Raw genomic sequence first — 72,089 nt, 5'->3', positions numbered from 1 at the left:
CTTTTAAAAAAACACAAATATTTGCTTAAAATATTGGCCACAAAAGCAAATATTTACCTTAAAACTAAAAAAATTATACTTTTATGTATCATAGAAAAAATGAGTGTATCTCTCTCTCCCTTTTTTGTCTTAATTGACAAGGATAACTTTTCACAGAGGGAGCGTGCTTGAAGAGACCTTCCCAGTGACAGCTACCTTTCAGCCAGGTTTCCCTGGTGTGTGTCACTCGTGCTTTAGCTTGGCTAAAGTATTCTCTTCACTGAGAAGGTGTTGCTTTGGCAAAGGGTTTAGTCTACCTGACAAGTAATGAATTAGAACTCATTCTTCTTTAAAAGCACGGAATCCTGAGGAAGCAAACAGGTTGCAGTTATGGTACATTCAAACATATTGAAAAGGGAACGTTAAAAGATTAAAAGCCTAGTGTTATCTGACCCCTAATTGTCCACTTTTTGAGACCAATTTGAAAAAAAAAATCAGATCTCTACCTCACTTGCCAAGTAAATTCTAGAAGAATTACGTATTTAACTATAAAAAAGTGAAACAAAATGCACTAGAAAATTATTGATAAATATGTCTATAATATATATTATAAAATATAAATATGGGGCTTCCCTGGTGGCGCAGTGGTTGAGAGTCCGCCTGCCGATGCAGGGGACACGGGTTCGTGCCCCTGTCCGGGAATGTCCCACATGCCGCAGAGCGGCTGGTCCTGTGAGCCATGGCCGCTGAGCCTGCGCGTCCGGAGCCTGTGCTCCGCAACGGGAGAGGCCACAGCAGTGAGAGGCCCGCGTACCGCAAAAAAAAAAAAAAAAAATATATATATATATATATATATATATATATATATATATATATATAAATATATTTATACTCTTGGGAATGAAGAATACTTTTCTAAGTATGACGTCAAAGGCAGAAATCAAAAGGAAAAAACAGAGTATCAACTACATATAAATGTAAAACTTCTGTAAATCAAAATCTTTAAGTTAAAAGGAAAATGCCTAAGATGGAAAAAAACATTTGCAACATATATGGCAAGAGAATTGATATCCCAGTTAATAATGTCTCAAATATCAATAACATAAAGATAAATAACCTGCCAGGAAAAAAAATGGCAAAGAACTTGAGCCAGATTTACACAAAAGAATGTAATTAGCCAATAGACATTGAAAATTAAATCTTTAAAATCAATAAATGAAAATTTAAAAATATGATGACAGGGCCTCCCTGGTGGCGCAGTGGTTGAGAGTCCGCCTGCCGATGCAGGGGATACGGGTTCGTGCCCCGGTCTGGGAGGATCCCATATGCCGCGGAGCGGCTGGGCCCGTGAGCCATGGCCGCTGGGCCTGCGCATCCGGAGCCTGTGCTCCGCAACCGGGGAGGCCACAACAGTGAGAGGCCCGCATACCGCAAAAAAATAAAAAAAAATAAAAAATAAAAAAATAAAAATATGATGACCTTTGAAGCTAATCACATTGGTGAATAATTATTTCCAATACCCAGTTGTGGTAAGGATTTCAGCAAAAGTAACATTCTCATTTGTTACTACAGAGATATTTTTACATGAGAATTTTTAAAATACATTTTAAAACCTTAAATGCTGCATAGGTTTGACCCAGAAACTCCAGTTATAGAAAACTATCTGAGGGAAAACAACAACCTGGACAAAGACTTACCTACATTTATTGCATCATTATTACTAACAACAAAAAGTGGAAATAGTCTACATCTCCAAAAATAGGGGATGGGTGAATAATTTATGGTATACACATAGAATACTCTCAGTGATTTTCTCCAGTGGGCTTATACTGGCTTACGAGTATAGACTGTTAAGACTTCAGGAATTTTAGAAGCCAGTTGTTGAAGTGTTGGTAGCTTGAAATCAACCATGGTGTGAGTGCTTACCAAGGAAATCTGAAAACGCTGCAAATCTAGGCTGGTTTGATCCTTCAGAGAGCTGGTTGATAAACATCTACCAGCATTTAACTGCCTTACATCTATTATTAATAATATTTGTATAAAATTAAAAGACAGGAGAAAATATTTACTATTTTTTTCTTACGTGAGGATGATATCTTCTAAAGCAATATGCATAACAATTATTTAAAAAACAGAGAAAAAGAGACTGAAATTTGAGCCATGTTTTATTTTCTGAGTGGTTAGATTAAAAATATCTATTTTATTTACTTTTACATAGCTAGATTTTCTACTTGGAGCGTATGATACCTCTGTAAAAAAAATTGTTTGAATAATCAGTTCTTGATGTTTCTATCTCTCAGTTACTCCTAAATATCACTATGAGGATCCCTATAATAATCAAGAGCAGGAATCAGCAAACTTTGGCCCATAGGCCAAATCCAGCCTGACACCTGGTTTGTAAATAAAGTTTTATTGGAACACGAGCTCATTTGTTCGCATATTGTTTATGACTGCTTTTGTACCACAACAGCAGGATTCAGTAGTTGTGACCTAGACTGTGTCGCTCACAAAACCTAAAATATGTGCTATCTGGCCCTTAACAGAAGAAGTTTACCAGCCCCTGCTCTAGTCATACTTTGAACTGTGTCTGCACAGGCTTATTACTGCCCCCTTTATTGAGGAATCTCTTCTCACCCATGTTCTCACAAACCCACCTGAGTGGATTTGCCCAATTTCCGTCCCTTCCTCCAGGTCAGGATTCATTGGATCCTGACTCAGGATCTGACTCTTCTTAAAGTGGCTTGTGACCTACTTACGTGGCAGTCAGGTTCTTCTGGGAATTTTGTGCTAGGAAACCAGCAAACTGTTGGCACTGGCCATGGATGCTGCAGCTAGAACCCCAAAGCAATCTTAAGTTTCAGTTCTGTGCAAACTGAATTTACAGAGGCAGTAAACTGAGCAGAGGGGGACACCCTAGGGGTTCCCCAGATAGAAGCCATGAGCTGAGGGAGACCACATGGTGGAGAGGAGAGAGAAGACTTGGTTCCTGCCTTTGTAGTTCTTTGGTTTTGTCCCTACAAAGGGACATGTTTGACTCTTGTGCAAATGTCTGTCAGAGTCCTTATTTTTTAATATTTTAAAAACACTCCTCTTCTTGAGTTAGAGTTGAATGCAATCAGATGAGCCTTGAACAGAAAATATATTCTTAGAAGTATTTAAGGACTTATGGAAAAATTTCATTGGTCTGAATGATAAAATAATTTGTCAAGCATGATTAAAAACAGAGGGTGATTTACCTACAAGATAATGATTTGTATGTTATAACAAAAAAATTCACAGTAAAAATAATTTTATAATGTCCCATATTCTGTACCATTGTGTTACAATTTAATATGTGAATGCTCACACTGCACAGTGATAGGAAAGGGTGTTTAAGGCCATTGAACATGCACTTCATTAAGATATCATTGGTACAGAAACACTTGTGCCAAAGACCTTGAAGCTTACCTTCTGTGGAAGTCAGTAACCCCTTAAATGTCTCACTTCTTACCTCTTAGGTCACCCGGAGTATCTAGTCTGACGGTTGAACGTTGCTTGGCCCAGACTTCTGAAATCTTTCAAACTTATTCCCTGTGTGGTGCCGAACGCGTTCCCTTAATTTACTCTACTCTCTGTATTTCTGCTACAACTAATTTGGAAAGGGAGAAGCGGGATTTAGAGATGTGAAGATGCAGCTGTTCTAACTGTAAAAGCACAGATAAAAGCAGAGCCACTCGACAGTATGGAGAATGTAAAATGTTCACCCGAGAGTATGAGGGATTTCCCCATTGGAATTGTTATGTTCTGGGTGCCTGCAGTGGACACAGTAAGACCGTAAACGTACTAGGTTTTTTAAGGCGTGCTCCCAGGGTGTGTGTGTGGGGGGGGGGGTTTGTGTTTGCGTCTTAATGGAGGGGAGGAGAAGATGAGCACAAATCCGATGCGTTTATACTGCTTTTTAATGTTCTTTTTCCAGAGGTATTCTTACGATACAGTTACAGGGCGTCTATCATGCACTAGGCCGTGGTGATAGTGGTGACGGAGCCGTCCTTCCTGCCCTTGTGGAACTTAAAGTCTGGCAGATGAGACAAACACATAAATAACAGATAACTAGCATCACAGTGGCCAGGTGAACAACTCTCCAACACTAAGGGGACCATTTTTTGTCCTATTGGGAGTGGGAGGTAGAGAGTGTTAGAAAAAATTCCACAGAAGTGGGAGTTCAAAAGGTTCACCTGGCACAAAATGGGGCGCAATTTTTATGGAACAAAAGCACAGACCAGCTCTGTGGTAGTGAGTGGCCGGCACATTTGGAGAACAGTGTGTCTGCATTCTGCTGTGCTTTGTTAGGAGATGGAACACAGTGGGTAAGGAGTTCAGATCCAACAGTAACAATGGATCACACGAGAAGTAAGTAACAAGAGAGCAAAAAGCAAACCAACAGTCAACGAACTCTAAACCTGATCATTTCCATTACTTCTTAACACTATGAACAAAGTAAGACATGTTGAATTCTCTTAAAATCCAAGTATGCCCTGATTGTATATCTGAACACGGCAAGTGGCATAAGTCACGTAGCACCCTCATGATACCATTTATTCCATGTAATTTGTGATGCATAAAGGAGAGGAGGTGACCAACATCATTCATTTCCTCCACAGATCTTTATAGTGCACCTTCTTTGTGCCTAGAACTGCACTAGGCACTGGGCAAACAGATGCAAACAAGAGAGGCAAGGTCCAGCTCCCGGGTCCCAGTGTGTCTGAGCTGGTCTGTAGACAGGAACTTCTCTCTGTATCTTGTCCTGTCGGAACAGAGAATGAAGGTCATGTGTTAAGCTGAGCACAGGGGAGGGGTGAGCCTGCATTCAGCCCTGTGTCTTGTCTCTCTATTACCTTCCTGCTCAGCCAATAAAAGGAGGAAAAACAAAGAGTCCAGTGCAAGAGGTTAGCAGCATTGACTCCAGAAGCTTTGACAATAGCAGGGAGGGTCCTTGTCCCAGTGTCAGAACCCTTGATGTCAAGCAGCACTGGTGCCATCATGGTGAGCAGCAGCATGGGCATGTGTGTGTGTGTGTGTGTGTCCACGCCACAGCGATGCCTTCTATGGGGACCGGCAGCACAGCACCTTGCTGCTGGTGCCGTCAGCAACAGGAGAAGAAGAAGGTGGGTGTCACAGAGAACCCAAGAGGCCAAGAAACACATGGGAGCTCCTCTCCCTGGGGGGGGCCTCAGAACTATTTTTGGAGAAACTCAAGGGTACTAGGGTTCGGGGGGTGGAGAAAAAAGCCAAGGAACAATGATTTGTGACCTTATTTTTATGACTCCAACAACCTTGTGAAGGAAGAAGACTTGGGACTTTTAGTCTCGAGTCACAGACATGGAAACTAAAATGCAGACTTGGTCATGGAGCCCATAAGACTATTGGATTGGGGCTCAAACCCAGACCAGCTTCACAGTCCTAAGTTCTTTTGTCCTATTTTTCAACAAATGATCGTCATTTAGAAATTCATATCATATGACATAAATACATAATACTTGGAAACCTATTTTGAAACACAGAGAATCAGTCTACACCCGTGATAGTGCCTTCCCTGAAGTGGTTAGTTTAGTGACCTTGAACACAGTGGGTTTAAAAGCTTTTGAAAAATCTATTTGTTGCTATGACCTGGTTAGATTGGCCCAGGCAGGTGCCGAAATTTTCTTCTCTCTTCAGGGATAGCCCCAGGAGTGGTTCAGGAAGCTAATCCCTACCTGGGTCAGTGAGCTTCAGCCCCAGGCTTCTGTTCCCTGTATCTTGTGAGCCTGACCTTGTAAAGACTGAGAAGGAATGTGAAGTCATGTGCCTTTTCTAAGTGGGGTGGATCACTTTTCAAAAACATAGATAGCGGCAATACATATTAATCAAGAGTATGTGATACTAGATTGGCTTTTCTAAGAACCACCTGGGCATTACCAGAAAATAACAGATCTTACTGGCTTTCAGTCTCTGTTCCACTCTACTCACATTGGTAGGAACTAAGCAACATTGGGCTTAAAAAAGAAATCTGAAAATTGCTAATGGCAGGCAGGCAGGAGCCACCTGTCTAATTGTATTCAAACTCATCTGAACTGGTTTCCAAAGACCTTCATCCTTCTCCTCCCCTCTTTGAAAAAGAGCAAACCAGCACTTTTTTTTTTTAAACTCAATTCTATTTGGGAAGGGTTTTGAAACCAAAAAGAGACAGAGAGCAGGGGGAAATCTGATCTACCAGCTCTTGCAATACCCCAGCCATACTGTATACAGAATAAGGAAGCTTCATTTCAGACTGAGGTTGTGAAGGTCTCAAGACAGCAGAGTGAGCCCCTGCTTTAATGCTGAGCGGGACATTTTTGTATCCTTTGTGAGGTGGTCCATATGGAACAGCATAGCACCTGGTCAGAGCTGGGCTAATTCCTTCTGGAATGAGAGGAGAGGGTGTGAACCAGCCAGGAACAAGCAGAAGCATTTGATTCCACAGGTTTATGCCAGGATGAAGGCTGCTGCCTATTGCGTGATGCTGCTCTGTGCCAGGTCCTCCTAAAGCAAACCAGCAGTACAAGATGACACTGGTTTCTCCCGGCTTTATACACACAATCTCCAGTAATTATTTGCATAACTCTCTGTGCCACTAATGCTCAGGTGTGTGGTGGCAGTGGGGGAGGGCAGAAAGATGAACTCTAGGACACCCACTAATGGGGGGACCGTCACTGCAGAAATGTTCACAGCCCTTTGCTGCTAGCCCTGGTTGCTGTGCTCTCCCTACTTGCTGTTCAGAAAATGTAGCCCTCAAGAAAATGACTCAGATTCGAGTTATTTCTCATTGTGATTATCTGAGAGCTAATTATTGCCTTTTGCACCGTCGTGTGGCTTTTTCCTGCCTTCCCCTTTCCCTCCTGCTGCTGACCATTTCCCTGTCATTAGCACTTCCACCAGACGACAGCAGGGACCGCAGAGGAGAGCATGCTCACATCAGCCCCGCTATCCTGGGGCAGAGTAGTTTAGCAGCCCCGTGTGCAGGTTCCGGGACAGAAGGGATTAAAGTTCCGAGGTCTGCTCTCTCTCCCTGGCATCATTTGTAGAAATAACTGAAAATCGTGTGGGCAGATTCTTCACACTTCATGTTAGCAGCTGCCCATAATGTTGCTGTCAGTTGGTTGAATTATGTGAGTTCTCTTTGGGCGTGTCCTGAGTTGGTGTTTAAACTGCTGCCAGGTGAAAGGCCATCACTCCGGAAATCATGTGCATTTACAGACCACCAGGGGGCCGGTTTGAGAATGCAGGTCTGAACTAGAATCCAGGTCCACCGCTTACTAGCCACTAGAACTCAGGTCCCTTGATGTGGAGGATGTCTGTGGTTTCTGCTAGCTCACTATTCATTTCCTCTCCGGTCACTGAACCCATGGTTGGGTTGGGTGGAAAACAGAAATAATCTCCAAGTCTTTCTTTCTAATGAGGTTTAAAGCTTCAGCTCTCAAAAGGGGATTTGCGGGTATGATGGAGTAAGAGAAATAGAGACATAGAAGGAGAGAGACAGAGATCTATAGACCCCGAGATTAGAGCAGTAGCAAGACCCCAGAGAGAAGTGGCTGTATGATGTGTCTCAGTGAGGAAACGTGTGCACCAAGCATGGCACTGAAGTCGTACAGCCTTGGACCCAAAGCAGCAAGTGGAGGCAGGAAATGTGCCACCTCCCTAGAATGAGAATTGAGGCAAAAAGAAGCCACATCCCAGCACTCACCACCCATGCCTTGTCTCTGCATAGACTTCAGTGCAAACTCAGAAGAAATTAGGCTTATTTTCCCACCAGTGGGAAAAAGTAGACTGAGACACAGAAATGAAGCTAAGGTATAGAAAATAGACAAGGTTATCTTTCCTGCATATCTAATTTTATGAAATTATCCCTGATACACTTATACTAATTATTTAGTAAGTATGCATTCTTCTCAAACCATAAAATAGGATCAGTAATTCTCAAGTAACCTGTCTGTTGTCTTTATACATTTGTGAGTAAAACACTCCATTTGTATTTGTATAAACAACAGATAAAACCATGACAGTTAAGATCCTGATATCTATTCTTAAAAACTTTCAGTTGAGGGCTTCCCTGGTGGCGCAGTGGTTGAGAGTCTGCCTGCCGATGCAGGGGACACGGGTTTGTGCCCCGGTCCACGAGGATCCCACATGCCGCGGAGCGGCTGGGCCCGTGAGCCATGGCCGCTGAGCCTGTGCGTCCGGAGCCTGTGCTCCACAACAGGAGAGGCCACAACAGTGAGAGGCCCGCGTACCGCAAAAATAAAAACAAATAAAAACAAAAAAAAACTTTCAGTTGAGGTATAAATGAGAAAGTACCTTTCTAGAAGATGATTTGGTAAAATGTAACACAATCCCTGAAAGTGGACATATCCTTTGGCCCCCAAATCCTACTTTGAGGAATTTACCCTAAGGCAATAATCATGAATATATTTGAAGATTTAATTGCAAGGATGTTTATAATGGTGAGAGGTTAATTTTTTCCATTTTAAAAAGTAATTTTTATTGAGATATAATTTACTTATGGTGAAATGCACAAATCTTAAGTGTACAGTTCAATAAGTTTTAACAGATCCACATGCCTTCAAGATATAGAGTGTTTTATCACCCCAGAACATCCCTTGGTGCCCCTTCCCACTCAAACATCCCCAGCAACAACTGTTCTGATTTCTGTCACCATAGTTTAATTTTGCTTGTCAGAGATACCGTTGTGACAATATTAAACGTATAATATTTAATACTTGTCTTCTATGAACTATGATCACCAGCAGCCACTCTAGGCTTACAACTCCAGGGAAGGAGAAAGCGTGAATGCCACCTCAGGAAAGGGGTGGTAGGATACTATCCCAGGCAGAAAGGAAGAGGAATTGGGAAGAAAGGCTGTCCTTCTGCCCTAGTGGATTGTGGGAAATGATGAGGTAAAGGAGTCAGGCAAGATGACAGGTATTTCTTGATCATCCCAGAGTAGAGAGAAAGGTTAGATAGGAAGGAATAGAACGCTGCAGCAGACACTCTTGCCATTCTCCAGTAAATATAAAGCCTTCCTCCTTATCAATGAGACATCAACAGAAATGACGGTCAGGGGCTTTGGGAACGGGCTGCTGTTTTCCTTGTAGAAAGAATAGACATTGTGTGTCACCTCTTCACTCAGCTTTTTGCCTTGAGACCACTGAGCAACAAACTTGAGGATAAAAAACCAAGATGCTACAGGATGGCAGTAGGAAGTACAGAAAGAGACCATCCTTGGTGGCGGCTCCAACAATGTTAGAAACTGCTTATCCCTGGATTTCATATTATATGAGAAATACAAATACTGATTCATTGAGCTACTGATAGCTGTGTTTCAGTTACCTGCAGCTGAAGGTATTCCCAATGGGTATACATCTGTTTCCTATTTGGAACTCCAAGAGGAGATTGCCTTGCAGAGCTCTCTAATCCCATTTGCATCAACCTAGAATAGCCACAGAAGAGTAATGATGGTGCCATGGCAGGGTTAACCATAAGAGAAGCCTGAATTAGGGCACCTTGATTTTCCATCAGTGTCTATGTGCCATGGAAGAGACTCAGAAATCCTTACTGGCTTCATAGTGTGGCGGATCATTCAAGCCAGTGATTGGATTTACAATACACAAATAACTCAAGGCAACACACAGGGCCAGTTAGAGCTCAGGTGGGGTCAATTCAAGCGGCAAGAACTAGCAGATACTAACAAAATCAAGAAGTAAGCTATGAGCTACTTGGACATTGGCTTCAATACAGTATGTTCACAGGGCTTCCCAAAGATGAAAACAGCCACAAGGCAAAAATCTGGGTCCAAGGCCTCACTATTTCCGGCTACCATGTAGACATAAGTTATCTGACCCCCCTACATCCCAGGCTCTAATTTAGAGGGAGCAGGAGGGAGAAATCTGAAAGACTGAGCATTTGTCCAAAAGGTACTGAATTACCCAGAGTAAATGTTTAACTTGTAACATTAGACTGAGTGTACCGGATAACGCTTTCCGCACAACTATTTCTCCACCCACATGTCTACTCAATATTATTTATTTTTCATTACTTAAAATATCAAAAAGGGAGAAACAGTAGAAAAGTAAAAAAACTAGGCCAATGTTAGATAAATTATAAAAGATCCATTGAATAAAATATTATTTGGCAATTTAAATGGATTAGTCTTTCAGTTAAACAAGGTGGATTGAAGAGCATATTAATCTACTTCCACTCCCCAAACCCCTCTGGAATAATAAAAGACAGTGAAAGGGAGAAGAAGAGCAGAAAAAAAATCAGAAGTTAGAAAAGGGCCTAACAAGTGGTAACTGACTTTAGCAGACCTAAAGCAAGAGGTGTTCTTAAGTAGCAGTGGAGGAAGTCCAGAAATTGGCTGATCTATAATAAAGAATATCAGAGAAGCTCAGGAATTGGAACATCCAAGTAAAGTGTGTGTGTGTGTGTGTGTGTGTGTGTGTGTGTGTGTGTGGAGCTGGAAAAGGACAGTTGGTTGAAACACTAAGTAAGAATAGTGTTATAGACCCTTTGGCTTCTTTTCCACACTCCTTGAGGTCCCCTTACCAGTCCCCACCCCAGCAGAAGACTGAAAGTTCACTCTCTGGAGAGGGAGAGGCTAAGCTGAAGGTCTAGTACACTAGTGGACACTGGACAGAGTTGAGGGCTTCAAAGAGAGTGGCTCTATGAAAGGGTTGATATTGAAGGGTAAGAGTCCTGGCCCCTTGTCACACTTAGCTCTCAAAATGATGAAACTAAACTCATAACCCCCAGGAAGGAGACTGGAAGCTTTCGTTCTTAAAGTTGATTCTTTTTCATCCCCGATAAAAAGACCTCCAGACACTGATAAGTGGAGGTCTTTCCCTGCAAAATCAGCTTGGAATGAAGCCAATCAACCAAGACTTCCCATGCACACAGAGCTTCCAACAAACTTTTCAGCACTTCATCCTAAATTGAAGCACATCAACCAGGCATTTTGGAGAACGCCTATGTATTGGTCAATGTTCTTAATTAGAAACATGGAATTCATTATTGGCTCATTTAAGCAGAAAATGAATGAATTAAAATATATTATTGCAGAATTAGAGGACGATGTATAGGTGGGATTAGAAGCCAATGGTGGGTGACAGGCTTTAGAAATCAGTGGCTACCAAGTCAGCTTCAGGGGCAAGTTTGAGCTCCCACTGCTTGGTTGGTGGCAACAGGCAAAAGAAAATGGAGATAAATTTACACAAATGTGTGAAATTTCTGGCTGTGAATCCCCCAGAATTTGTAGGGAGAGGGACTCTGAGAAAAATCAAGACATCATTCTAATTTTCCAGGCAGGGCCTTGGAGGGGGTGTCTTATTTTTATTTTCTATTATTTTTTTATGTCACCGACGTGAACTCTGGTACCTTGGGTTCCTCATGTGTAAAAAAGGAAGTAAAACCAAATTTTAGTTGTAGCTATCTCTGCAATATTGGGAATTTGGTAATAGCTTATTTTTTTCTATGTGGTTTCTCTGTGTTTTCACATTTCATTATTTTTAAATCAGAAGCCTTTTTAAAGAATTGTTGGAGTTTCATTAGGTCCCATTTGTTTATTTTTGTTTTTATTTCCATTTCTCTAGGAGGTGGGTCAAAAAGGATCTTTCTGTGATTTATGTCATAGAGTGTTCTGCCTATGTTTTCCTCTAAGAGTTTTATAGTGTCTGGCCTTACATTAAGGTCTTTAATATGCTCAACATCATTAATCATTAGAGAAATGCAAATCAAAACTACAATGAGGTATCACCTCATACCAGTCAGAATGGCCATCATCAAAAAATCTACAAACAATAAATGCTGGAGAGGGTGTGGAGAAAAGGGAGCCCCCTTGCACTGTTGGTGGGAATGTAAGTTGATATAGCCACTATGGAGAACAGTATGGAGGTTCCTTAAAAAACTAAAAATAGAACTACCACACGACCCAGCAATCCCACTACTGGGCATATACCCTGAGAAAACCATAATTCAAAAAGAGTCAAGTACCACAATGTTCATTGCAACTCTATCTACAATAGCCAGGACATGGAAGCAACCTAAGTGTCCATCAACAGATGAATGGATAAAGAAGATGTGGCACATATATACAATGGAATATTACCCAGCCATAAAAAGAAACGAAACTGAATTATTTTTAGTGAGGTGGATGGACCTGGAGACTGTCATACAGAGTGAAGTAAGTCAGAAAGAGAAAAACAAAAACCATATGCTAACACATATATATGGAATCTAAAAAAAAAAAAATGTGGTCATGAAGAAATTAGGGGCAGGACGGGAATAAAGACGCGGACCTACTAGAGAATGGACTTGAGGACATGAGAAGGGGGAAGGGTTAGCTGGGACAAAGTGAGAGAGTGGCATGGACATATATACACTACCAAACGTAAAATAGATAGCTAGTGGGAAGCAGCCGCACAGTACAGGGAGATCAGCTCAGTGCTGTGTGACCACCTAGAGGGGTGGGATAGGGAGGGTGGGAAGGAGGGAGACGCAAGAGGGAAGAGATTTGGGAACATATGTATATGTATAGCTGATTCACTTTGTTATAAAGCAGAAACTAACACACCATTGTAAAGCAATTATACTCCAATAAAGATGTTAAAAAAAAAAAAGACTTGTTGGAGAAGAAAAGAAATCTTTTTGGTGGCCAGAGTGGGCAGATGAGCTAAGAAAGCCCTGTAGGATCACTTTGCCTTTGTAAACTTCTTCCCAACTGTTTCTGTGGTAAGCTTCACTTGGAGAATAGTCACTTGTGTACAGCAGCTCTGAGTTACTGCTTCAGACTTTCAATGTTCTTATTAGCTTATAACTAGCAATAAGAAGGCTATTCCAGGTAAACTCTTGTAGGGCAGCTGGGGAAGAGGGAGAGTCACACATGGTGAGAAGCCCTTTGAATAACCATTGCAACCCAGAGTGCAGGAAGGCTTCACATGTGAGCAGAGGGGTGGGGTGAGTGGGCGCAGCAGTAGCTCTCGATAGAGGCCTCTACATGGTTGGCACTTTATAACTCCTGAGGTCAGTCCACATTTGAGGGGACGATCTGCTGTCCCATGTTTCCCACCTCCTGTAATGTCATCCAAGTTCATCCATCCAAGGACGATCCCTCAGTCATCCTTGACTCCTCTCTTTCCACCACCTCCCACTTTGAATCACTCACCGAGCCTGTATTTTCAGTTCCAAGCATGTCTCTGAAGTGACTTTCAAATCTGTCCCATTCTCTGCATCCCCCTGCAGCTGCCCACTTTCAGGCCTCCCTCAGTCCTGTCCTGGACAAATGGGAAACCTCCTAAGTGTCTGGTTGGCCTCCAGGACAGAGTTACCTTTTCCAACTCTGTGTCAAAGCAGAGACCCACCCTTTCCCGCAAGGCCAATGCCGAACTCCCTTGCAGGGCATACAAACCTTTCGTAAACGGACCCTAAACTTTAGGTCAGCGTCTGCTTTGAAGATGGCCAACTCTTCGTGGTTTGCCAGAAATTTTCCAGGTTTTTAGCACCCAGAAAACCCCTCAGTCCTGGGAAAACTAGGATGGTTGGGCACCCTATCCTAGCACTTGCCGCCTAGCCCCCACTCAGCTGGCACATTAACTAAAACTTTGCACTTAATAAGACAGGGTATGACTCTGTCTTATTAATTTTTATCTGCCCCAAACCTGCACAGGATCTGGCATGTCACAGGCATTGAGTAATCTATCACTCTCTGACAATTCGTGATGTTGATAAGGCTACTATTTTCTTTAAGATTTTTGACCTCCTTTCTGTTACTTTCCTCGAGAATGAAAGTTTTGAAAATAAATTTCATTGTGACACTCTTTCCTTTAGCAAATGACACTGGCTTAAAATAGTGTGCTAGTTTTATGCGTTTTTTTCTACCCCCTGCCAACAGAGAAAAAAGCAGCAATATTTATTTGTCAAAAATTACTGAATATAATGTATTTTATCACAAGGAAGAAAGTAGGCACAGCTTCTATATTCTACTAAACCCAGGTTCCTGTGGAACCTGTCTACTTTAGAACATTTGAGTGTCATTCCCTAATAAATGGTCTTGCCATTATCCCACTTTCTGAAGAAAGACCAGATTGGTGAAAGCCTTAAACTTTGGAAGCATGCTTTACAAACTCGGTGACTGTTAGTTCCCAAGGACCATATTATCATTAAAAGTAGTAGGCTTAATGGGAAACCCATCAAACACAACAGAAAAAGCAATATTTTTCTTTTGTTTTTTATCCATTTTTACATTTTAACAAGTATTATTTTATGAAATGGATATTTAGCTATATTCACCGCTGAAATACCTCATTACTACCATGAATTCTATTAGTCTGTGTGCTTATAACACTAATGTTCAGAGCAGGGATCACTGGAAATGACATGTACTTGAGAAAATTAGAGAATTCTCCAAAATTAAACAATTTAATCTTTTTTTTCTGGTTGTGATTCAGTCAAGTCTGCACAAGCTGTGTGTGGTAACCTGTACTTAATTCTGTCTTGAGATGCTCTTTCCCTATGTGGAACATTCTAGAACTCACATTGGCTCTGCCCACTTGGTCAGCTGTGAAGTTCTTGCACATGTTCTCCAAATGCACTAGGAAGTCCTTGGGACCTCATCTCATCACTGTTCTTTTGTATGGCTGGGTGGTCACACGTATCCCCTGGTTAGAGGCTCAGAAGTTTGTAGTCATGTCTCTTGCGAAGTTTTTTAGGTCTTCCTGCACACTGACTAAAGACTACTTTTTTAAAAATTGAAGTATAGTTAATTTACAATGTCATGTTAGTTTCAGGTATACAGCAGTGACTGTTATGTACTGTTTTTCAGATTCTTTTCCATTATAGGTTATTATAATGTATTAAATATAGTTCCCTGTGCTATACATTAGGTCCTTGTTTATCTATTTTATATATAGTAGTGTGTATATGTTAATCCCAAACTCCTAATTTATCTCCCTGCCCTCCCCCTGCTATCCCCTTTGGTAACCATAAGTTTGTTTCTTGTGTCTGTGAGTCTATGGCTTGAAACCTCTGCCTGGTGTGACTCCTTCCTTTTCCCCCTTTGTCAAGCCCTCTTCAAAGGAGGAATAGGTAAGAGGACTAGGTCAGCCTAGTTACCCTCCCAACTGTGGTCTGTGTGTGTACACACATACACAGGGTGGATGAAAGAGAGGTTGCTGATTAAAATACACTCCTCCTGAAAGGGGGAAGGGAGAGTGTGATACTTTCTTTCCATGTTCAAGTGAAAATAAATAATGTACCCTTCAAAAAAAAAACAGTCTGTAGCTGCATCTATTGCAAAGTTTCCACACACTGACTACAGACTACTTTTTTTAAAGGACACTTTCTGTGATTGGGTTTGAATCCCACGGCTTTTGCTCTCACAGCATCTTTTCACTTGCAACCCCCATCTCTTCATCTTTTTCCCTCTTAGGAGAGGTAGCAGAGAACCCAGCTGATAGCCATTTTATAAAGAACATTTGTTTTGGTTTGAGGAAGTGATCCAGCCCGACAGCTGAATATTCCCTTTTTAAAAATTCTTTCCATCCATGTAGGCCTCTACAGGACTTGTAAGCTATTAAATGAACTACTTTGTTTCCATTTACAAATATTTGCACAGTGTATGGATAAACTCATTACTTGCTAAGGACTGACCCTGACCAACTTAGCAAGGTAAGATGGCTTTGAAATATTAATGCAAATCCCAGGTGATCAGCGAGGTCCTGAAGATCGGAGTCCAGAGCAGACCACAAGGCAAGAGTGGAACACTTGCTGGGCTGGTACTAGGATGCAAAGGACAGCTTTATCTCTTTGTAGAGAGGAGTAATTGACACTTCGAGAAGAGTTAGAGTAAATGATGAAAAATTATTGAAAGGCTGAGCAGTAAGAACTCTAATTTAGGAAGTCAATGACATCTTGATGTTCAGGGGAATTGAATAATGACTAAAGACACCACAGGGATAGAGTCAGAAATTGGAGTCGAATCCAGCATGGTGCCATGCTCTCTCTTGAGTCCAGGGACGTAGTGTAAGCTACTGTTTCTGCTTGGAAGTCCCTGTTCCCTCCCTCCTTCAAGCCAACCCCTCAAAGCCTACTTCCTAGAACAAATCCTCCTAACCCTGTTGGTCTCAGGTAAAATGCCACTTCTCCCATGAAGTCTTTTCTGATCTCTCATCACCACCACTTGGATAGATAGCCCTTGCTTTGCTCCCAGAGCACTTGTACTTTGTCCTATTTTAATAATCATAATAGCCCATTTATTGAGAATTTACTAAGTGCCAGACCCTCTTTTAAGTACTCTGCACATAGTATCTCATTTAAATCTCCCAATAACCTCCTAGATGGGTACCATCATTATACTCATTTTACAGGTAAGAAAATGGAAGAACAAAGATGTTTAAAAACTTGCTCAAGGACACACTGTTAGTGTCAGATCAGAGACTGGGATCCAAAGCCTGAACTCTTAACCATCATGCTATTATAATTGTCTGTATCTCGTTTTTGGACTATAAGGACACACCTAGATTCAAGGATAGTGCACATATATCCTACCTCTCAATCAGAGGAGTGTCAAAGAATCTGCAGTCACCTTTAACCACTACCTTAGTTGCTAAATATATATACATATATATATAATATTTTTAAAAAAATATAATACATATACATGTATATGTATATATGTATTACAATTGCAAATAAGATGTTATCTGGATTTTATTTTTTGTTGCATGCCATTCTCTGATCTTGACTTAGAGCCAAATTTACCCTTTAGAGTTTCTATCTTGATCTCTTTCTTATGAACAGTGAAGAAAAATAAATGTTTCAGAATGACTACTTGAGTCTGCAGCAAATCACATCTTAATCTCCTTCCATTTTGGCAAAGATTCATAAAGCTAAGTATCTTCTGTGCAACCTCATATAAAATATACCCCATTCCTCCTTCATACACCTGCAGTAGATGTCACTAAATAATCATACACTCAGCCTCTTTCTTAACCCAGCTCTGCAGATAGGCAGTATTAATTAAACAGACCTGGCATATGAGCTGAAACGTGTTTGCCACCCCTCTTTTATGCTATCACTTTCTAACTTACTCTTCCTCCCAACCTTATAGATTTTATAATGGAATGGATTTTTTTTGATCTGGGGGAGGAATGGGGCTTCATATTTCATAACTAGCCTCATATTTTTAGATATACTTTGAAAAAGAGTTTAAAAACCTATATTCTCTCAAATATGTATAAAATACATTTGAACTGAAATTACTGGTTTCTATATAATAATTTTAAGATGGTTCCTGATACTCTTGAGGCATTTGGAATCAAAATTTATTTGGCTACTAGTCTATCTCAGAAACAGTTTACTGTCTCATATGTAATATACCAGTAGTGATTATCCCTGATTTCTAAATAACACTATCAGGGATTCAATGACAATGAGAACAGCAGGAAACGCCAAGTAGCATAATAGCTTCCTAAGCAGCTATGTAAGTTTCTATTTCTCTGAGGGCTGAGGTAAGTCAGTGGACTGGTGGACAGAGAACTTTTGTCTTCTGAAGGCTGTCTATTGCCCCTGTAAGAACCTATGATGGAGGGACGTCAGGACCAAAGAGCTTGAACTGGCAACACATTTATTTCATATCTTGGCAGAAACTCACACACCATCCCAGTCCAGCGTGATAATGGTGTATTCTTTCCCGACTATGACCCACCACAGGAAAACCATGAGGGTCATACAATGGCCAGAAATTAACTCTTGACATACTTGCAGCTTTTCCAGCAAGTGCTGGGGCTTAGTATTACAGAACTAGAAGAGCTGATCTCCCCTGGTGATAGCAATCTGCCTTTCAATTTTGCTGTCTCGAACAACCAGCTGTGAGCCTTTATATAACATTTCACAGTCCCTTAATTACCACATGACAACCTCAGGGCTGCTAATCCTAATACCGTTCCAAGGTGAAGGACTTATGACATGTCAGCAGTTAAATGCAGCTCTTTCTGTGGTAATCATGTTTGGTGGAAAATATAGTTCTTCCCAAACACAGTGAATACTAACCTTAAAATGTTCAGATAAACTTTTGCTTATGCCCCACATCACTGGAGAGAAATAGTTTCTTGTGTCCTGGCTGAGAGGTGTACCAGGGCTGCTAAATATATAGCAAAAAGCCAAATGAGAAAGACTTGTAGAGAAAAGAAAAGTGGATAAAAACTGGCAGGACAAGATTCATTGTACTGCTCAAGCTTAGCATAGCTAGTCTTTTTTCTTTTCTTGGTGGAAATTGGGCCACAAACACAGCATTCGTAGGCCATGTGATGATGCAAAAGGACTAACTAAGCTTTGATGATCTTAACATGGCCGCCAGGACAGTGTTATTACTTCAGCGCAGAGGCAGGCAGGTCAAGGCACCTACAGGAGAAAGAAAGTTTTGCCCTTATTGGGTAAAACAGAGGCATCCATTGACCAGGCCCAATCATTCAGGACCAGTGTTAACTGGGCCTCATATAGGCTGGATTTGTTTTCTCTGCTTCTGCTTACCTTCTACCCAGGTTGGTATGCTACTGACTGCCAGAAAGCAGTTAATCAAGTCTACACTTCAAATGTAGCAGTGTAAATTTAATACAACATTTGGTGTTTGGTGAGTTTCTTAATATCCCCAGACATATTAATCAATCAACCAGTACTTACTAAACCTCTATTCTGCCCTGAGTGTTCTGCTAAGTGTTCTTGGGGACATGAGACATATCAGATGGAGTTTTAGTTCTCCAAGGAAGTGCGATGAGGTCGCTTACAGGGTTTGAATCCTAGCATGTCAACTTACCAGGCTGATGACTTTGAGAAAATTAAGTTACATTTTAGACCCTCACCATTTTTAACTAGTTTAAAAATGCTTATTGTATGGAGTTAGAATTTCTATCCCAGACCCCCTCTGAGCTCCATACTTGTATATCCAATAGTCAACATGCAGAGTTCACCTGGATATCTAACAGAATCACAAGCTATACATGTTCAAGATGCTTCATCCTTGCCCCTCCCCCCCTACCAAGATCCCCACTACAAACTTTTTCCTCCAACTTTTCCCTTTGTCAATAAACAGCATCATAGTCCCATCAGGACCTTCTTTTCTCATTAATTCATCAGCAAGTCCTGTCAGTCTTGTCTTGGAAGTTCATCTCTGATCCACCTACTTTTCTTTGTCTTCATTGCCTGCACCTGTAATTCAGGCAACCATCATTCATCTCCTACAACAGCTCCTCCTCTGGTTTCACAGCTTTGACCCTGAGCCCTCCAATCCAATCTCCACTCAGTAGTAAAAGTACTTCTAAAACCTAAATTGGGATTTTCACTTCTGGTTAAGATGTAAAAAGTCATGAATTCCTATTTTTCAATGGTGTACTTAATTATTTTGTGCTCAAATTATTCCAGATTTGACTGGTGGCAGCCTCTTCAAATGACTCCCATGTCTTTGTGACATGTCCTCATTAATTTTACTGAGAACGTCTTTACTTCTTGTCATAACAAAACTTTCCAGGCTTACCTTGTACCTCTCTGTCCCAGGTCTAGAATCAGCACTTCTTTGAGGATCCCTGGTTCCTTTTATTGGGGAACGGATTAGAGACCACATTTCGGGTGCTAGGGGTGCTCATTATTCTTAGGATGTCATCGTTTCTTGACCCTTTCAGTGGGCAGAGCTAGGAAACATAAAAACGTATGTACATATAAATATACTTGTGTATACACATGCACATACACATGTATAAGCACATGTATTTCATATTTTAGAAACCATGAGTTCATATTGTTACCTCCAATTCCAATTCATCCCTACAGGGTTCATTTACTTCATTTCATATTTGTATGTCCTTTCTTCCGCAGTGCGAATCCTGGCCCCCTCACAGTAACAACACATTTACTTATTTGCTCAAGCTTATAGTACATTTAATTTTTTTTCAGAATTATTTAACTTGTCTCTCTTCTAAACACAAATGAACTAAAAGAAGTTCAGAGTTTGTTTGCAGTTCTCACCCCACATTCCACTACATCCTCTACCCCACCCAACACTGAGGGCTTAATAACCAAATTCTGTGTTCATAAATTACCTGATTGTTCTCTTTTTTTTTTACCCTCCCATAAGTGTGGTTATAGTATTCCTTGAAATACATTAGGGCCATCTGTTTTACTTTCATTTCCATTTTAGATTCCCCTTTCCATCTGGATTAATTTAATTTTTTATATTAAAAACTTTAACATGATTCCAAAGGCTAAAACTGTATCAAAAAGGAATATTCTGACAAGTGTCACTGTCCCCATATCCCTTTTGCCCTGTTTCCTCCCCTACCTAACCTTATAGAAAGCAAACTTTTATTTTCCTTGTATTTCTTATGTAGAGGTAAGAAGATATCTATTATGATTTCTTATTTTTCCCCTCTATTTTACACAAAAAGAAGTATACAATATGTGCTCTTTTGTACTTTACTTTTTTCTCCACTTAGTAATATATTATGGAAATCACTCTGTAGCAATTCATATAGCTCATCCTCGTTCTTTTTTACCTCCTTCTCCCTCCCTTCTCCTTCTTTTTCTTTTTAAGAATTGGATAGTGTGACTGACATCACTTGATGTATCCACCCAATTTTTTTTTTTTTTTTTTTTTTTTTTTTGCCGTACGCCGGCCTCCTCACTGCTGTGGCCTCTCCCGTTGCAGAACACAGGCTCCGGACGCGCAGGCCCAGCGGCCATGGCTCGTGGGCCCAGCCGCTCCGCGGCATGTGGGATCCTCCAGGACCGGGGCACGAACCCGTGTCCCCTGCATCGGCGGGCAGACTCCCAACCACTGCACCACCAGGTAAGCCCTATCCACCAAATTTTAACATATCAATGCTTGGACATTTAGGGAGCTTCTGATATTTTGCAATTATACGTATTGCTGCTGTGCATAAATTAGTACATATATATTTTCATATTATTGAAAGTGTATTTTCAGTATAAATTCCTAGAAGATTGCTGGGTCAAAGGATACAGGTAGTTGTAGTTTTATGAGACATTGTCAATTTTCCCTCCATAGGAGTTGTGTCATTTTGCATTCCAGCTAGCAGTGCATAAGAGCGCCTCTTCCCCCACGGCCTCACTGATAGAATGTGTGTTGTCAAGTTTTTGAAATTTTGCCAGTCTGATGGGTGAGAAATGGTAACTCAGTGTGGTTTACTTTGCATTTCTCTTATGTGTAGACTGTACATCTTTTCATATGTTTCAGGGCCATTTTTGTATCTCTTTTAATGAATTTTTGGTTTACATCTTTTGTCCATTTTTCTGTAGGATTTTGGTCTTTTATTCTTCAAAATTTAAATGTTCTTTGTATGTTAATGATATGTGTGTATCATGTATGTTAATGTATTATGTATGTTAATCCTTTATCTGTGAAATGTGTTGCATATATTGTCTCTCAGTATGTTTTCATTTTAAAGATTGTTTAGTTTTTGGTGGTAAAATTTATGAATACTTTACTATGCTGCATATGGATTTTGAGACATTGTTAGAAAGCCTTTTCCTACACTTAGGTTATATAAGAATTCACCTGTGTTATCTTCTGGTACTTGTATAGGTTTTTTTTTTTTTTTTACATTTGGATCTCTGATCCATCTGGTGTTTACTTTGTGTATTATAAAAGGAACAAGTCTAATTTTACCATATCTAAAAAATTATCCCATTGTCTCAGCACTATTTACTAAGAAGAAAAAAGATAATCTTTATCTCAATTTTTTGTGATACCACTTTTATCATATGCTATATTTCTCTATATAATTTGGTCTATTTAACCATCAAACTCTTAACAGCCATGTATGAACTGGTATATAGGATCATAATTCAGAGGAGCCTCAGCCACAGGACAAGTCGGCACTGACTTGCCAGATCTTTCCCATGAGCCTTCACTGAGTGCATAGGGGCCATGTGCTGGTGAGTGGAGACAGGGCAAGAGCCCTTAAGGGACTCATATCCCCAAGGTACATGTCCCATTCCCTACATGCAAGGTGGTGGCACAATGAAGTCACTCCTGCTGAGCTCTGTCTGGATTTCTAATCCACAGATTCATAAACAACATAATTGTTATTGTACTAAGCCTCTAAGTTTTGGGTTAGTTTGCTATGTAGCAAAAGAACTTGAGAACTGCTTTCTAGTTTGCATATAAGGCATGTGGAAGTCACCATGCCATCTAATAACAAGTAAAAAAAACTGAACAGACTGAAAAATCAACAGCTTTTCTTGGACCCATAAGCGAGGGGAGGATACAGGGCAAACCACTGCCCTTAAGATTGGAGAGACAGACAAGTGAATATAGGGAGTCATGGCTTAGCAGAGCAGAGTCGTTAAGTGAAAACCATAACAGGAACCAGTGCTGGGGTAGGAAAACCAGAACTGTAATTGACAAATTGCTGGAGACTCTGTGTGGACAGGTCTGAGAATTAAAAACTCCAGGGGTAGCCAGTTGGAAGGTCCCTACAATATTGTAAGATTTACCTCCAGCAGCTTGGCTAGATTCCCACAGTAAATATTGGAGAAAAATCCCCTTATGTTTCTGGCAGAGGAGGGGAAAATGACCCATTTTAAAATATACCAGAGCATTCTGTTCTAACAGGGCCTGCCCTCAGGGGAAACTAGTTAACCAGAGCCTAACCTGTTGGAGTATTATCAGATCCTAATTGACTCTGGGGAAAAGGAACTCCCAACTCCAGCCCTCCCTAGCCATCCTATCCCACTTAGGGTGGGAGAAAAAAACCTGAGAAATTCTTATGCAGCTCACAGTCTAGAGGCCTGGTCTCACTATAAGACTGAGACCTAATCATAGAACTATAGAATGCTTCTCCTCCCCCAACAGCTGACCACCACCACATAAACAAACTATGGTCCATCCAGACAATGAAATATTATTTAGTGCTGAAAAGAAATGAGCTGTCAAGCCATGAAAAGACGTGGAGGAAAGTTACACGCATATGACTAAGTGAAAGAAGCCCATCTGAAAAGGCTACGTACTCTATGATTTCAGCTATATGACATTCTGAAAAAGGCAAAACTATAAAGACAATAAAAACATCAGTGGTTGCCAGGGGTTAAGGGTAGAGGTAGGGATGAACCGGCAGAGGATAGAGGATTTTTAAGGCAATAAAAATACTCTGTATGATACCACAATGATGGATACATGTCATTATCCATTTGTCCAAATGTATAGAATATATAACACTAAGAGTGAACCATAACGTAAACTATGGACTTTGGGTGGTAATGATGTCAATGTAGGTTCATCAGTTGTAACAAATGTACCCCTCTTATGGGGGATGTTGATAGTAGGGAGGCTATGCATGTGTCAGGGTTGGGGATGTATGGGAGTTCTCTGTACCTTCCCCTCAAATTTGCTGTGAATGTTAAACTGCTCTTAAAAAATTGTCTTAATTTTTAAAAAGATAATTGATATACTACTTCTATTAAACGTTGTACTGGAAGTCCTTGCCAGTGAAATAAGACAAGGAAAAGAAAAGATATATGTATTAGAAAAGAAGTAGAACTTCCATTATTGTGTACACAGGAAAACTTATGAGAGTTACAAGCAAAACAAAACAAAACAAAAAAACTTACTAACACTAGTAAGTACATTTAATATGGTTGCAGAATACAAGGTTAACATAGAAAAATCAATTGTATTTCTATACCTAGCAAAAAAAAATGGAAAATAAAATAAAAACATTTATTTTAGCAGCGAAATATCAAATACCTAGGAATTAATCTGTCAAAAGATTAATTAATTTCAGTCTTTGCACTGAAAACTAAAAAATGTTGCTAAGAGATACTAAAGATATTGGAAGACAATATTGTCAAGATGTCAGTTCTACCAAACTGATCTTGAGCTTCAACATAATCCCAACCGAAAGCCCAGCAAGGTAATTTAAACATTTTATGAAAGTACAAATAATCTAAAATAGTCATAACAATTTTGAAAAAGAACAGATTTTGAGATTTGCAATATTTGCTTCAGGGCTTTAAAGCTACAGTAATCAAGACATTGTGGCACTGGCATAAGGATAGACAAATAGATCAATGAAGCAGAATACAGTCCAGAAATAGATTCAGAAAATATGGTTGATTGATTTTTACAAGGCCTTAAGTCAATTCAATCCGAAAAGGAAAGTCTTTTTAACAAACATTGCTGGAATAATTGGATACCCATATTTTTAAAAAGTAACACAATGTCTACACATACATAAAATATATGTAAGTGTATGTATAGTAATACATAACAAAATTAATTTGAGACAGATAATAGATCTAAATGTAAAAGCTAGAACAATGAAGGCTCAAGCAGAAAGCATGTAAGAACATCATGTGACCCTGGAATAAGCAAAGCTTTCTTAGGACATATAAAAGAAAAAAATTGATAAATTGATAAGTTCATGAAAATTAAAAGGACACCATTAAGAAAATGAATAGGCAAGCCACAGACTGGGAAACATATTTGCAAAACATATATCTCACAAAGAACTCATATCCATATACATAAACAAATCCTATATTCAACAACCTCTTACAAAATTGGGCAAAAGACTTGAACAGAGGAAAAAGGACACATGAATGTCCAAAATGCCCAGGAAAAGGTGTTCAACGTCATTGGTCTTGATGAAAAGGCAAATTAAAAGCACAATGAGATACCATTTGCCTCCGACTAGAATGGCTAAAATCAAAAAGACTGACATTGTTAAATGTTAAAGAGGATGTGGAGCAAATGAAACTCTCACATTTGGTTGCTAGGATTGTAAAATGGTAAAAGCCTTGGAAAACTGAAAGTTCCTTATAGAATTAAACATACACCTTCCCTATGGCCCAGAATTTCTACTCCTATGTCTTTACCTGAGAGAAATGAAAACAAATGTCTACCAAACACTTGCATGAGAACATTGAGAGCAACTTTACTTATAATAGTTGGACGGAAGTCAGTACAAATGTCCATCAATAGGTGAATAGTTGGAGTGTTTGCATGCAGTTGAATACTCTTCAGCAGTAAAAAGAAACGAACTATTGATATACATAGCAGCATGGACAAATCTCAAAAACACATTGAGTATTAGAAGTTGGACAGAAACAGGTACACACTATATAATTCTATTTATATGAAGTCCAGGAATAGGCATGATGATAGAAATCTGATCAACGTGAGAAGTGAGTAGGGTTGGTAGTTTTTTACTGCCAAGGAGACTGGCAGAGAGAGAAGTGCTCTATATCTTTTTCTGGGCAGTCATTATAAGTGACACAAAACTAAATTAGATCACCTTATTCTCCTCTTTGATGGTTTCAACTGCCCTTGAATATAACCCAAATGGCTAGATTTGGGTTTTTTTTCCATTTGCACTTATAGCCGTTTAAAAGTTTTAGGTATTTAGCTTTTTGCTATGATAGGTTTGATTCTGAGGGCAGGGACTGTGCCTATCTTGTTCACGATTGCACTGCCACTGCAAGTATACAGCTGTTCATTACGTTTTAGCTTCTTTCTCTTTTCTTCTCTTCCACCCTTTAAGGAACTGAAGTTAATCACCAAATCTGAACTAGAACTGGTAACACACATTGTTCTTTCTGGATTTAGCTTAGCCGTATTTTTGAAATTGGCTTTCATCACATACATGTGGTACTGAGGGGTAGGATATGATGTCCAGGTGAAGGGACTGGAGTTCCTGCCAATGAAGTAGCGGGTGTCTTACAGCAGTCCTAACACCGGTGGTTAGTCAAAATGCAGTTCTCTCATATTGTAGATTCAGACCTGGTTTCGATTTCTTGTTACAAGAAATTATTGCCTTCCAGTGAATAGAAAATAGTGTTTAAAATATGGTTGAGTTGACTGTTTATGTTCTTGAACTGGAATGAATCATCTTAGAAATGGGTACCATAGGACAGCACTAGATGTATCACAGAGAAACCGTCTACCACCTGTTCTGTATATAAATTTCTGGACCATCAACCAATTTAACAACAAAGAGAAGCTGTAGCCATGTTTTTGAAATGAAGAACTAAATCACTGCAAAGACATAGACACAAAAGGGCACATCACTGCTCTTTCCATTTTTACACAAAATAATCATTTAGTAACTGTTAATGAGGAGAATCCCAAAGTATTTTATGTCATAATTTCCTTTAGGAAATAATGGTTCTATTGAAACAACCCTGGAATCTCAGTGGCAGAAGACAACAAAGTAGACAACATTTCTATTCTCACTACCTGTCCATCATGGATCATCTGGGGACTTTGCTCTTCTGGGGCCTGTGTCTTTTCTCCGTGATCAAAGAAGAAGAAATAGCCACCAACAGGAACATTGCTGATTGTCACAGCAGAGAGGAAAAGAGCGAGTAGCCGATTGTTCATTGCTCTCGAATTTTCCCCCAGGAGATAACATGCATTTCTTGGCCAAAGTGAGTCACAAGGCCATTTCTAACTCTAAAGTGGACAGGGCACTGCAATCCTACCATGTGCCTGGAAGGGGGAAAGCTGATATTGGGTAAACAGCATTCACGATCAGCATCCCCATGAAAGTTGAACCTTTTCTTCTATGACCACCATCAAGACAGCCACCACCACCATCACTCCTCATGTACTAGTCAAAAGGCACTAAGTATTGACCACATGCCATGTATTGTGCTTTATTCATTAGCTCCTTTACTTGTCACAACAACTTGATCATGTAGATACTATTGCTATCCACATTTTTTAGATAAGAAAATAAAGACTGGAAGAGGAAAGTATTTACACCAGGTCATACATTCAATAAGGGAAAGAGCCAGGATTTGAACCTAAATACATCTGACTCAAGGACTTGTCCTCTAAACCACCATGTTATACAGTCATTCTAGCCTTGATGAAATGTGTTTAAAATTAACACTGAAGGCCCACATCCCTAAGGCACTCTTAAGAACTTCTTGAATTGAACCAAGGATATGCCAAAATCAGGTATTTGGTACAGGCTTAGTAACACTGACACATCTGCCAAGTTTTTTCTAGGCCCCAAGGACCACATGTCTTCACTCTCCTTGGGAGTCTGTAGGTTTTTACTTCCGCCAGCAGAGGCTGTGTAGATTCTCTAGTGTATAGACATCTGTGAAAAAGGAGACATGGAGACTGAAAGGGAACATCTCAGGCTGATGGATACTGTGCTCTCATGAGATCGTGTCTAGCTGTTTCAGAGTGATATGCTTCTTCCCAGGCGTAATACTCAGAAACCTATCATCTGGGGTTCCGGTTTTAAGAATTGCTTTCCATAACTTCTGAACCTCAGAACCAGCCTTTTATGGATGTCTGAATATCTTCTTCTGAAAGGACCTCACCCTAATTTTCCTTTAAGAAACTGAAAAGCTGCTTTGGCCTACTAACTTGGCTCATTAATCCCTATAGGTCTGAGCCTCTTGTGGAGAGATTTAGTGCTAAAGTTTAAGTATTTGGACTGGTTTGTCCTTTACTGACAACTTTTCACTATATTTGGATTGTATGATTTTATCTTTATTGCTTTAGATATGAAGTGTTGAGGTAGATATTTGGGATATGTCAATTGGTCAGATAGCTCCTGACCTGAGCAAGGTCGACCAACGTTTTTTCCCTAGTAATTCCTCAAGGACCTGCTAGCACCCAGTTGGAGCTGCCTCTCCATCAAAAGGTTCCGAAGGACTGTTCTTCATAATTAAAGATAGTTAATTTTAAGTTCATATTAGGTCTTCGGAAAGTCTGATGACCATTACTTGTCAACAAGAGTTTGTTAATACTTGGCGGTCCTCAAAAGACCAGTGCAAAGAGGGACCAGCCACTATTCTGTCCTGGCCTCCAGCGTTGTTGTCCCTAACCTCCTGGGATGAAATCTTTTTTGTCTATTCTCTCTTGTCTGGGCTTTCACCCCAGTACCACAATAAAAATGGCTTTCTGGATGCTTTCTCCTGCTTTCAAGGAGCTTTGAACAGCAAAGCCACACATCTCTCCTAGTGTGTGTATGTGTATATCTGTTGTCAATTACCTTTTAATCTATCTTGACACCTTCCCCTTGGCTCCAAAATGGAACCCATTTTATTGCCATCTCCAGGAGACACTCTCGGGGGCTCCCCATATCCCATCATCCTCACCACCTCAGTGCACCCCTCTGGACCTCCTGTGGCCAGAATATGCATTTCTTTGCCTCGGGGCTTTCTCTTAGCACTTTGCTGCTCCTATGAGAATTGACAGCCCCCATCCATCCACCCACACACCTGCCTACTGCTCTCAGTCCATGACTGGTGGGATTTGGTATGTAAATACCCAGCTCCTTCACCTCTTGAATGGGATAACTAATTCATTTCCAGTCCCCTACAGGGGCAGCTGGCTTGGTAACACACATTTCCCTGGCTTCCTGCCTTTCCTCATCTCACTTCCTTCCTCCTCTGCTGTGCCCCTTCACCTCCCTGGTACACTGTGTGCTTGTATCTCCTGTCTCAGGGTCTGCTTCTAGAGGAGTCCTAGCCATGACACCAATCGAGTGAGTGCTGACAAGCTGGTATTGGGTAATTTCATGAAAGATTTGTGCTTTAAAAGTTTTGGTAGAATGAAAGTTTGGGGCATTTGAAAAGTTTACGTTTTCTCCTCTAAAGAAATAGGGGTGATCTGGGAGTCAGAAGCAGAAACCTGCTCTACAGAGGTGGTCAAAGAGGCTGTACTTGCTTCTTTCCAAAGTTGGAGGGACCCAGAAACAGAATATGTGCTGTCCGGAAGCTGGGGGGAGAATGGGAAAAGTCATTTGTGCTGGTGACGTTATCAGTGTCTGTGTAAGTGTGTAGGTCTTGGGGTAATTTTGAAGCTTCCATTTGTCATTTGTTTCCCCTCTGGTGAGAGAGAACGCACCACTGTCTTGTTTTGAAGCATTTTGTGCTATGTACAGGTGCACCTAATTCCACGTATGGCCCTCTGTGCTCGCTGTGCCCGACTGCAAACACATCTTTCACAACATCCCAATGCATTTGTCACTTACCCAGCGTGTTTACTACCACATGATTTTTATTTGGGGAACACTCTTCCGACTCTCCTAGTTCCATCTGCCCAAGGATTTGTTCAGATTATGAGTATTTTTCTAGGAAATTTGCATTTTCTCCAAATGTCTGGTAAAATGTTTTCAGTCTTCATTTTTTATTATCTTTCCCATGTGATGATAGTGTTGTATAATGGGCTCTGTGTTGGAATCTCTTACAGTTTGGCGGATGGAATTATCACATATCTTCTAGCATCTTAAGTTCAACACGCACCCCCCCCCCATTACTATAGATAGTCCTTGAGTCTTCTCTTTGCCTTTTCCCATGTGGTGAACCTAAGAATAAGTCTTGACTTTCCCGGTTCCCTCACTGTCCCCATAACTATTCAATCAACAAATCCCCAGCCTCACTTTCACCTTTTAAATATATCTCACGTCTGTTCATTTCATTCCACCTTTAGTGCCATCAGCTCCTCCCATTACTCCTACCAAGCCTCCTGCTTCTGATGTTTTTTCTCCAATGATTTCTCCACAATGCAGCCAGACTAATCCCAAGTGCAAATATAATAATTTCAACTCCCCTCCTAAAACTTATCAGTGGCTTCCCTTTCCTCTTAAAGTAACTCCCAAACTCTAACCTGATCTTCCAAGCCCTTCCTACTCATCTCTTTAGAGTTACCTCCCTCTACCCTCCCTCCTGCCTTCTTCATCCCACCCTTCATCCCCCAGCCTTGTGTCTTTCAGCTCAACAACTGCTCTCTCTTGCCCACCTTCCCCATCCCCATTTTCTTGCCCCATTTGTCTGCCTCATACTTGAGGCTTCAACTTAACAATATTCCCTTGGGAGCTCTTCCCTGACCCATAAGCCAGACCTAAGTCCTGACAATACTATCTTCCCAGCTAAACTGTAAACTCTGTAAGGACAACAGTTGTGTCTATCTTGCTTATCATTCTATTCTCAGTGTCTAGAAAAGTGTCTGGAATAGAGTTGATAAACCACACAGCTTCAAATATATTCTTATACATTATGAAGAGAAAAGGAACATTACAAGAAATTGAAATTGGACGTCTCTGGTCCAGTTTCTGTCACTTACCAGCTGTGTCACTTTATTTAGTCAATATTGCCTAAGGTTTCATCTGTAAAGAACTTGGACTAGGTGATCTCAGCATCTCCTTCAGCTCCAGCATTCTAACTGCTTTTATAAACTTATATATATATAGTTTACATGGGCTAATATAACCTTACTATGTGTAGAACCCAATGCTGATGAATGTAAATAATAATTTCATTATGTCTTCTATGTCATGAATGGCTTATGCCTTACTGACTTTCATATCTATATGGATTTTCAATAAAAGATAGAAAAGATAAAAAGTAGCCATAAAAGTAATTTTTGACACAGTCATGGTGATTGTACATCCTTTTGGCTCCTCCTTCTAAAGTTGTTTCAGTGATTGAGAGACATCATTCTATATGAAGATTGGCCCTAACAGTTACCCTATAAATGTGTTGACTTCCTCAATTTTTATCCAAGTTCCTCCTCATGTTTATTCTTTCATTAAGTATAATGTAGATATCAGCTACTCAATCTTTTCTGAAAGGTACACGTACTCTCCTTGCTTTTATACAATACTGAACAGATAACCCTGTGATCTAGTTAGAACAGTGCACACAAATAGCAAAACATTTCATAGTTGCAAGCATGGGCAGGTGCTTAGAAAACATTTACTGAATGCTTGTTAAATGCTGAAGCATTGTCTCTATGTGTATTTAACTTATTCTCGGAGCCACACTCCTTGATAGGTGTTAACCCATTTTCCTGATGGGAAAACTGAGTTTCAGAAAGGTTAATTTGGCCATAGTCTCATATGTGGCTTGTCATAGAGCAAAGATTCAAGAGTTCATTTAGCTAGACTTCATGTTCCTGAAGAGGAAGGACTATTTTGCTTTTTGTCACCTCTGATTCCCAATAAATATTTACTGACTGACTGAATGAGTGAGTGAACAATTGACACGCAAGTCAATATTTTCCCTTTCACATGGTGCATATTCCCCAGCCGGAAGCAGAGTGAACCTGCAGGTACCTTTCTAGGCTCTACCTAGGCTTCTATCCTTTGGTTTCCAGTAGTCAGTGTAGAACACAATGGCATCTTATCAGCCAGCTTTAATGTACACCAACACACATATGGTTTCAGCTCTGCTTTGTCTTAATGCAAGGAAATCAAAACTGTGATTTTAGTTAAATAAAACCCACTCTGTCATGTGGCTTTTTTATGGGCAAGCCCACCTGCAGTGGCAAAAGCTAGCTGATCTTTTCATAGGAAGATAACTATTCTTGGTACTTGCTGATCATTGATGATCAGAGATTCCAGTGGCTAGACAGGTGACAGGTAGGGCAAAGGAGTTGCCACAAGTGCTCATAAATACCCAAAGTTTATATTTATGCAGTGGTTAATGAGTTATATGTGTGGGGTACTGGGGCTGGCTGCCTGGTACAATGTCCAGATGGTGTGTTGTCCATTTTGGAGTTCTCCTTGCCTCCTTGCGCCTTTCAGGGCTGCCCTTGATGGCCACTTCTAACTCTATTAAAAATGTTAGGGGTTGAGAACACTCATTGATTCGCCCCGGGCCCCTCTCCAGGACCTGAGAGCACTAGTATTTCACCTTTATTGCATTTGTTCCATGCTAATATTGGATGGGATTGTGTTAATTTTCTATTTCTTTGCTTGAAGAGATCCTGAAAGTACCACTAAGGAGTATTTACAGGATAATAATGTCACAATCTGCAGTTCTTCATTTATTGATTCTCTGCAAGCCTTCTTTTTCTTAAACTGTTGTTTTTTTCCTCTCTGCTTCCATGAGAATTAAAAGTCATTTGGTTTGTTGTTGGCTTTAATCTAGTTTATTATTAGCAAGGTTATTATTTGAAGTCTAAGGGATGGTTAAGATTCTAGCAGCAGTTCTGTACAAATAGTGGACACAATCTCTGTTCATTATTTCTAGTCAACTCTCAAATGCTATTTTCTTAGCACTGCCAGGGCATTCGTTTTTATGGATATTAGCGATCATATAAAGAGCAATCCAAGGGTATTGAAGAACATTTCATACTGTAAAAAACCGACAGGCTTTATCACATGGAATAAAATAGTAACTATATATTTTTTCTAATTCACTGCTGTTGGTGGAAATTTTAAAAGATGATTATAATCAGCACTTTTCTTAGTTGACCCATGAATTATTTGGCTCTGTTGCTGAAATGTCAAGCAGTCAACTAAGAAAAGGAGTACAATTTAACTAAGAAACCTATTCCCAGAGCAGTGCAGATGGAGTTTCTACTTCTTCCCTTGAGAGGCCACTTTGTAATCCAATAGTTCTCACAGTCAGGAATTTTTTTCTTGACATTCAGCCTAAAATTTTCCTTACCTGAGATCATCTCATTATGCCAAAAAAAAAAAAAAAATAGTACCAGCAGCTGGTTTAAAAACGTATCCCCTGCAGAGGTACAGGCAGGCTCTTCCATTTCAGTATACTTGTTCTTAATACTGGATTTGCATGGACTTTTGAGGCTGGTGTCTGAGACCCCACTCCTCATTACTGCGACTACTATTACTAGTGTTATTATTATTATTATTATTATTATTTTGCATTTTTAGTCTGTTCTTTCCTATGGGTGAGCAACATTCTCGATGCATTTTTTTTCTGGCTGAGTTTTAAATGCCTTATTTATTACACCACGCCCACCTAGTATGAAGCTGTTCTCTAAGTGGTTATGACGTGACTGATCCTGTCATCCTGGATCTCACACAGTTGATAGCAATCACCACTTCCCAGTACTAGACTACAGGGCCATATATACTGACTGTGAGCGTGGGAAACCTCAGGACAACCATATCCCAGAGCAGTAATTTCAACAGGATCCTCTTTCTTCCCTCCTTTCCTCCCTCTCTCTTATTCTGTCTCTCTTTCTTCTCCTTCTCCTCCTTTTCTTCCTCCTCCTCCATCTTCTTCTTTAAGACTCCTTTTCTATCCCCTAGTCAGTGAGGTGAGATTTATTTCTTCTCTTTCTTAGATTGATCACCAGAATACCAGTACTATCTAACCCATCTTCCATCAATATTTTTAGTACAGAAAGCTCCCACTATGTGCAAAAATGTGTTTTCTTTTTATTGGATGCAGAAGTATAGATAGAAATAAAATATAAGATATATTAATAGGCTTTATTTTTAGAGAAGTTTTAGATTCACAGCAAAATTGAGCAGGGAGTACAGAGTTCTCACATATCCCGTCCTCACCACACACACACACACACAAACACACACACACACACACACACACGGTCTCTCCACTATCAACATCCTGCATCTGTGTGGTACACCTGTTACAACTGATGAAACGACTTTCACCCATCATTATCACAAAGTTTACTCTTTCTGTTGTACATTCATAGGTTTTGACAAATGTATGACATGAATCTGCCATTACAGAATCATATAGATAATATGAACAGTTTTGCTGCCCTAAAAATCCCCTCGATATAGATATTTTTATGGTCTCAGCATCTTGCTTACAGATCCTGTTTTCCTTGACTGTATTCAAGAAAAAGATATAACCATCAGTGGTTTACAAAATATGTTATCTAATAATCTTAACCATGGATTCTTAGAGTCCAACCCAATTGTGAAAACTCAGGGTTTTCACAGACAGGAACACTTTTAAGGGGAGTTGTTGTCCTAATGACCATGTTCCATTTGACTTTACTGTGTAAAGTTATTGTCTGGAGACCCTGGACTGACCCACAGTATTTTCAAGTGTGGGTAATACATCATGTTGTAATCACACCCTCCCAGGTCCAGATTAAGATCTAAGAGCTATTAAGTTTATGGTGTCCATCCCCATATTTAATTCAAAATAAACAGTACTAAGCTATATAAGAATGACATCAGTTTATTAGTTTTTAATTTGTCCCATGATGATTACCTAGATGCTCTTTTTTCATATTTGAAAAAGAAAATCTTTTTTTGTGCCCACTATTTACTGATAACTGAAGCACATGCTTAGCCTGCCTGTTGTGGAATCTGAAACTATTCTTTCTTTTCTTACTTCAGTCTCTTTGTTATGTTTGTGTGAATTTTACTCTTTTAAATTTGGGTAAAGAGAAAACAAAAGCAAGATGTGGGGAAGAGTTGTAAGCATCTGTGGAAACATTCCATTTAGCCTGGATTGGATTGTACACTGCTGACTTGTTGATGCCCCTTAAATTTCTAAATGCCTGAGTTTTATTTCTTTGCAGGTAGCACCAAGGGAATCACAGATATTCTAATTTTCAGGTCTCTTTTTAGAGTTTCTGAAATCTTTCATGAAAAAATACACTCTGGACTCATTTCCTATTATGCAAATTGCAACTTGGAGAATGTGCCACAAACATTAAATGACATATTGAATCTCACATTCATAATTAAATAAGGCACAGCCAAAGCCCAGACCTGTGACTTTAAGAATGTTGAAGCCTGGGCCCTCTGTGGTGAGTTTGTCAGTTTGAACTGTGTTTGCGTTTATCCAAACCAAATATTCCCATGTGGTACAGGCCTTTACCTTGTCACCCACCCTCCTCCCCAGTACTCCCAAGCTGCCATTCCTTCAACAAATATTTACTGAGCCCTTGCTGTGCATAAGGCACTGTGCAATGAATAAAAAACATAAATCTTTCTGCCAAAATGCTTATAGTCAAAATGAGGAACATATTCATTCATTCATTCATCAAATACTACACAATGCTATGCGGTGTAAGGCATAATGTAAGTGCTGTATCAGATGTACCAAAAATTGTCTGGCCTGCTGACCCTGGTGTCAAGGGCAAGTGGTCAGCAATAGCTGAAACCCTTTAAGACCAGGGTTTTTGACATTTGCCAGGTGGAGATAAGTATATAATAGATCTTTTCTGGTTCTTTTGTAGTAAAGAATGACTTTTCAGTGCACTTACTTTCAGAAAAACACAGCCTTACATATTCTCCACTTGACAGTTTGCTTAGTTCTTTTTAGGATCTACAACAGACCTGTCCAATAGAAATATAATGCTAGCCATATCAGTAATTTAAGATTTACTAGTAGTCACAATAACGAAAGTAAAGGGGTAAAATTTATTTCAATAATATATCCTGCTTAACTCAGTATATCCAAAATGTTATCATTTCAATATGTAATCAATGTAAAAAATTATTAATGATATATTTTACATTTTTCTTTTCATACTAAATCTTCTTATATGTATTTTACAATTCCAGCAAATCTCAATTTGAACACTTTTCAAGGGCTCAATAGCCACATATGGATGGTATAGATCTGGAATGTATAAACCCTCCATTTGAAATTATTAGGAAGTTTTAAAGATGTTCTCTATATAAGGGTATGCAGAATATTTTATCTCAAGCAGCTGATAGGAAGTTTTCTTTGTAGGGAGACCATCGTGGAAGAGAAATAATGCTTTCATAAGCCTATTAGAGGGTAAAAGCAACTTCCAGAATCTGGGGCACCTGAGAGGTGGCCAGTTTTCAGGAAAGAGAAACTCCACAAATTAAAAGCAGGGTGAAAACTTGCATATTGGAGAATAAAAGAGAAGGAGGATTCAGGAGTAGGGAACAAATGGGACTGAGGGTTCAGTGGGGAAGGTCAGGGACATGGTGAGCCCTGCCCTCCATCCCTTACAAAATGTACATCACTCTAACATGATTTTATATCAGTGGATTTTATTTCTGATGGCGCCAAGAGTAGGGAGAAGCTTGGAAAGGAGAACAAAGAGACAGCTGATATTTTGGTTACAGCAGTACAGTTCATAACTAATACCTAGAGGAGAGATGTGGCCTTACATATCAAAATGAGGTCTAAAATGAACTTACGGTTACCAAGGGGAAAGGCGTGGGGGGTGGGGGGGAATTGGGAGTTTGGGATTGACATGTACGCACTGCTGTATTTAAGATAAGATAACCAGTAAGGACCTACTGTGTAGCACAAGGAACTCTGCTCAATCTTCTGCAGTAACCTAAATGGGAAAAGAATTTGAAAAAGAATAGATACATGTATATGTATAACTGAATCACTTTGCTGTGCACCTGAAACTAACACAACATTGTTAATCAACTGTAATCCAATATAAAATAAAAAAAATTTTTAAGTGACGTCTAAAGATTATGACACCTCAGGAAAGCATGTACTTTACATTTTGTACTTTTCCCCTGCATCTCGTGTGATTTACAGTTCGAAACTTGTAAGTGTACATAGTGCTTAGAGATCATTCATAACCCCACCACTAGACAGTATAACACAGTAGTTTAGAGTGAAGGACCTGGATTCAGGCCAACTCATATGTGAATACCAGTGCTGCCCCTAATCTGCTGAGTGATTTGAGAAATAGTTTATTATCTCTCATCTGTAGCTTCACACTTGATACGATAGGGAGGAAGGTGGCATCCACCTAATACAGTGCACATGGCCTGTAATAGTCAGAGGTCAATAGATTATGGTTGTTCCCATTATTAGACAGATCTATGACTTTAACCAAATGTGGTCCCCGGACCCACAGAAATAGCATCATTCAGAATTTCTTACAAATGCAAACTCTCCAGCCCACTTCACTTCCCAGACCTGTGGAATCAGGAACTTGGTGGTAGGTAGATCCACAAATCCTTATTTTAGCAAACCCTCCAGATTTTGATGCAAGCTATAGCTTGAAAACCAATGGTCCATAACAATTTCAGATAAATAAGAAGCCGCTCCATTTTAAGGATCTCCAAAACAGACGCTTTAAACTCCCTCGGCAACTTGTTCAAATGTTTAGCTGCTCCTATGGTCAGAAACTTATTTTCCAATACACATGTGAGATACTTTGAGACTGTTAGGGGAAAATTGCAGTACAAAGACAAATGCTATTAAGATGTTACCTGTTTATCCCCAAGTTGAAGCCTGTTAGTAATATTTAGCTCTTTCAGACCCTACCTTGGTGAACTCCCCTTAGAGCAATACATAAAACAGCTCTTTCCTTTTTTAAATGTTATTGTTTTCCCCTTCCGTTTGCTACCTGAGTTTATTTTTTTGGTTATTGAATCTTCCTTGAGATTGAACTTCCATTTTGTTTTCTCATATGCCCATTTTCAGAAAATACTCACTGTATTTTCTTCAGTAGCATTGTCTCTAAGCATTTGTACATAAATATCACAAATGGCTTGTGTCCCATATAAGAAGGTAAGCAACAAGTAATTGTTTATAGAGCCAAACACACTCTTTATATCTACAAGAGTAAAAGTGAAATCTCTCCCTTCATCTTTCTGTCCAAAATACCATGCTCCTTTAGTTGCAGGTGATGAAAGGACAACTATTTGTCCTTGAAATAATGTTTGGCAAGTACAGAAAAGCTACAGGAGGGAACATGTCCTAAGGAATATTGTTCCATCTTTCCCTTTAATGGGTTTCTGTGGTTTTCCTTCACAGCACAAAACCATTGCCCTCTTCCTGTTGCTTCTCTTTACAGAGAACATTGACCTGCTGCAGAAAAAAAAGTCCCCTAAAGCACTTGCACATCATAGGAAGTAATGGAGCGAGACAGTCATTGCATGAAGTGGGAAATCTGGAAATTCGTTCCCCTGCCACCTCTTCCCCACTCCCCCATTTTGTCCCTCTTTCTCCCACCCACCCTGCCCAGGTTTATAATTTAAAACAGATTTTTCCCAAGGAGATCACTTGTATGTTTCAATTAAGATTTCTTAAGTATGTCTCGGTACCCCACACATGCCAATGGCCAGAATTCCTTCTGTAGGACTATATATAACAGACAGAACAACAGGTGTGGGTCAGTGTTTACAAAGCCAGTTATGTGAACACCATTTCTTGGTCCATGCTCCCTCTTCTCCCCTGCCCATTCCCTACTCCACACGCAGTTAAGATTTGGCAGTTCAGTCGCACTGTGGTTATCTGTTCTTCAAATCATAAGATTGTTTCTAAGTTGATTTTTCCTCGGCAGCCATACACTATCTCGAATTATTGTTCATGCCACCATCATTAAAGGCAGTTTAGTCTCTCTGTCACAAACCCTAGAATTCTTGGGTTTTTAACAGCTATAAAAATACACGTATATTCCCTGATGACAAAGCTGCACCGGGAAAGTGAATCTTTGTGGAAAGTGAGAGGGACCTTGCTTACTGTTTCAAAACCCAAAACACTATTGTTTTCTGGGCATTTTACTTTTTTTGCCCATCACAATGAAAAATGGTTTAATTTAATTTCTTAAAAGAAATATGAGAAGCAGTGTAGTCATTACTAGCTCCTTTGCTAGATTTTAGTCATTTCATTTTAAAAAAGAATTGTTGCCTATCTGGAATAAAATTATACTTGCATAAAAATTTGTCACATTCTTAGTGTGTTCATTTCGCCTGCATTTTAATCCATGCTGATGCCTCTTGTATATATAACAGCAGACATCCTTTTGTTTGCTTAGCTAATGGTTTTATGTAGGTTCTTTTTATAAGCCCTGATAATTGTTTTCGTCACAGAAACTTAATGTTTACATTTTAATCTGTGTTAATTTTTGGATAATTAGTATAAGAAATGTATTAATATCTGTAAATGCAAACGTAGCCCCAAAGTTAATAATTAAAAAGCCTTTGAGGCTGCAAATCTAACTCTATAAAATGATAAAATAATAGACAATTAAGGATCATAGAGATTCTGGATCCTTTTGGTCATGCTGCCCACTCTCAATCTTTCATGCACCTCTGGATTCTCTCTTTCATTATTCCCTCATTTATCCACTCATCTCCTTTGTCCCTCTCCACCAATCAATATTCATAGCTGTCTAATCACTTATTCTTTCGAGGATTGTATGGGTATGGGTATAGTTTCTATGCATGCATATTCCTATGTAGGTAGGAGGGATATCTGTAAAAAATGAACACTGAAAGGTAGAAAGGATCTTTGGTCAGTACTTCCCACCTACGGCTTTTTAGAAAGAGTTAGGTGGTTCACAAAAAGCAAGTGAATGATGATTTGACTTTTTAATGGATGGAATTCGGCAACCCCTTTCTAATTCCACTGCATGTGTAGTTTAAACATACATATTCATATATCATCATGGAATAGGGGGAAACTTGTTATGTTTTTTTAAAATAGCTATATAACTGTGGACAAATCACATAATATATGTGAGACTGTTATCTTATTTGTAAAAGGTGATGATATTATAGCTACTGCCTTTCTTTCAGGATTCCTACAAAACTAGTGGTTTCAAATATTTCCTTTGCTTTGGACTTAGAAATCTATAACACTGAATTCACTCTTCAGTTCCAAAAATATTTACATTTATATGCATGTATAAATGTAATTATATATATTTTATATATCTGTATACATTAGCTTTATTTAGGTATAAATTATATACCCAAAAAAATCACCAATTTTGAATGTACTATTCAATAAGTTTTGACAAATGTATTCAGTTGTACAGTTGTGTAACCACTACCATAATTAAGTTCACTCCATTTTATTGATGAGAAGTATTCCTTCATGTGGATATAACATAGTTAGTTTCTCTATTCATGATTTAATGGACTTTTGCATTGTTTCCAGTTTTTGTTTTGTTTTGTTTTCATGGGTAAATTTGCTATCAACATTTACATACATGTCTTTGTGTTTTCATTTCTCTTTTCATTTGTGTTTTCATTTCTCTTAGATAAATAAATACTAAAGAGTAGAATTGCTGGGTCAAATGCCAGTGCACATTTAACTTTACAAGAAATTAATCGTCCACCAGTTTTCCAAAGTAACTGTACGGTTTTGCATTACCACAAGCATTGTATGAGAGTTCCAGTTTCTCTAAAACCTAAAGGACACTTGGTGGTGTCACTCTTCAATTTTCACCCTACTACTAGCAATGAGTGGTGGTATCTCTTTGTGATTTAAATTTGCATTGTCCTGATATATATTTTATATATAGCATAATGGTCATAGAGTAGGGTTGAAACCTAACATCCTGCTTTTTTCCCTATTTATTGCATCTGTTATTTATTCCCTTTTTCTTTTTTCCTTGCCTTTTTGGAATAATTGTGCATTTTTATAATTCCATTTTATTTGCCATATTGGCTTATTACCTGTACTTCATTGTTTCATCTTTTTAGTGGTTGCTTTAGGCTTTACGGTAAGCAATTAACTTATTACAGTCTACCTTCAAATAAAATTATATCAATTCATGTACAGTGTCACAACCTTAAACGTTATATTTCCATTTCCTCCATCCCATTTTTTCTCCTCATTATGGGCTATATTTTCCTGGGTTTTGTTTTGTTTTGTTTTGCTTACCTAGTAAGTTTTGATTGTATGTGAGATATTTTTCCTTTACTCATTTGGTACTGGCTATTTTTCTATTCCTAAAAATATTCTTGAGCTTTGTTCTTAAATGAGGTTCAATTAATTGGAAACAGTTTGTCCTTTCAGGTCTCATGTGTAAGGTTAGTTAGACATGACCAGAGTAGCACTTAGTCTAGGGCAAATTTTCCCCAGGACTGAGACAATGCTCTTCTTTGTACTTTATACCTCGTAACTTATGAGGGTTTCCACGCTGACGGTTGGGAGTAGACTTATTCCCAGCACTGTGTGAGCTCTGAGGACTGTTAACCTCAGTCCTTCTGAGTGGTTCTTTCCCTGAACTTGGATAGTTTCATCACATACAGGTAGTCAATTCTCAACCAAATATCCAAGGGCAGTCCTCAGCAGGGTCCTCTCTCTGTGCAGTGCTCTTCTTTCCAGTGCTTTACACTGGAAACTCTGGTTACCTTGGATTTCCGAGATTCCCAGATTAGTCTTCTCAACTCATAAAGACCTCTGGTCTTGCCTGAATCCCCCTTCTCCAGACAATAATCTGGGATAATTTTAGGGCTCACCTCATTCTCTTCCTTGTCCTTCCTTGCCTGACGTTCAATGTATTAAGTATTATTTTCTCATATATATACATATATGTACCTAAAATATATGTATACACACATTCGTGTGTGTGTGTGTGTATGTGTACATGCGTTTATTTTGGTGTTTTAGATGGGATGGTAAATTTGATTCTGTTATAATACTTAAACAGAAGCAGAAGTTTCTCACCAGTTTTTTTGTTTTTTTTTGCGGTACGTGGGCCTCTCACTGTTGTGGCCTCTCCCGTTGTGGAGCACAGGCTCTGGACGCACAGGCTCAGCGGCCATGGCTCACGGGCCCAGCTGCTCTGCGGCATGTGGGATCTTCCCGGACCAGGGCACGAACCCATGTCCCCTGCATCGGCAGGCGGACTCTCAACCACTGCACCACCAGGGAAGCCCTCTCACCAGTTTTATAAGATATTTTTGTTAGGAATAGAATCTGGGTTTGCAGTTTTATTTATTTATTTTTCTTTCAGCTCTGAAAAGACGTTGTTGCACTTACTTCTAGCCCTTTGGTTTCTGACAAGAAGTCTACTATCATACTTTTGTTCCACTCTGGACCTTTTTTTCTCCCCTCTGGCGGCTTTCAAACTTTTTCTTCTTACTACTGGCTTTCAGCAATTAGACTGTACCTTGGTGGATGTGATTTTCCTTATGCTTTCCCTATTTGGGTTTCATTGAGCTTCTTGAATCTGTGGGTTTCTAGTTGTCACCAAACTTGGAAGACTTTGTTCATACAGCTGTTATATTTAAATAATTGTCAGCTTTGGGTAGAAGGATGGATTATTATCTTTATTTTTCTGTTTCTTGTACCTAGAACAGGGAGGTGCATAATAGGTGCTTGATGAATATTGTGGATGACACAAAATACAAGATTTGTAGTTGGAGACCCTGAGATTGTCTTGCATCCATCTTTTAATAGTTTCACAATCTTGACCCTCAAATTTTTCATGTGAAAATGGATACACTGAAGGAATAATTTTATAAGATGAATCTTTATTTTGAAGACTCTGAGGTAACAGTTAACTCAGGTAAGGATTGTTAGTACATTTTAAAAGGCATCGGGTGGTGATATATCCATACCATGGAATACTACTGAGTAATGAAAAGCAATAAACTGTTGATGCATACAACAACCTGATGGATCTCAAAGGAATTATGCTGAGTGAAAAAACCTGAATCCCCAAAGGTTACACACTGTATGATTCTATTTATGTAACATTTTATATAAAAATGGATAAAGATGGAGAACATGTTACTGGTTGCCAGGGATTTGGGATGGTTGATGGTGGTGGTTGTAGTCACAGAGGAGTAACATAAGGAAGCCTTGTGGTGATGGAACCATTCTCGATCCTGGCTGTGGTGGTGAGTGTACAACACTAAGCACCGGAGCAAACTGCATAGGACTATTTACACACAAACACACAAATGAGTATAAAACTGGTGAGATCTGAAGAAGCTCTGTGGGTTGTACTGGTGCTGAGTCCCTGGATTTGGTAGCGCACTATAGTTATGAAAGAAGTTAACCTTCTTTTTAGGAGTTAGCTAACCTTTAAGGAGGCAGAGTGAAGGGGACACAAGACCTCCCTGGACTTTTTTATTTTTCAGAACCTCTTGTGTATCTATAATTATTTAAAAATAAAACGCTTTAAAAATATGTTAAATGTGATGGAGAAAAATATCTCAGGGTCTCGATGTATCATCTAACACATTATTTATTCATTGCAAGGTAGAAAAAGTATCTTCACAATGAAAAGTCTGGTGGACACCACTCTAACCAAGTGATTAAAACTTAGAATGACCAATTATGAGATAAACTGATATTGAGTCCCCCGATATAATGTAATGGGAAGCACAGAGTATCATCTATGTAATATTTTTGTCAGATGTTTAGCCTGAATATAATCATGAGTAAATAATCAGGAGAATCTGGGTTATAGGATATTTTACATGAAGACTTTCCTGGAATCTTCAAAAATGTTATTATCATAGAAGGTCAAAAAGGTTTGTTCTATTACAAAGGGTATGTTTGTGTTTATTGTAAGTACTCAAGATTCCAAAAGGGAATGCATGTCTGGGTATAACATTTTAATGTGAACAATTAAAACAGACATGCAAAACTCAAAAGAGTTGTATACCTGGGCAGCAGGCTGAGTCAATAGCCTATGTCATTTTCCAGAACTCTGGGTGTATGTGTGCATAATTCTATTTTCTGAAATTATCTGAGATTCTTTCTGTACTATATTTCTAAAAAGTTAGATGTCATGATCAAATGGTTTAGGTCCAAAGAAATTTATGGGCAACTGATCACTCTTTCCATCACTTTTGGGTATGAATGAATGTATTCAACACACATTTATTGGGTTTCTTCCTAGTATATGATAATAGTCTAAGATCTGTGAGAATATAAGCACATATAAGACATGACTTGCAACATCCAGATAGAAGTAATCTGACAGCAGAGATAATATAATTAATAAAATTATAATACCACTAACAAAAAAAGGTTTGGACTAAAGCACATACTGACTAATGCAACATATGACCCTTGATCAGATCCTGGATCCAAAAAAGAAAGACCCAGCCATAAAGGACATTTTGAGGACAGTTAGGAAGCTGAAAATGTGCTATATCTTAGATGTTAGATTATCAACATCTAAGATAGATGTTAGATGTTAAATTTCTTATGTATGACAATGGTATTGAGATTAAGTAGGAGAATATCGTTTTCTCAAGAGAAACTACTGGAATATTTAGGCATAAGGTGTCATGATGTCGCAACTTTTCAATAGTTCAGAGAAACCATGTAGGTATATACATGAGTGTATGTGTGTGTGTGTGTGTAGGAGGTAAAGTGTTTTTTTAAAATGGGTATAATAATTTCTACTGTGCTGACTCACAGAATTGTCCTAAGAGTTAAATAAGATAATGTTTGAAAATTACTTTGTAAAATTCAAAACACTCTACATTTCTTTTAATTTTTTCTTTATTTGGCTGCACCGCATAGCTTGCAGGATCTCAGTTCCCCAACCAGGGTTTGAACCTAGGCCTCAGCAGTGAAAGCCCAGAATCCTAACCACTAGGCCACCAGGGAACTCCCTCAAAACACTCTACAAATGGTAGTTTTTATTACTGAATGAAGGTGTTATTATTGAATACATATACTTAAAACATTTCTACTTAATGCATGGCCAGCAGACCTGAAGCATCAACAAAACCTGGGAGCTTGTGAGAAATGCAGATGACCAGGCCTCACCCCAGACAATCAGAATAAGAATCTTCATTTTAACAAGATGAACAAGTGGTTTGGATGCACATTAAAATTTGAGAAGTACTGCTTAAAGCACCAGAGTGATTGTTCTGTGCTTAGCACAGTGCCTTATAGATATTGGTGCTTAATAAACATTTCAGAGTATTTGGAAGAGCTTTAGGTGGGAGAAAAAGCATAAGTGAAAGAGTGGACATGCTTGCTGTGTTTGGGAAACAGCAAGGAAAACCATGCGGCCAGTTTGAAGTCCTGATTCATGTGGGTGAGGCTAAGAGGGTCAGGGGAGCAGCTTGACTTACAGGTGATACGATTCTAACTGTCCTCATCAAAGCAGTGTTTTCATGGAAATTGATCTCTGGGTGGTGTGCAGTGGGGGACATGGATAAACAGAACATATTTTTCTAGCCCAGTAAGTGTCTTCTTTCTAAGGGGAATTAAACCTAATGGTGGGAGAACAATTAAAGGAAGAAAAGAGGTTTTCCCTTCAGTAGAAGCTGAACACCAGAAAAAAAGGTTCTTGAAGATGTTGTAACTGGGCCACCCAGTGTCCATCCTCTCCAGTGGCAGCGACACCCTACTTCCTTATTGGGGTAATCACATCTCTCCCATCGTGTGTGCTCTTGCTGAATCTTTAAGTTGAGGTGCTATGCTCTCCCCTCTCCAAGGGTGGGCTTCTGGCAAACACTCAGCCACCTGGACTCGAAGGACTCTTAGTAATTCAAGGATTTCTTTTTTCATTGTTTGGAGCCGATTCTCATTTAAGGGGCCCTTTCACAGCTATTAGATACTTCTCTGTCCTTTCCCAGACTGATATTTAGATACCCATTCCCATGCCTTTCTAATAAATTCCCTTTTCACTCAAGTCATTCAGCAGTGGCTTCTCTTGCTTGCCACTGAATAGCCCTCCCTGAAGTAGGGGAGGGGTGCAGAGGGGTCCTGGGAAAGTTCAGCCAGTTTTCCATTTTAGACTAGACTAGAGGTAAAAACTGGACCCTCACTGGGACTCTACACCAATGGGCCACTGGCAAGTCTCTGTGGTCACGTCTTATCCCCGATCATTCAGTCTCCACACAGCAACCAGAGCAAACTTTGAAAAACATAAATCAGACTATGTCACTCTTTTGTTTAAAATCCTCCAGTGGGGCTTCCCTGGTGGCGCAGTGGTTGAGAGTCCGCCTGCCGCTGCGGGGGACGCGGGTTCGTGCCCCGGTCCGGGAGGATCCCACATGCCACGAGCGGCTGGGCCCGTGAGCCATGACCGCTGAGCCTGCGCGTCCGGAGCCTGTGCTCCGCAACGGGAGAGGCCGCAACAGTGAGAGGCCCGCGTACCGCAAAAAAAAATAAAAAATAAAAAAAATCCTCCAGTGGCTGCAGTTTCACTTAGAATAAAATCCGAAGCACTTACCTTGACTCTGGCTCCCTCTCTCATGACTTTTCTAGTTGCTCTCCCCAATATGCTGCAGTCATACTGACATTTTTCCCATTCTAGGACATTCCAAGCTCATTCTTCTGTTAGGATTTTCACACCAGCTGATGCCTTTGCCTAGACCACTCTGAGCCTTGACTTTCTCTTCCCCATCATTTAGGGCCTAGTGCAAAAGTCTGCTCCTAAGAGGGGCCTTTGCTGACCACCCTAAGCTATTCTTCCTCTCAGTTACAATACACCCCCATCCTATTTTCTTCATGGAATTTATCACTTTCTAAAACAAGACTGTTAAACTATGGACCTATGGCTTATCTGACCTGCTGCTTGTTTTTATAAATAAAGTTTTAATGGAACACAGCCATGTACATCTGTGGCAATTCGACACTACAACGGCAGTGTTGAATACTTGCAACAGAGACCAGCAACACCTAAAATATTTACTATCTGGTCCTTTACAGAAAAAGTTTTGCCAATCCCTGATCTAAAATGCCATATATATATCTTTATATATATATTTTATATATATATATATATATATATATATATATATATTTTACTTGTCTGATGTTTCTTTTTCCCCATGAGAATACGGATTCCACAAAGGCACAGACTTTTTCTATCTTTTCACTACAGTATGTCTAGCACTTAGAACTATGCCTAGCACATAATAGATGGATCAATAAACACTTATTAAAAGGGAGGGAGGAAAAAAGAGGAAAGAATCAGAAGAGACCAGTGTAGAATGCATATGTAACTGAGCAGGGACTCAACTCTGAATAAAAGCAGATTGAAAGTGAAAGAGAATGCAGGATTTTTTGAGGAGCCAGTCAGAGAAGCCTGCTCTGGGAAGAGAATGGAGTTTAGGTGAGTGTCTCCTTGTAAGGTCTGAAAGATTTGGCCATGAAACTGGACTATGTCTCTATCTATATAATCACCAGCCTGCATGGAGTTTGTGCCCTCATAATCCCTTGCAGCTGATAATAAAGCAATTATTCCTGACTGGCTTGAGGGGTCCTGCACTGGTTATGGTTAGCAAGAAGAAAGTATGGGTTTCCCAGGCTGTGATCATAGAAAACACCCCAAGCCTTGGGATAGTGGTAGGCATTCATTCAGCAGGGATACTCAAAACCAAGCTATCTAAGGATAAGCCTTCTCCTACCTATAACAAAGGAATATTTCCAGATACCAAACCATGAAATTGGGCCCTCCCTGGAAATAATCTCATATTTCAGAATCAGAGAAGGTGCTGATTTGTAGAGTGACCATGGATTGGCTTTCTTTTTTTTATTATTTTTATTTTTAGTGAAGTATAGTTACAATATTATATTACTTTCAGGTATACAACATAGTGATTTGATATTTTTATAAATTATACTCCATATAAAGTTATTATACAATATTGGCTATTTTCTCTGTGCTGTACTTTACATCCTTATATCTTATTTATTTATTTATTTAACATCTTTACTAGAATATAACTGGTTTACAATGGTGTGTTAGTTGCTGCTATATAACAAAGTGAATCAGCTATACGTATACATATATCCCCATATCCCCTCTCTTTTGCACCTCCCTTCCACCCTCCCTATCCAACCCATCTAGGTAGTCACAAAGCACGGAGCTGATCTCCCTCTGCTATGCAGCTGCTTCCCACTAGCTCTCTATTTTACATTTGGTAGTGTATATATGTCCAGGCCACTCTCTCACTTCCTCGCAGCTTACCCTTCCCCCTCCCCATGTCCGCAAGTCCATTCTCTATGTCTGCGTCTTTATTCCTGTCCTGCCCCTAGGTTCATCAGAACCATTTTTTTTTTTAGATTCCATATATATGTGTTAGCATATGGTATTTGTTTTTCTCTTTCTGACTTACTCCACTCTGTATGACAGGTCCATCCACCTCACTACAAATAACTCAATTTCGTTTCTTTTTATGGCTGAGAAATATTCCATTGTATATATGTGCCACATCTTCTTTATCCATTCATTTGTTGATAGACACTTAGGTTGCTTCCATGTCCTGGCTATTGTAAATAGATCTGCAATGAACATTTTGGTGCATGACTCTTTTTGAATTATGGTTTTCTCTGGGTATATGCCCAGTAGTAGGATTGCTGGGTCATATGGTAGTTCTATTTTTAGTTTTTTAAGGAACCTCCATACTGTTCTCCATAGTGGCTGTATCAATATACATTCCCACCAATAGTGCAAGAGTGTTCCCTTTTCTCCACACCCTCTCCAGCATTTATTGTTTGTAGGCTTTTTGATGATGGCTATTCTGACCAGTGTGAGGTAATACCTCATTGTAGTTTTGATTTGCATTTCTCTAATGATTAGTGATGTTGACCGTCTTCATGTGTTTATTGGCAATTGGTATATCTTCTTTGGAGAAATGTCTATTTAGATCTTCTGCCCACTTTTGGATTGGGTTGTTTGTTTTTTTGATATTGAGCTGCATGAGCTGCTTGTATATTTTGGAGATTAATCCTTTGTCAGTTGCTTCATTTGCAAATATTTTCTCGCATTCTGAGGGTTGTCTTTTCATCTTGTTTATGGTTTCCTTTGCTGGGCAAGAGCTCTTAAGTTTCATTAGGTCCCATTTGTTTATTTTTGTTTTTATTTCCCTTTCTCTAGGAGATAGGTCAAAAGGGATCTTGCTGTGATTTATGTCATGGAGTGTTCTGCCTATGTTTTCCTCTAAGAGTTTGATGGTGTCTAACCTTACATTTAGGTCTTTAATCCATTTTGAGTTTATTTTTGTGTATGGTGTTAGGGAGTGTTCTAATTTCATTCTTTTACATGTAGCTGTCTAGTTTTCCCAGCACCACTTATTGAAGAGGCTGTCTTTTCTCCATTGTATATTCTTGCCTCCTTTATCCAAGATAAGGTGACCATATGTGCATGGGTTTATCTCTGGGCTTTCTATCGTATTCCATTGATCTTTATTTCCATTTCTGTGCAAGTACAGTACTGTCTTGATTACTGTAGCTTTGTAGTAGTCTGAAGTCAGGCAGCCTGATTCCTCCAGCTCCATTTTTCTTTCTCAAGATTGCTTTGGCTATTCGGGGTTTTTTGTGTTTCCATACAAATTGTGAAATTTTTGGTTCTAGTTCTGTGAAAAATGCCGTTGGTAGTTTGATAGGGATTGCATTGAATCTGTAGATTGCTTTGGGTGGTATAGTCATTTTCACAGTATTGATTCTTCCAATCCAAGAACATGGTAAATCTCTCCATGTGTTTGTATCATCTTTAATTTCTTTCATCAATGTCTTATAGTTTTCTGCACACAGGTCTTTTGTCTCCTTAGGTAAGTTTATTCCTAGGTATTTTATTATTTTTGCTGCAGTGGTAAATGGGAATGTTTCCTTAATTTCTCTTTCAGATTTTTCATCATTAGTGTATAGGAATGCAAGAGATTACTGTGCATTAATTTTGTATCCTGCTACTTTACCAAATTCATTGATTAGCTCTAGTAATTTTCTGTTAGCATCTTTAGGATTCTCTATGTATAGTATCATGTCATCTGCAAACAGTGACACTTTTTTTAGTTCTTCTTTTCCTATTTGGATTCCTTTTATTTCTTTTTCTTCTCTGATTGCTGTGGCTAAAACTTCCAAAACTATGTTGAATAATAGTGGTGAGAGTGGGCAACCTTGTCTTGTGCCTGTTCTTAATGGAAATGGTTTCCATTTATCACCATTGAGAACTGTGTTGGCTGTGGGTTTGTCATATGTAGCCTTTATCATGTTGAGGTAAGTTCCCTCTATGTGTATTCTCTGGAGGTTTTTTATCAAAAATGGGTGTTGAATTTTGTCAAAAGCTTTTTCTGAATTTATTGCAATGATCATATGCTTTTTCTCCTTCAATTTGTTAATATGGTTTATCACATTGATTGGTTTGTGTATATTGAAGAATCCTTGCATTTCTGGGATAAACCCCACTTGATCATGGTGTATGATCCTTTTAACATACTGTTGAATTCTGTTTGCTAGTATTTTGTTGAGGATGTTGGCATCTATGTTCATCAGTGATATTGGCCTGTGATTTTCTTTTTTTGTGACATATTTGTCTGGTTTTGGTATCAGGGTGATGGTGGCCTCGTAGAATGAGTTTGGGAGTGTTCCTCCCTCTGCTATATTTTGGAAGAGTTTGAGAAGGATAGGTGTTAGCTCTTCTCTGAAGGTGTGATAGAAGTCACCTGTGAAGCCATCTAGTCCCAGGCTTTTGTTTGTTGGAAGAGTTTTAATCACAGTTTCAAGTTCAGTGCTTGTGATTAGTCTGTTTATATTTTCTATTTCTTCCTGGTTCAGTCTCAGAAGCTTGTGCTTTTCTAAGAATTTGTTTATTTCTTCCAGGTTGTCCATTTTTAATTCTATTGATCTGAGTCTTTTCCCTTTTTTTCTTGATGAGTCTGGCTATCTTCTCAAAGAACCAGCTTTTAGTTTTATTGATATTTGCTATTGTTTCCTTCATTTCTTTTTCATTTATTTCTTATCTGAAATTTATGATTTCTTTCCTTCTGCTAACTTTGTGTTTTTCTTGTGCTTCTTTCTCTGATTGCTTTAGGTGTAAGGTTAGGTTGTTTATTTCACATTTTCCTTGTTTCTAGAGGTAGGAATGTATTGCTATAAACTTCCCTCTTAGAACTGCTTTTGCTGCATCCATAGGTTTTGGGTCATCGTGTTTTCATTGTCATTTGTTTCTAGGTGTTTTTTGATTTCCTCTTTGATTTCTTCAGTGATCTCTTGGTTATTTAGTAATGTATTCTTTAGCCCCTAAGTGTTTGTATTTTTTACAGTTTTTTTCCTGTAACTGTCTTATAGTGTTGTGGTCAGAAAAGATACTTGGTATGATTTCAATTTTCTTAAATTTACCAAGGCTTGATTTGTGACCCAAGATATGATCTATCCTGGAGAATGTTACATGAGCACTTGAGAAGAAAGTGTGTACTGTTTTGGGATGGAATGGCCTATAATATCAATTAAGTCCATCTTGTTTAACGTGTTGTTTCAAGCTTGTGTTTCCTTATTTATTTTCATTTTGGATTATCTGTCCATTGGTGCAAGTGGCGTATTAAAGTCCCCTACCATTGTATTTTTTTTTCTTTTTTTCTTTTTTTTTTTTTTTTTGCAGTATGCGGGCCTCTCACTGTTGTGGCCTCTCCCGTTGCAGAGCACAGGCTCCGGACACGCAGGCTCAGTGGCCATGGCTCACGGGCCCAGCCGCTCCGCGGCATGTGGGATCTTCCCGGACCGGGGCACGAACCCGTGTCCCCTGCATCGGCAGGCGGACTCCCAACCACTGCGCCACCAGGGAAGCCCCCTACCATTGTTGTGTTACTGTCAGTTTCCTCTTTTACAGCTGTTAGCATTTGCCTTATGTATTGAGATGCTCCTATGTTGGGTGCATAAATATTTACAATTACATCTTCTTCTTGGATTGATCCCTTGATCATTATCTAGTGTCCTTCTTTGTCTTTTGTAATAGTCTTTATTTTAAAGTCTATTCTGTCTGATGTGAGTATTGCTACTCCAGCTTTCTTTTGATTTCCATTTGCGTGGCATATCTTTTTCCATCACCTCACTTTCAGTCTGTATGTGTCCCTAGGTCTGAAATGGGTCTCTTGTAGACAGCATATATAAGGGTCTTGTTTTTGTATCCATTCAGCCAGTCTGTGTCTTTTGGTTGGAACATTTAATCCATTTACATTAAAGGTAATTATCGATATGTATGTTCCTATTACCATTTTCTTTATTGTTTTGGCTTTGTTATTGTAGGTCTTTTCCTTCTCTTGTGTTTCCTGCCTAGAGAAGTTCCTTTAGCCTTTGTTGTAAAGCTGGTTTTGTGGTGCTGAATTCTCTTAGCTTTTGCTTGTCTGTGAAGGTTTTAATTTCTCTGTCGAATCTGAATGAGATCCTTGCTGGGTAGAGTAATCTTGGTTGTAGGTTTTTCCCTTTCATCACTTTAAATATGTCCTGCCACACCCTTCTGGCTTGCAGATTTTCACTGAAAGATCAGCTCTTAACCTTATGGGGATTCCCTTGTATGTTATTTGTTACTTTTCCTTTGCTGCTTTTAATATTTTTTCTTTGTATTTAATTTTTGATAGTTTGATTAATATGTGTCTTGGCATGTTTCTCCTTGGATTTGTCCTGTATGGGACTCTCTGTGCTTCCTGGACTTGATTGAATATTTCTTTTTCCATATTAGGGAAGTTTTCAACTATAATCTCTTCAAATATTTTCTCAGTCCCTTTCTTTTTCTCTTCTTCTTCTGGGACCCCTATAATTCGAATATCGGTGCTTTTAATATTGCCCCAGAGGTCTCTGAGATTGTCCTCAATTCTTTTCATTCTTTTCTCTTTACTCTGCTCACGGTAGTTATTTACACTCTTTTATCTTCTGGGTCACTTATCCATTCTTCTGCCCCAGTTATTCTGCTACTGATTCCTTCTAGAGAATTTTTAATTTCGTTTATTGTTCTGTTCATCATTGTTTGTTTGCTCTTTTGTTCTTCTAGGTCCTTGTTAAACGTTTCTTATATTTTCTCGGTTCTATTTGCATGATTTTGGATCATCTTTACTAATATTACTCTCAATTCTTTTTCAGGTAGACTGCCTATTTCCTCTTCATTTGTTTGGTCTGGTGGGTTTTTACCTTGCTCCTTCATTTGCTGTTTGTTTCTCTGTCTTCTCATTTTGCTTAACTTACTGTGTTTGGGGTTTCCTTTTCACAGGCAGCAGGTTCGTAGTTCCTGTTGTTTTTGGTGTCTGACCCCAGTGGCTATGGTTGGTTCAGTGGGTTGTGTAGGTTTCCTGGTGGAGGGGACTGGTGCCTATGTTCTGCTGGACGAGGTTGGATTTTGTGTTTCTGGTGGGCAGCACTGCGTCCGATGATGTGTTTTGGGGTGTCTGTGAACTTATTATGATTTTAGGCAGCCTCTCTGCTAATGGGTGGGGTTTTGTTCCTGTCTTGCTAGTTATTTGCATGGGGTTTCCAGCACTGTAGCTTGCTGGGCATTCAGTGGAGCTGGGTCTTAGCGTTGAGACAGAGAACTCTGGGAGAGCTCTCGCCAATCGATACTATGAGGGGCTGGGAGGTTTCTGGTGCATCAATGTCCTGAACTCTGCTCTCCCACCTCAGAGGCTCAGGCCTGACACTGGGCTGGAGCGCCAGGACCGTGTCAACCAAATGGCTCAGAAGAAAAAGGAGAAAAAATTAAAAAATAAAGAAAATAAAGTTATTAAAATAAAAAAATTTTAATTATTAAAATAAAAAAGTAAAAAAATAAAAGAGACCATCCAAACCCATAAACAATCCACCAGTGATAATAAGCACTAAAAACTGTACTAAAAATAAAATGGACAGACAGAACTCTAGAACAAATGGTAAAAGCAAACCTACACAGACAAAAATCACACAAAGAAGCATACACATACACACTCACCAAAAGAGAAAAAGGAGGAATATACATATATATATAAAAGGAAGAGTGCAAGCAAATCAATAAACAAAGCTACCAATGAAAATAAGGTCTAAATACTAAACTAAGATAAACATAAAACTAGAAACAAATTAGATGCAGAAAGCAAACCCCAAGTCTACAGTTGCTCCCAACGTCCAGCGCCTCAGTGTTGGGATGATTCATTGTCTATTCAGGTATTCCACAGATGCAGGGTGCATCAGGTTGATTGTGGAGATTTAATCCGCTGCTCCTGAGGCTTCACAGAGAGATTTCCCTTTCTCTTCTTTGTTTGCACAGCTCCTGGGGTTCAGCTTTGGATTTGGCCCCACCTCTGCTTGCAGGTCGCCCTCTGGCATCTGTTCTTCACCCAGATAGGAGGCGTTTAATGGAGTGGCTGATTCAGGGGCTCTGGCTCACTCAGGCTGGGGGGAGGGAGGGGTATGGAATGCGGGGCAAGCCTGCGGCGGCAGAGGCTGGCAAGATGTTGCAACAGCCTGAGGCACGCCGTGTGTTCTCCCGGGGAAGTTGTCCCTGTATCACTGGACCCTGGCAGTGGCAGGCTGCACAGGCTCCCGGGAGGGGAGGTGTGGATAGTGACCTGTGCTTGCACACATGCTTCTTGGGGGCTGCACCAGCAGCCTTAGCATTTCATGCCAATCTCTGATGTCCGTGCCAATAGCCGCGGCTCGCACCATCTCTGGAGCTCGTTTAGGTGGTGCTCTGAATCCTTTCTCCTCGCACACCCCAAAACAATGGTCTCTTGCCTCTTAGGCAGGTCCACACTTTTCCCAGACTCCCTCCCAGCTAGCTGTGGCACACTAGCCCCCTTCAGGCTGTGTTCACACAGCCAACCCCGGTCCTCTCCCTGGGATCTGACCTCTGAAGCAGGAGCCTCAGCTCCCAGCCCCCCACCTGCCCGGTGGGTGAGCAGACAAGCCTCTCAGGCTGTTGAGTGCTGGTCGGCAGCCATCCTATGTGCGGGAATCTCTCTGCTTTGCCCTCTGCACCCCTGCTGCTGTGCTCTTCTCAGTGGCTCCAAAGCTTCCCCCACTACACTCCCCGTCTCTGCCCGCGAAGGGGCTTCCTAGTGTGTGGAAACCTTTCCTCCTTCACAGCTCCCTCCCAGAGGTGCAGGTCCCGTCTCTATTCTTTTGTCTCTGTTTTTTATTTTTCTTTTGCCCTACCCAGGTATGTGGGGAGTTTCTTGCGTTTTGGGACGTCTGAGGTGTTCTGCCAGCGTTCAGTAGGTGTTCTGTAGGAGTTGTTCCACATGTAGGTGTATTTTTGATGTATTTGTGGGGAGGAAGGTGATATCCACGTCTTACTCCTCCACCATCTTGAAGGTCGGTCTTATGTTTTCTTATACCTAGTAGTTTGTATGTATTATGAAAGTAAAGGGAGGGGCAAGGGGGTAAGCAGTTGTTGTTGTTGGGGCTATAATTATGCCAAAACCACGGGTATACACTGAGACAGTCCCAAGAAAACTGGGACAGTCCTACAGAATAAAACCCCCAAAAAGCAAATACTTGCATACCACTTACTCTGAACTAGGCATGGTACCATCATATTACATATACTGGCTTTTTAAATCCTCACAATAACCTAGTGAGGTAGGGACTATCATTTTTTCCATTTTACAGTCAGAAAAATTGAGGCACAGAGATGTTATTTGCCCTGGGTCCTACAACCAGTAAGTGGTAGAGTCAAGAAGCTGACTTAAGGGGCTTCCCTGGTGGCGCAGTGGTTGAGAGTCCGCCTGCCGATGCAGGGGACACGGGTTCGTGCCCCGGTCCGGGAAGATCCCATGTGCCGCGGAGCAGCTAGGCCCGTGAGCCATGGCCACTGAGCCTGTGCGTCCGGAGCCTGTGCTCCGCAACGGGAGAGGCCACAACAGTGAGAGGCCCGTGTACAGCAAAAAAAAAAAAAAAAAAAAAAAGAAGCTGACTTAAGCCACCTGCCTGCAGCGTCTATGTTCCTGGCCAGCAGCCTGCAGTGGAGGTGGCTGCAGTGGGGACACTCAGGCCTTCTGGAAGCTCCTGGTAGCAGAACCAGCTCTTATCTCCCTTCCCTTCTGTAGCATGTGGAGGCAGCAGAGGCTCAACAGCTGATTTCTGGCCCTTTCATCTCCTCTGTCAGTGTCCAGACCCTGGCTCCCTGTCTCCCTCCTCATTACATAGACACATACTCAGCGTGGGAAAGTACATCAGGAAGCGTATGGCTAGACAGGGCTAAGAATGGATTCCTGGGCATCAGGACTAGGGCAGAGGGGTGGGAGGTTGGATATATGGAGAGATTGAGTATAAAGGACAAAGTCTGGCTCTGGGTCAGGAAGCATTATGGTATTAGTTTGTTGGGGCTTCCATAACAAGGTATACCAAACTGAGCGGCTTGAAAAATAGAAATTTATTCTCTCACAGATCTGGAGGCTGGATGTCTGAGACCAAGATGTTGACAGATTTGGTCCCTTCTGAGAGCTGTGAGGGAGAATCTATTTCATGCCTCTTCTTGCTTCTGGTGGGTTTGCTGGCAGTCTTTGGTGTTTCTTGGCTTAGAGATACATCAACCCAATCTCTGCCTTCATGTTCACATGGTGTTCTCCCAGTATGTGTGTCTGGGTCTAAATTTCCCCTTTTTATAAGAACACAGTCATATTAGATTAGCACCCACTTTAATAATTTCATCTTAACTTGATAATCTGTAAAGACCCTATTTCCAAATAAGGTCAAATGCCCTGGTACTGGGGGTTAGGATTTTGACATTTTTTAGGGAGATGCAATTCAACCCATAACAATTACTGAGAGTTTGGAATGTGGTAGAAATAGTGTTGGAAGAAGAATAGCTGGAAATAAAGAAGGAAGGTCTAACTGCAAACAACCTGGAGGCAGTTGTTGCTGACCTTTAGATGGTCGTGTTGGGCTGGCCTAAAGACCAGAGGCAGGGCGAGAGTGGTGGGACATGGTAGCCCACCTGCCTTACAGGGAGACAAGAATAGCTGACTCAACACCTCTTCTAGCCTCATAGTTCCATAACTCTTACCTAGGTCCCACACAAAAATAATTCACAGGGCTTCCCTGGTGGTGCAGTGGTTGAGAGTCCGCCTGCCGATGCAGGGGACACGGGTTCGTGCCCCGGTCCGGGAAGATCCCACATGCCGCGGAGCGGTTGAGTCCGTGAGCCATGGCCGCTGAGCCTGCGCGTCCAGAGCCTGTGCTCCGCAACGGGAGAGGCCACAACAGTGTGAGGCCCGCGTACCGCAAAAAAAAAACAAACAAACAAAAAAATAATTCACAACTCAGCACAGTCTTCTTTTTAAAGATTACAAATGACTGTGTATGTCTAGAGTTTAATTTTATATCAGTTTTTATTCATGAATCACATTTCTGCAAACATATTAATCCTCACTCATTACTAAGTGCACTGTCAGCTTGATAATTCAGCAATGTGTTTTTGTGCATTATATTAGAACAAATAAGCTGCTTAATAGGCTTAAATGGCATTCATTCTTTAAAAATTTCTCACCTAAATAAAAGGAAAAGATTGAGGGATTCGTTAGGCATGTGTGATCACCTCTTTATTCTCTCTCTTGTCCTCTTGAAGCTGATTCTACATGTGGGTTGGAGTTGCACATACTGGTTATATGAGGAAAGAGCCCAGACACAAAGGAGACCTCTGAGGATAAGACCACATGGATCTTCTAGTTTCAAATGGCCACATTTGGATATTGGCCTTTATATTTGTTGGTACCTTTGAAATTTGTTGGCTGAAATAAATCCCCCAGTTCCCTCTTCCTGCACAGCTAATATTGTGGTAGCCAACATTTCTACCCATGTATAGATGTGTACCTGGGCAGTAAGGCACATCCTTAGGTGTAGCAAAAAATGGAGAAAAGAAGCCTAGTTTTCCATTTTTAGGAGGCCAAACTTATTGGTAATTTTTATTATGTTTTCCTCTCTTGCTTTTATATTTAGAAATGCTTTCAGGCTTACCTTGGTCTGATAGGAAATGTATTTTCCTCTTGTAGATTATTCTATGGAATAAATAATCAGAGGTGTATACAAACACTTATATACTGTTGCAAGGATGCTAAGTTTGGGATATCTTCTAAGAGTAAAAAATTGGAAATAACCTGTGTCCAACAATATAATGGGACTAAAATATAATGAAATACTACATAATGGTTTAATATTTGGTCAAATTATGTTAGATGGGAAAAGTTTAAAGTAGTACATACATCACAATCCTGCTTTTTTAAAAAGTGATATATCTGACTATAAGTATTCACAGCAAAATATTAATGGGGCTTAGTGCTCGGAGTACTTTTTATTTTTATTTTTGTGCTTTTCTGGATTCTACAATGAATATGTATTAACCACCTGGATACAAAAATGGTGGTAAAAACTTCAAAAAACAACATCATAGTAATCTACATATGGACACTGGCTTCCTCCCTCTGAAATGAACTCTGCCCACTATACTCCTTCCCATCTGAATTCCCTTAATAGACTAGAGAGACTTGCACATGCTCTGATTCAGAGATGGTTCTGTTGCAAATCAGCTAGTTTAAGTAAAAGGATTTGTCATAAGGGAAAATCCTTATGACAAATCCTTAAATTCTTATAAGAAGCAAGGCATCGTCTAGAATCTCATCAACAGGAGTTCTTGGACTTGTATTTACTACTCTTTCAGTTTCTTGACTCAATATCCAACTTCCATCATCTGAAGGAAGTCCTTGAAAAAGTAAATCTGACTAGTTCTTGTCCGTGCATTGTATTGACCATCTGTGTTGGTATTCAACCTGGCCCATCAGCTGCGGCTTACTGGGTGGGATTTAAAAAACAGATGTTTTAGGGTCTGGTGAATTAGCAAGGCCTCCTATCTCTGGGCTAGACTATACTTTGATTCTTTTAATCCCATTATGGTGGAAATTTCAGGAAAGCAAGAAACAAGCCAAAGCAATAGCATATGCCCTTTGTTCCCTATCAGTTGCAACCTCCAGACAATATATAGGTATTACTCTGCTGCTTTTTACCTTCTGCCTGACTGTGGGAATGTTCCCTGGTCCTTAGACTTGGGTTCATTGTTTGCTTAATGATTGGGAGAATACCACCAAAAGGCTACCTTGGCATTAGAGCTGAGTTTCTTCATTCTTATTGGACTAATCCCATTCCAACAGAAAAGGGGGAGAGTGTCGTTATTCTTAAATGAATTTCTTAACGTCAATATTCTGAGATTGTGTAAAATTGAATTACAATCCCCCCCCCATGGTGAAATCTCAATATTCTTTTTCTTTATTTGGGATATAAAGGGATGAGCTTCTCTCAAAGTACATTAGAGAATCATACAAAAAAAAATCATACAGAAGCAAAAACAGGACTTAAGAAGGTATCTTCACGTTAGTCTTTCTACCTTATACAGAAAACTGGGACTGTTTCAGGAAGGCAGCCACCTTGAGCTACATTATTTTATTTAAAAGCAGTGATCATTGAGCTATTCCTGTAAGAAGGAAGATTTGTTCGCTGTTTTTCAGACACCCCAAAGCCCCTTTGGGATATTCCGGAGGGGTCCCTCACTACAACAGGGAATTCCCTTTCTGGACTGTGAGTGCGAATGGAGTGGGTTCAACTAGGAGAGGGTTCCTTCCTTCTTCCCTGGCTGCTGAAGCCAGCTATCACCTCCCCAAATCCTCTAATGTCTGACAGTTATAAAACACCTTATAACATTTAGTTACATTTTGTCTGGTATTGTTCTTGAAAGGGTCGGCAAAATATTTAATATCTGCTAGATTTTTAGCACCTTGTGGCAGAAACTATGTTGTGTCAATTAAAGAAGAAAATATTCCTCATGATTTCTTGCAGAAATCTGGACGCATAGCTGATCCTCAATGAATTAGGATATTAGTGAAATTCAGTTCTACATCAGCAGGTTAAAGCAGTTATTGAGGATCATGAAATACACATAAAAATGTACCTTCCAACCTTTTGAAAATTCATGTCTATCAACTTTGCCAGAGACAAAGGGTTTTTTTCATGACTTGAATAACCCAAGACAACCTGCCCATTTATTTGCTTTGTAGTAATATTCTGACTTGTGAAGAGCTGAGTCCACTGACAATTCTCTATTTAGGCAAAACAAACAGATGAATAAAAACCACCACCAGCAAAAGACCAACTTCTAGCAAACCGTCTCTTAAATCACTGCAGCTTACAAGACCTGAAAAGCAACAAAAACACTGGCACTATACAATAGCTTTCTTGGTTGACATGGAAATGCTGACTGACCACTGGCACAATAGACCCTGCCCAGCACAGGTCTTTGATTTCATTTTCAGTGACAGAACCAATTCAGAATTCCCAACATGGCCAGTCACTTTGTCCCCCACTATACTGAAATGGCAGAGGTCTTCCTAAGGCAGGCCCTTCCTCAAATTCATGGTCTAGTTACACAGACGATATCTGGTCTTGAAAAAATTTCCCTCCGATATTTGGATCTTACCTTCTCAATATGTAAATAGAGGTTGTAATATGTCATCTGGACAATACAGGCAATATAACCATTCAAAGATTAATTACAGCATTGTTGCAAGGATTAAATAATATAACGTGAACATGTTTGTAAACTGTGAAATGTGATATATTGTTGACAATATTAGTAATATATGATTGTTAGTCGTTTTCTTATAAGGCAGATATGGATATAGTCATCTCAGAAACTCTTGCTTATAAGGAATAGTCATGCAGCTATTTTCATAAGAAGAAAAATTAATGTCATAAGATATTATTAGTGAAATACGGCTACTAGAATATAGTATATCCTTTTGCCCTCATAACAACTGTGTGTCTCAGGTATGTACTATCATTTATCACTGTTTTACAGATCAGGAAACTGAGGTCACACCTCCGGTAAATGATAAAGTTAAGACTTATGCCTTTCTTTAATGCCAAAGCCCTAATCTGTGTTCTTAAACACAAACAAGCTTGATGACAAGTTCTCAGACTGTGACTGAATGAGTGAGAAATGCCAGTCCTAAGACAAATACTTGGGAAAAGTTACCAGTGCAAACTGGGATTAGAAAGGAATAGTTCTTTTCCCTCCTGGATGTTTACACGGGTAGTTGGTCCATTCATGGGCAGCAAAACACAGGAAATCTGTCATGAGTTGTTGGGATTTAAGGGAGCCCATGATTGACTCATGTGTTGTTTCTATACTGTGCTTTCCAATTATGTTTTTAAACAGAAGCTACTGTTATGTACTTTTTTCTCTCTCAGGAGTTCACAAACAAGTTTTTAATTTTAAGGTCACAGTGGAGGTCACTCTCAAGGTATGGGAAATTCCCCATTCCCATGGCTGCGTCTGGACACAATTTCGTTCTCCCGCAGGGCATTCTGGAATGTAGAACCACAGGCTGGACAGGCAAAGTGAGACACAGAACAAGGCTGAAGAAATGTGCTCGGTAGGGAACGTGCTTCTTCTATTTCAATATTAAAATGGGAAAATAGAAAATGTGGAAAATAAAAAGTTTGAGGAGAAAGGTGCTATCTCTACATGTACCTGAGAGGAGAAAGGAGAACCTCATTTTCACTTAGAAAATTAACTCTTCAATTCCTTGAATCTTATTAAATATATTATAACCTTTTATCAGCAAATAGTCAAGGGAGAATCTGAATAACGCTTGTCCCAGAAAAAGGCACTAAGACACCTGACTTCACTAGATTTATGAGCTCAGCTAATATTGATGTAGATGAAATTAATCCAGATTATTGATATCTTAATAATAATGATGGCAGCAGGAAAGTAACTGAGGTCTCTTATGGAAAGATCTGGAGGTATCCTAAACCTTTCTAACTTCCTGGAAAAAATAGGGACCAATCGGTACCATCGAACGTGGTTGTGAATCTTATAAAGTAACACCCTTGACTTATGCCTCCAGGACTGTCCATTAGCTCAGCAGCCACATACCCAGGCAGGGCAAACGCTCTAATCAAGGGGTTGTCCTCTGACTACACTTTTCTTTTAATACCCATGATACCTCGTTTAGGTCACTCTCTCCCTCTTTACTTCCTTTCTGAATGGAGGTTAACTACATAAACAGGCTTGTTGTTTGTTGAGGCTTTCAGCCCCAGTAAATCACTTTCCTGATTTTTGCTTCAGGTTTACAGACTTGTGGTGTGATGTCTCACATGGACTTGACTAAGTGATTTTAAAAACCAAGATTGCTGAAATTTGACCCAAGTAAAAACAAGTCCCCCCCACCAAAAAACGCCCCCCCAAAACAAAAAAACCTCAGCATTCTTTGTGAAATGCCAGCCAGTCACCTCCAATCTGAATGAGCCCATGGTAAATTACCCACCTGTTTTCACTTACATGACATTAAAAAACACTTATACATCATTACATTTTTGTATCATATTAGTGAAAATGGATGCTAATGCAATATGAGACAAACAGTGTTAATGAGATGGAAGGTTGCACCTATGTTGCCCTGTTTGGATTACTGTGGCCCTGATCAATTTTTGGTCATTTTATGGAACTCTTTGGACCTTGTTGTCTGGACGAAGAACAGAATGAGACCTTTGCTGCCAGCACCTGCAGTTTCTTCACACACTTGGTATTCTTCTCAGCAAAGTTAGGCTGAATCACTACAAGATGCTGGAACTTTATGAGCTCAGTGGAAATCAGGTTGATATTTTTCTTGTGGTCACTTGAAAAATACAATTACTACGAACACACCTATAGCGTTTGCACCTTTAGGTTTCAAAAGTATAATCAGTATGTGGCTAGAATATTTATTTCTAAAGGCAGTCGTTTCCATTTAGGCTTATGAACTATCCCTCAAATTAAACTCAGATTGGGATCATCTTCAGAAATCTAATGGCAGGCCACATTGCACCTTCAACAATAACTGTCAGCTGCACAAACAAAATCCATACTTTCCTAAGAGAAAATTGATATGATTAACAGGGAAAAAACCCTCACTTTGTTTAATCTGCTTCATATTTGTTAAAATGTATTGGGTACCATCCCCCTCATCAACCAAACCCCGTGAAAAGATATAAGAGAACCATGACAGTTTAGTTTCAATAAGCTCTGTTTAAACAAGTGCTCTGGTGTTTATCCAATGTTTGAGAAGGTTGCAGGAAGCATGGGTGAATGATCACGGAATATGGTGCCCTGTCTCGTAACTTAGACTCCACCAGATGGCCAGGAAGGGGGTCCACGGGCAGTAGAGAGAGTGGAAGGACTCTGGTAGACAGAAAGAGTCTGTCTCCTTGCAATATTTTTTTAAAAGGAAAGCCTCAATCATATTTTCTTCATTAATGGGGCCCCAGTATTCACCACATTTTCTAGGCACAGAGTAACTGTTCAAAAAATTTTGGAATTATGTTATTTCTCACTAAAGTGGCTGTAGGCATCTCCAGAAACCATCCATCTGAGAATTAGGAGACAGCAACTGCAAGACGTAAGCCTCCATATCATCTCAAGCTCACGTTTACAACACCCTAAATTCCGTTATCACCTTCTCTACAAAGATTTAGCAGATCCTACTCTGTGTCCCATCAGGATTGTTTGCTTATTCATTTATTATAGCATTTACCTTATTCTGATTCATATGGTAACTTTTATTTATCCCCGTCACTGGCTAGACTGAAATCACCTTGGTGGTACTATTTGTCATGGCTTTCCACAAAAGGTAGGTCAGTGCTAGGTACCCACTAAAGGTTGTTTTTTGTTGACTGCTGATTCCCTGAAAAAGAAAATAGCAAAATGACCTGTGATTAAAGCAAAGCTGAGTCTTAGTAGCATGTCTGTACAAAAAGAACAAAAGTGAGATATTTACAAGGTTTCTGGGGTAGTACTTAGGGAGGTGATGTTGGTTGGGGAGTGTGACCCGATTAGGGTTGGGCAGGCTTGGTGACATAATAATTTAGGACTGGTGGACATATCATGGCAAGAGTTTCTAAGAAAATCTTGTGTAAATATTTCTTTGATGAACCCTGAGAATGGGATACTTACTCTAAGAAGAGCTAGTTGATAGGCCATTAGTCTATTGTTTAGAAAAAAGAATTTGGGGGACATTTCTGAAACAAAACAAAATTCCAGACAGTTGAATAGTAAAGGCAGATTAATGTGGATGGAGAACTGTATGGCTACAGATGGTGTAAGTTCTCAGTATATGTTTAGAAAGTTGCTCTCAAAATTAAAATTTTCTTTTTTACCCCTAACTTAAAAAATTCCAGTTTCACTCAGTTACTTAAAAGAAAGAAAAATAAGCAGAAATCATAGTGGTAGTCAAAAGGAGACTCTCCCTTTCTCTAAACTTAAATTTTCCACAAGAAGAAGAAGAGAGGGGAAAATATAAAGGTGAGAGAGGGAGCAATAATGAGGTAAGAGGAACAAAATAAGTCATATTTTTGGCCTGCAAATGTCCTTTATTATGTCCATTTAAATAATATTAAGACTATTTTTGGTAAAGCAGTAGTACTTACTTGATCACCAGCCTAAAATTTAGTACCAGAAAAGAGTAGAATACATATACAAAATGTCAATGAAGGAATTCAGAGAGAAGTAAAGCAAGCAAATAAGCAAACAAACCAAGCTCTACATATGTGCTACTCCCGAGTCTACGTGCTTGGAAGAGACTAAGTGCTAGCTTATAGTAAGTGCTCAGTTAATGACTAATAAATGATCATTTTTTGAAACAGGGATTTAAGTTAACATGAATCACCTGATGCTTAGAAATGTCACATACGGCTTCTGAATAATTTGTAGTTTAGTCTACAGGCAGTGCATACAATTATATAGGGGTGTGGGGTGATGGGGTAGAGAAGAAAGCCAAGAAAATTATTCCCTTCCTCCCCAGGTCTGACAAGTTAATGTCATAACCAGAATTTCCATAGCAATGGGATGGGTTGGACCAGGAGTGGCCTACCTGGTGGGGTCGGGTTGAAACTGGGGTTTTAGATATGTTCTAAGGGTCTGGATAACAAGGGTACACAGCTGCAAGGTCAGTGAGAACATGAGCGGACCATTCAATATCGTGAACCTAGATGTGGAAAGATACACACAATTTTTACTCCTAGGTTCAATGGAGGAACCAGGTACTTCATTCTAAAGAGCAGAATTGAAAGGATCCAGGAGGTAGTGCAGGAAGAGGGAAACCAGACCTAGGATGTAAAGAAGAGGCAAAGGTCATCAGATAGTAGTGAACACGATCTCAAAGCTAAGAAGAGCATCTGGGCGGTAGGCTGGGGGAGCCCATCATCAGAGTTGTCCAAGTCTGAGCCTGCAAGGTCAGAGGCAGAGACGCTTTACCTATTCCTCTCTGAGGGGCCAGAGAGAAAGATCCTCAGAAAAGTTCTTCTGTGTCAGACAAACACTCCAGGAGGGCAACGCCCTGGTGCCTCTTAGATTTGTTTGGCTCTTGGCTCTGCCCCTCCCTGTCACAGGTTGGGTTCCCCAAGACTCAGATGCTGAGATAGATTCAGGAACGCAAATGGCTTATTGGGGAATAATATCCATGAAAGGAAAAGGGAAGGAAGCAGGACTGGGCAGGGGGATCTATAGCTCCATGAACTAAGTCTCTGCCAGCCCAAAGGGGAGCTGCAGAGCAAAGATTGCCCATTAGAGGAGGTCTGCATTGAGCAGAAATGGCCTGGTTCTTATGCCAGCACTTTGTTCAGTCATTAGCTGGAGGCCTCTTCAAGAAGGATGTGACCACAGCTTGAAAGCTGAGGCAGATCCTGAAGGTGTTAACATCTGGAAACTGGCCCCTAATGGCTCCTTAAAGCTGGACAGCGAGTCTTTCTCGAAGGGGCATCTGAGCAGCACCTCTCCATATCGTCCATGGTCTACCCCTTGTTCTGCGCTGATTCACTTCTCTGTATGCTTTCTGGGAGCCGAACCTCCAGGGCTCTGATGGGGCTCTACTCTCAATGGGAAGTTAAAGAAGGGAGGTTTGTGGGATGCCCCATTGCTGCAGTCTGTCTCGGGCCGCAACGGTACTCATGGTATCCTCCCCACCTCCCCAGTTTGGTCCACTGTTCTAAGATTCTCCTCACCCTTAGTACAGCCTCTGCCAATTTCACATAGCTTACCTGGTGTTATGACCAAACCCTCATTCCTGAAGAGTCTGAGATTCTGGAAACCATCACCTTTTCAGGCTGGGGTAGCTGCACTTGCCCATTTATTTTTGCAGTTGGACAAGGAAATACTGAGAGGCACCCAAGTGGGTCACACACACATTTGTCTACCCCCATTGTGTAACAGTAGCCCTTCCTCTTTCTACTGAGTAAGGTCAATTGTCCCTGAGAGAATCGTGACTCCTCCTCTTGCCTGCTGGTTCCTGGGCACAAGGAAGCCAAAGTGCCCAGGCAGCAGCCGTGGCACCTTTGTTGTGTCCCCTGGACAGAGTAGACACTTTTCGAGAGGAAAACCTCTAACCCTACAGAGCCCAGAGCTGCAGAGACCAAAGCTCAAGTTCTCCCTGTGGGTCACTGAGAGTGATAGTGAATGGAGCCACTCCTGCTTTGACTCCTTGGTTCCCAGACCCATGCATTCTTCCTAGTGCAACACTGTGCCATATAAAGTCTCTGATTCAGTGCAGATACCATGCTCTGAAAGATGGCATCTCCTACTCATAATTTACTACCTCCATGATGATGTTTTGCCTGCACTTGCAGCAGATCATTCCAACACCCTGTCTGGCCAGCAGCTTCTGGGTAATATAGTATATGGTTCTTCCAGTGGCCCTAGGGTCATAGGCTCACCTTTGTACCTCTATTGCTGAAAAGTATGTACCCTGGTGAGCTTCTGTGTCATGTGAGATTTTATCCCTGGGGTCAGGCATGCCATGAGACCCTGGATTGTTGGTGCTGGCTGAGGCCCTAGGCGCAGAAAAAGCAAATCTATACTTACAATAGGCACCTCTTCCTATGAAAATGAGCTGCTGGTCCTCTCATGATGGAAGGGGACTAATGTATTCAACTTGTCACCAAGGGGTCAATTGGTCTGGCAGGGAATGGTATCAGCTGGGAACTCAGCATTTTTCACTAGGGCTGGCAGGTTGGAAATTCGGAGGTGGTGGTAGCTGGATTAGCCTTGGTAAGTGGGAGTTCATGATGTTGAGTTGATGCTTATCTTCTATCTCTGCTGCCATGGCTACTTTGTGTGCTCCTTCTGCCTGGACTACGGTGGCCACTAACAAAAGCTCACCAGCATTGCCTGTCCAAAGCCATTTTGTCTATTTTGTCTGTGTAGTTGTTTAGTGCCTCTTCTCTAGGGGATGGTTTCTGCTGAGCATTAGCATGTGATATAGAGATCTTCTCATTTCATGTCCACTTCTGTAGGTCTGTATATATGGCTATGGGTCCCTTTGGAGAAGGACTGGGCAGATCATTGCAGTGTAAACTTGCAGTTTTTGCAGTGTTCTTCCCCTGGAGATCTAGCCACATCTTCAGTTGTGGTTTCCAGGGCTGAGTACTGGCTCTGGTCTGAAAATAATTGGGTATCGTGACTTTTTTATTGGGGCAACCACTCTCAGACTCCCGTTCATCCATTCTTGCTGCATTTGTGGGTGTGTGGGTGTGTGTACATATACATCCCTTGTCAATCACCCATCTATTTTGCCTCTAGTGAAGCTTTTTCTACTAACCATCTCCATAACTCTCTCTGGGTCAGTGCCCTTGGCTACCACCCTGACCTATGTACCACCTCTCATCAAGGATGGGTTCTCATTACCAGCCAGTAGATGATTTTCCAGCCTCAAAACCCCTTCTTAACACCTTCTTCCTCAGACGAATTCTAGTACCAGCTGTCCCAGGTTGCATTCTTCACAAGGCAGATGCTGAGGCAGAGTGAGAATTGCAGAAGGTTATTAGAGAATAACATCTGTGATAGGAAAATGGGAGGAAGCAGTATTGGACAGTTGGCTGCATCAGTCCAAGATACAGACTGGTTGGTCTTTGCAAGCTCAACAGGGAGCTCCAGAGCAGAGATCACTTGTTACAGGAGTCCCATGTTGGGCAGAAACATCCAGGTCCTTGTACCAGTGCTCAGTCATTGGCTCGTGTCCTGGCAAATGTTTAACAAGGGCTCTCCAGTGATGGGAAAGCCTGGTTTGTAGTGTTTGCCCATTTCTGTGGTGTAAATACTTGCACCATGGCTGATTTCAAGCTGCCTACATGACATCGCTGAACACAGAGGTTGGAAGAGATGTGCACATCACTTCTCCTGCCAGTATGAGCTGGTATGAGCCAGCACACCACTGGCTAGAGGCCACCCTGAGAAGACTGTGATCCACACTTCAAACTTCAGGCTTGCTCTGAAGGAGCCTATATATAGCTGGAGACTCTCAGCCAACCACACTCCTTGAAGCCAGGAAATGAGTCCTTCCTTGAAGGGGTATCTGAGCAACTCTTCTCTTTGCTACACCAGAGATGGCATGGGCTGTAACATACATGAACTGAACAATGGGGAAAATAGAATTACCTCTCAAAATCGAAGAAATGGGTTTCCTTTTTGTATAAGCATGGTGAAGGGAGAAATGGAGGAGGAAAATAAAATGTAGCTTGAAATGAATGTCTTGTTTTTCTCTTTCAGTGTTATGAATTAATTTGTCATAATAAAGAGGAATGGAGAATTCTTATTTCAATCGATGATACTCTCCTTTCCATCCTTCTATGTGAGTTAGTGGCTTCTGATTTTACACCCTTGGCAAAAGATTGTTTTTATTCATTCTTTGAATTTGAGAGCTAGGAGAAGGGAAGAGGGCCATCAGGGCAGAAAATAGCATTTCTTACTAGAAACTTCATATCATGCTTTGCTTACTTCCTATACCAAAACTATAGATGTACATGTTATAAACTCCGTTTTATAGTTAAGGAAAGTGAGGCTCAAGAAAGTTAAGTTTTTCATCCTATAAAATTTAGTTCCGTTTCGTCCTTCAGGAGATTAAATCTGAAACCTCCTATCCCTCTATGATCGCATAACACCCTACTTATTTCTAGGTTAGCATTTGACATATTTTATTAAAATTATTTGTGTGCTTTTCTATCCCAAATAGAGGGGAACTCCTGTGGCAGTGACTGTCTCCCCATTGCCTAATGTATCTGGCACATAGCAATTGCCCCAAAATTGCTTTTCCTTAAACAATAAGTCACAAGCTAAAAGGTGACTAAACTAAAATTGAACCCAGAATTGTATGCTGCAAAGCCACTGCTCCTCTTTCTGCTAGAATGTTTTCTTTGCAGAGTAAATGTATGCATGCGTATGTACATCTGATTGTGTATACACACATACATACACATAGATGTACTATAGATATATATGGAAACAGAAATGACAGGTTCCAGAGTTTGTGACAAAAGAGGGGCAAGTGACTTCAGCATTTGGTGATTTTGGCTTACTTTCCCATTCCCAAACATGAGCTTTGCCAGTCAGTGCCATGGACATTTGAGTCAGTATGTGGAGAACAGCAGCCTTCCCTGGCTCAGCTTTCAGTGAAATAAGCTGAGCGCCGAGGAGGGACCAGCACATGGGTGGGCAAGCTGACTACTCATTTCTGAAGTCTGCCTCCTGGTTGTCACTCTTGCACCTTTGAGCTGCCCATAAACTCCCAGGCAGGCTAAGCTCAGGTAGCTTAATTACAGAAGCTGTTATTTACTAGGGTCCCAGCTGAATCCATCAAACTAACTTCCCTTTAACCTGAGCCAGATTTGATTATGAAGCCTATTTATTGAGTGTTTCCCCCTTTGGCTGTGCGTTTTGATTTAGGCATATATACTTACCTATTTGAAAAGTAGCTATGTTCTGACACATTTTATATTTTTTAAAGTAATATTGCATGTAACATAATTTTGGGAAAAAAATACGCACTCAACACAAACAAACAACAAGGGAAAGGTCTTTGAATTTAGAATAATGGATACCTGCAAGGCAGCAACTTGCTTGAGAGATTTTGTTCAAGTAACTTATAACTATCAGAAGAAACCCCCAGGGATTCATGGCTGTTTTTGCAGAAGCTGTTTGCAGTGGAATAAACAGACAAGTGCTCTATATATCATTTTAAGTAAGACAAATAAAGCTCTGTTTCCACCTTACAACGATGACATTGTCAGTTATATAAGAATAATTCTGTGTGACTTTTTATGAATTCTTCCCCTGTGCAGAAATACAATGGCCTAATTTTCCACTCTCTGTATTATAAATAAATGGCCTTCTTCAGCAGTCTCAGGTCCACCCCAAACTGTCCATCCTGAGGGAAGAGCATCTTTCCTACTATGATGTGCTCATCTGTGGAAAGTAGAAGCCATTGTCCACCTCAGGGCAGTTGGGTTTCTACCATCTTGCCACCTGCTAACCTCTCTCCTCAACATCACAGCACACTGTCCCAGTCCCCAGACAACCAATCATCTGTCACTGTCAATTAGTTTGTATTTTCTAGAATTTTACATAAGCGGAATGATATAATAGGCTCTTTTGTGGTCTGTCTTCCTTCACTTAGCAATTATTTTGAGATCTATCCATGCTGTAATGTATTCATTCCTTTTTTTGCTGAGTAATATTCCACTGTATTTATATATCACAGTGTGTTTATCCATTCACATGTCGATGGGTATTTGAATTGTTTCCAGGTTTTAGCTGTTACAAATAAAGCTGCTAGGAACATTTGTATACATGTCTTTGCATGGACATATGCTTTCATTTCTCTTGGGTAAATGCCTAATACTGGAATGGCTGGATCAGATGGTTTATGTACATTTAGCTTTTTAAGAAACTGCCAAAATAATTTCTAAAATGTTTGTACTGTCTTACACTCCCACCAGTAGTGTGTAAAAGTTCTAGTTCTTCTGCATCCTCACCAAAAATTGGAATGGTCAGCCTTTTTAATCTTAGTCATTTTGACAGGTATGTAATGATATTTCATTGTGGCTTTAATTTGCAGTTTGCTGATTACTAATGATATAGAGCATCTTTTCGTGTGTTTAATTGACATCCATATACGTCCTTTGGTAAAATATCTGTTCTAGGCTTTTCCCCATATTTTTATTGGACTATTCTTTTCCTTATTATTGAGTTTCAAAAGTTATTTATATATTCTGGATACTAGTTCTTTATCAGATGTGCAATTTGCAAACATTTTCTTCCAGTCTGTGGTTTATCTTTTTATCCTCTTAACAATATCTTTCAAAGAACATGAACTTTTTATTTTGATGAAGCACAGTTTATCAATTTTTTTTTTTTTTTTTTTTCGCGGTATGCGGGCCTCTCACTGTTGTGGCCTCTCCCGTTGCGGAGCACAGGCTCCGGACGCGCAGGCCCAGCAGCCACGGCTCACGGGCCTAGCCGCTCCGCGGCATATGGGATCCTCCCAGACCGGGGCACGAACCCGTATCCCCTGCATCGGCAGGCGGACTCTCAACCACTGCGCCACCAGGGAGGCCCTATCAATTTTTTTTTAACTTTTATTAATCACACTTTGTGTGTTATGTCTAAAAAAACTTGACCTAACCCAAGGTCACAAAGATTTTCTCCTAAGTTTTCTTCTAGAAGTTTTATAGTTTTAGGTTTTACTGTTAGGTCAGTGATCCATTTTGAATTAGTTTTTTGTTTTTTGTGGGGGTTTTGATATGTATGTATGTATGTATTTATTTTGGCTGTGCTAGGTCTTAGTTGCAGCATGCGGGATCTTTGTTGTGGCATGCAGACTCTTAGTTGCAGCATGCATGAGGGGTCTAGTTCCCCAACCAGATATCGAACCTGGGTCCCCTGCATTGGGAACGTGGAGTCTTACCCACTGGACAACCAGGGAAGTCCCCTTGAATTAGCTTTGCATGTAATGCAAGATGTGGATCTTTTTTCTTTTGCATATGAATATCCAATTGTTCCACACCAGTTGTTGAAAAGACTGTCCTTTATCCATTGAATTTTTTTTGTGTGTATTTTTGTTGGAAATCAGTCGTCCATATAGGTATGAGTCTATTTCTGAACTCTTTATTCCATCCCTCTGATCTATCTTTATACCAAAATCAAACTGTCTTGATTACTGAAGCTCTACAGTAGATCTTGAAAGTAGGTTGTGTTAATCCTCCAACTTGATTCATCTACAAAATTGTTGCAGCTATTCTAGGGCCTTTGCATTTTCATATGAATTTAAAAATCAGTTTTCAATTTCTTCAGTAAATGAGGTTAGGATTTTGATTGGGATTGCATTGAACATACAGATTAATTTGCGGTAAATTGACATCTTAACAATACTGAGCCTTCCAATCCAGGCACAATTATCTCTCCATTTATCTGGGCCCTCTTTGAATTTTCTCAGCACTCTCATAGTTTTCAGTGTACAGGTCTTTTAACAGACTAATCCTTAAGTATTTTGTAATTTTCAATACTATTGTAAATTGAAAACATCAGTTTCCAATAGTTTGTTTCTAGTATATAGAAATACAACTGGTTTTTGTATATTCATAGCTTATCCTTTCACCTTATTAAGTTCACTTACTGGTTCTAGTAGCTTTTTATTTATTTATTTATTTATTTATTATTTCTTATTTTTGGTAAATCCTATTGGATTTTCTATATAACCAATCATGTCTTCTGAGAATAAAGACAGTTTGATTGTTCCTTTCTAATCTGTATGCCTTTTATTTCTTTTCATTCACTGTTTGAACTATCTAGAGCCTCCAGTAGAATGTTGAATAGAAGAGGTCAGAGCAGACATCAGGATCATGTTTGTGATTTTAGGAAGAAAGCATTTAGTTTTCAACGTTAAGCATGATATAGATGTAGGCTGAGAAATTCACTTCTATTCCTGCTTTGCTGGGTGCTTTTTTTTGTAATCAGTAATACATAAACTATATTTTTCCTTTTTTTCTTTTTTAATAACTTTACTTATATTGATTGATTTTCAAGTGTTAAACCAACCCTGCATTCCTTGGATAAACCCATTTGGTAATATGTACTATCATTT

Source organism: Mesoplodon mirus (assembly GCF_964341445.2).
Source record: "Mesoplodon mirus genome assembly, chromosome: 13".
Classification (NCBI taxonomy): domain Eukaryota; kingdom Metazoa; phylum Chordata; class Mammalia; order Artiodactyla; family Ziphiidae; genus Mesoplodon; species Mesoplodon mirus.
Note: the sequence above shows the minus strand (reverse complement) of the source record.